General features: G+C 46.3%; 1 non-coding gene and 2 pseudogenes across 1 annotated transcript; 1 reads left to right on the forward strand and 2 right to left on the reverse strand.

Moving 5' to 3' along the window:
- Window positions 1–10,014: 10,014 nt before the first annotated feature.
- LOC120925138 lies at window positions 10,015–10,119 on the reverse strand (annotated as a pseudogene).
- Window positions 10,120–22,358: 12,239 nt separating this feature from the next.
- Window positions 22,359–22,513, reverse strand: LOC120925738 (annotated as a pseudogene).
- A 17,152-nt stretch (window positions 22,514–39,665) lies between these two features.
- Window positions 39,666–39,836, forward strand: LOC120925655. The gene has a single exon (XR_005746873.1). It is a non-coding gene; the product is annotated as a U1 spliceosomal RNA (small nuclear RNA).
- Window positions 39,837–72,089: the final 32,253 nt, after the last annotated feature.

Here is a 72,089-nt window from a genome sequence, read left to right on the forward strand (position 1 = left end):
TGTCGAATCTGCAGCGGCCGCGCACGCGCCGTCGCATCGATTCCGCCGCGCAGGCGCGCGGATGACAGGTGACGTCACTGGTGGGTGATTTGAAAACCGGCTGCTCGCCTGCGTATATTGGGTTGTTCCCTGATCAGGCGTGCAGCTGTCAGAGCGATACTCTAACTTGCCAGGTCAGTGAGCAGGGATCTTCCCCTGCTGTATTACCTTACACATGTTGCTTATGCTGGTATATAAGTGTTTTTTCTCATCTGGGCAAATTATTTATATATTTAAATGTATTTGTATATTGTTCAGTTAATTATTAAATTATTAAATTATTAAATTATTAATTATTTATTTATGTTTAAAAAAATAAATAAAAAATAATAATATATATAATATAAAAGAGCTTCTTAAAGCGACAATGCATTTACTTTTCCATTATCTGACACTTTAGGTTTTCTTCCTTTTTCGGATCTGTATCGCTGTTTTACGCAGGTCCAGAAGTCATGGACCAGTCACCGTCTACAGGTGGCCAGCCCTCACGCACAAGGTATGTGCAGGAGAAGGGCGGGGCTAGGGGTGTAAGTCACAGTCAATATGTGTTGTCTGACAATTTTCCTCCCTATGTGTCTCCCTTTAAAGCCCTTCTGATCCAGATCCTATCGCCGCAATCCAGTCCCATGACCTTGCCAGACCGCATCACTCTTCCAGATCGAAATCCAAATGGAGATTTCCATCTACATCTTCCCACCGGAGGAGAAGTTCACATTCCTCCTCACGACACCGCTCCCACCGCCATGATAGCCGCTCTGATCGCAGAGCCTGCTGGGGATGTGACACTCGTGTCCCGGAGGGCAAGTCATTATGCGACCGATGCTACGCCCAGGTGGTTGGGGAAAAAGAGACTGAAGGTCATCGTATCGAGTCTCTGGTGGAACATGTGGTTCAACGGACTCTAAGAGAGAATATTTTCCACACACAAAGTCAGACCAATACTGTCAGGTCTGTTTCTCCGACCATCGAGGTCCATGAGGATCCAGGTCCTTCCCAGCCTCAAGCCGCTTCCCCGGCCTTCTTAGAGGGTGATCTAGAAAGTGACGAAGAAGGCTTGGAGTTCGACTTTGCTCAAGTGACTCCACTTATCAAAGCTGTCAAAGAGGCTCTCTTATGAGAATAACATAAGTCTACTTCCCCGGCCAAGCAGAGAAAATACTTCAAGCGCTTGGGGAAAGAACGCCCTAAGTTCCCGTTCCTTACAGAACTAAAGGGTATCTTTGAAGAGGAATGGAGCAAGGTAGACAAAAAGTCATCCATGGCCAACAAGGCATCTAGACTATATCCCTTCAAGCCGGATGATGTTAAGCATCTGGAGAACGTTCCTCTGGTAGATGCTGCAGTAACTAGGCTGGCCAAGCATGTCACTCTACCACTTGCTGACTCTGTGTCTTTCAAAGATGGTCTTGATCGGAGAATGGACCAAGACCTTAGAAGAATCTATGGCCTAGCAGGCACAGCATGCAAACCGGCTCTTGCCCTGGCGGCTTTATCAAAAGCTATGGAAGCTTGGACGGAAAATGTAGACTCCTTCCTCAAAGGTGTGTCCGAAGACCTAGCCAAGAGCTCAGCAACCGCAGAACTGAAGCTGGCGGCTGCTTTTCTAGGTGAGGCATCTGTTGACTTAATACGTCTATTAGCAAGGATTATGCTATCATCTGTTACGGCAAAACGGGCCCTTTGGCTACGCCCCTGGGTTGCCGATTCATCGTCCAAACAGAACTGGTGTAAAATCCCCTTCGAAGGATCAACCCTGTTCGGCAATAAGCTAGACGATGCCATCTCAAAAGCTACGGGTGGCAAGTCAGGTTTTCTTCCCCAGGACAGGCGTCAAACCGGGAAAAAGAAACCTCAATTTCGGAGACACAGCCCGGACCGCGCTAGGGAAGCTCGCGCTTACAGACCTGGCGGGAACTTCAGAAGGAACTGGAGCAGAGGTAGAGTTTCCTATCGCAAACCTACATCAACTACCCAGGTGTCAAGCGGACGCGATCAGGGGAAGTCTTTTTGAAATTACGCCCGCCCAAGCGGATCGTGTGGGAGCACGTCTACTCCTCTATCGGCACGTCTGGGCGGCCTCAATCAAGGACTTTTGGGTCATCAAGACTGTGACCTCAGGACACGCATGGTCCTTTTCCAGTCCTCCTCTTCCCAAGTTCGTTTCCACCCTTCTTCCAGGGTCAGCGGAACAGAGACAAGTTCTTCTAGACTACATAGACCTCCTGAAGAACCAAGGAGCAGTAGTACACGTCCCAAAAGACGAACAATTTCTTGGGGTATACTCCCCTCTCTTCTTGGTACAGAAGAAAAACGGTGCCTGGCGTCCAGTCATAGATCTGACATACTTGAACAAATTCATAACACGCAGAAAATTCAAAATGGAAACTCTATCGACAATCCAGCAAGCCATACAGCTGGGCGACTGGATGATTTCTGTGGACCTAAAAGACGCCTATTTCCACCTCCCGGTAGCAGCAGAGTTGCACAAGTATCTCAGATTTCACATCAATCAAGAACACCTTCAATTTGTTTGTCTGCCCTTCGGCCTAACAACTTCCCCACGGGTCTTCACCAAAACCCTTCTGGCAGGAGTAGCTCTCATCAGATTGAAGAAGATTCGCCTTTATCATTATCTGGACGACCTTCTTGTCTTGTCTCAAAACAGAACTCATCTCCTGGCACAGAGAGATCAGGTTATCTCGATCTTGTCCAAATTCGGATGGCTCCTAAACCTAGCCAAAAGCCACCTGGAGCCAACTGAGTGTCTAGTCTATCTAGGGGCTCAATTCAACACGGTGAAGAAGACCATCTCTCTGCCATTGGAGAAGATCCCTGTGATTCAGGAGAGGATATCTCGGGCCCTAGGTACTCGCCATCTAAAAGCATACCAATGTCTGAAGATCATTGGAACAATGGTCTCCACAACACCAATGGTAAAGTGGGCATTATGGAGACTACGTCCCTTCCAATCCGGCTTTCTCAGGCAGTGGAAGTCAGAGAGCAAGAATCAACGGATTCACATATCGACAAATATGAGGGGCAGCCTCTTTTGGTGGCTTCAACCGAAAAATCTGCTGAATTGCCATTCTATCGCTCCAGTCTCCTGGGTCACAGTGACAACCGATGCCAGTGGCTCCGGCTGGGGGGCCCTGTGCGGCACGAGCATGGCGCAAGGCAGGTGGGATGCTCGTCTCCACAATCCAGGCTCGAACATCCTGGAGCTTCGAGCGGCTTGGTGTGCCCTGCAGTCCTTCTCCCAACTCCTGAAGGGAAAATCGGTAATGCTGAGGATGGACAACACTACGGCAGTATCCTATGTCAAGAGACAAGGGGGGACACGGAGTTCTTCTCTTCTTCAGGAAGTCGAACCCATTATGAAGTGGGCCCAGGAAAATCTGGTCAACCTGACGGCTGTCTTTATCCCGGGAATTCAGAACTCCCAGGCGGATTTTCTGTCACACACTCAAGTGGACACGATCAAACATTTCGTTGGATATTATCGCTGGGAATCAATCCCCAAGTGGATCTCTTTGCCTCCCCGTTCAATGCCAAGCTGGAGAAATTCTACACGAGGGGTTATTGCAGTCAGGCAATCGGGACGCATGCCCTGACGGATCGGTGGAGGTTCCAGAGGGCATATGCTTTTCCCCCGATCCCAGTAATCTTGAAATTTTTGAAGAGGCTTCAAGCGGAAGAGGTAGAAGTTACGATGGTAGCTCCTTACTGGCCAAACAGGCCATGGTTCCCTCTCCTGATCCAGCTGAGTTTTCGGACCCAATTCCAATACCGATCAGACCGGACCTTCTCTCCCAGGGGTCGCTCTTTCATCCCTGCCCGGCCTTGATGAAACTAATGGTATGGTTCTTGAAAGGGAAAGACTGGAATCCCTTGGCTGCGCCTCTAGGGTGATCTCTACACTTATGAGCTCTAGGAGAGCAAGCACAAATAAAGTTTACGGGAGAATTTGGGCCAAGTTTGTGGAATTTTCTTTAACTTCAGGCAGATCCTTCAAGAATCCGGAAATCCAAGACATCCTAAGCTTTTTCCAAAACAGGGTTAGATCTTCCCCTGTCTGTAGGCTCGCCACGAGTTCAGGTTTCGGCACTTTCAGCCTTCTCTGGAATTTCTTGGGCGGCTCATCCGTTAATCAAACAATTTTTTTTCGGAGCTTCAAGGCTGAGACCTCAAAGGAAGCCAAGATTCCCCAAATGGGATCTCCCACTAGTGCTCGATTTCTTAAGCGGACTCAGTATGTCGGGGCCCTGCCCGTCCTCCTTAAAGGACTTTTCAGCCAAGGTTGCATTTCTGGTCACTATCACCTCTGCCAAGAGAGTGTCTGAGATCGGATCTCTTGGTCACAAAGAGCCGTTTCTCACGTTCTTTCCGGATCGAGTGGTTTTGATACCTATGCTGGGCTCCAAACCGAAGGTCTCGTCGGTCTTCCATGAAAATCAGGAAGTAGTCCTCCCTACTTTTAGGTCCCCGGATTCTGACGAAACTCACCCTCTGGACATGGGCAAGATACTCACTGAATACCTTCAAATTACATCTGTCTTTAGACGCTCCGACCATTTGTTTGTCCTGCACTCAGGCAGGAACAAAGGGAAAAAGGCTTCCTCGAGAACAATCGCAACTTGGATCGTCCAGACTATACAACAGGCTTATAGTGCAAAGGGCTTGGCTCCTCCACAGGCGGTGACAGCTCACTCCACCAGAGGGATGGCAGCTTCCTGGGCAGCAGCTCGTCATGTGGCTCCAGACGTCATTTGCAGAGCGGCCTCTTGGTCTTCTATAAATACCTTTATGTCCCATTATTGTGTTGAACCTGCAGCACTTTCTTCTGTAAATTTTGGTTTATCAGTTTTGTCTGTGGACGGGACAAATTAAAATATATTTTTGTTCAGCATACCCACCCGTGTGGTTTGGCTAGTTATTTCCCACACGTAGGCTGCCATGGAGTCAGTCAGGAAAAGGGAAAATTTATTATCATACTTACCGTAATTTTCCTTTCCTGATGGACTCCATGGCAGACGGAGTTCCCACCCTGAAATTATGGAGTCGGGATAGTTACGGAACACTGGTGCTACTGGTGAGTTAACTCTTTATGGGTATGGGGTCCTATCACATTGGAGAGGAGGCGGGATTAACCCACACGTAGGCTGCCATGGAGTCCATCAGGAAAGGAAAATTACGGTAAGTATGATAATAAAGAGGAGTTCCACCCAAATTTGGAACTTCCTCTTAACCCACTCCTCTCCCCCTTACATGCCACATTTGGCATGTAATTTTTTTGGGGGGGGAGTGGGGGCTTCAGCACGAGTGGGACTTCCTGTCCAGCTTCCGCCTTCCTGTAGGCGACTAAGCTTAATCGCCTTCAGGAAGTGGCTGCTGTAGGCGATCGCCTAGGACACGTCACAGGTCCTAGGCGATCTCCTGGCCAATTACACGGCGCGGCGCCGGGCCGCGCCGCATGCGCAGTGCCGCTCGCGCTCGCGCATGCGCAGTGGGTGCCCGGCCGTGAAGCCGAAAGCTGTCACGGCCGGGTGCCCACACTGAAGATGAAGACGGAGCGCTGGAGCAGGTAAGTGCCTGTTTATTAAAAGCCAGCAGCTACACTTTTTGTTGCTGCTGACTTTTAATAAACATACAAATGGCTGGAACTCCCCTTTAAATTTTCCCTTTTACCAAAAGAAAACCACATACAGTGCCTTAAAAAAATATTTAAACCCCTCAAACTCACAGAGCACTGTTCAATCCATCATCCGAAAATGGAAAGAGTATGGCACAACAAACCTACAAAGACATGGTTATCCACCCAAAATGGGCAAAAGTGTCACTGTCTAGATGTGCAAAGCTGGTAGAAAAATACCCTGTAATTGCAGCGAAAGGTGGTTCTACAAAGTATTGACTCGAGGGACCAAATACAAATGCACATCACACTTTTCACATATTTATTTGTAAAAAAAATTAAAAACCATTTATCATTTTCCTTCCGCTTTGTGTTGGTCTATCACACAAAATCCCAATAAAATACATTTAAGTTTTTGGCATAACATGACAAAATGTGGAACATTTCAAGGAGTATGGATACTCTTTCAAGGCACTGTACACTGTTATTAATTCACACATTCGAGAAATATTTGCCATCCCTTTCTCATCACTGCAGTTGAAAACTAACGTTAATTTGACCCCACTAATGATTAAAAAAATGTACAAATGTTCCTACAACATTCCTAAAATAAAGAATGTGGAACAAAATTCTATCATTTATTTGCAAGTATTTTTGAAACTGAAGAGAAAGCAGATATAACCACTTAAGGACCGAGCCTCTTTTTCAGATTTGTTGTTTACAAGTTAACAAGTTTTTTGCTAGAAAATTACTTAGAACCCCCAAACATTATACTTTTTTTCTAACATCCTAGAGAATAAAATGGCGGTCATTGCAATACTTTATGTCACACTGTATTTGCACAGTGGTCTTGCAAGCGCACTTTTTTGGAAAAAATACACTTTTTTGAATTACAAAATAAGACAACAGTTAAGTTAGCCCCATTTTTTTTATATTGTGAAAGATAATGTTACGCTGAGTAAATTGATACCCAACATGTCGCGCTTCAAAATTGCGCCCGCTCGGGAAATGGTGACAAACTTTTACCCTTAAAAATCTCCATAGGCCACGTTTAAAAAATTCTACAGGTAAATTCTACAGGTTGCATGTTTTGAGTTCAAGAGGAGGTCTAGGGCTACAATAATTGCTCTCACTCTAACAATCGCGGCGATAACTCACATCTGTGGTTTAAACACCGTTTTCATATGCAGGCGCTGCTCACGTATGCGTTTGCTTCTTATTTATTTTATCTTTTATTTTTATTTTTTACACTGTTCTTTTTAAAAAAAATAAAAAAATAAAATTGTGTCACTTTTATTCCTGACATGTCCTCTTAAATATGAGATTTGGGGTTAAAAAGACATCAGATCTCATATTTAGACTTAAAGTGGAGTTCCACTCGTTTTTTTTTTCTTTCTTAAAAATCTTAAAATAAATAAAAAAAAATAGATTTTTTTTATACTCACCTGAAAGGGCAGTTGCTATGCAGAAGTGGCTCTTCTGCCTCTTCTTCCACCGCGGTGGATCTTCTGGCTCGTCCTACGTCGCCGTGTCTTCTTGTGAATAAGCCGGGCTGCCTTATGGGAACTGTGTGTATCCCAGGAGGCAGCCGCCCATTCACAAAACGCCGTGCGAGTCGTGCATGCGCAGTAGGAAACGGGCAGTGAAGCCGTAAGGCTTCATTCCCTGTTTCCCTTAATAAGGATGGAGGCGCCAGTACAGAGTGATGGCCAGCGATCGCCGTCGGGGGACCGACATTGCGGGCGACTAGGAGAGGTAAGTGTCCTTATCAAAAGTCAGCAGCTACACTGTTAGTAGCTGCTGACTTTTTTAAAAAAAAAATTGCGGGTGGAATCCCGCTTTAAATGCAATAAAATAAAAATTGTCATTTTAAAAAAATTACAAATAAATTGCCCTATGGGCGGAAGTGACTTTTTTTTTTTGTTTTAAATATTTCTTTATTAAACTTTTTTCCCCTTACAAAAAACAGATCACAGTACATAAATACTTAAAACACTACACAAACAAACACATATACAAATACGGTCTCAATATACCCCTTCATACAATCTGATTCCTGTTTAGAGTCCTTTTTCCAGGAGCACCACTAACCTATCACCTAAAACAATACCCAGACCTATATTTTTGGTCCAACTAATTAAGAGGGGAGATAAAAAATACCTCATTCAAAGGAGAACTACCATGGCAAAAAAAATAAAAATTATAACCGAAGAATACAAGGGGGGAGGGGGGAGAGAAAACTGGAGGAAAAGAGGGGGGTGAAAGAAAAAAGTTTATTTTAGTGTTATACATATATATATATCTACGAAGGCTTCTGATTTCAAGCCTAATTGTGTAAAAAAAAAATTTAGAGCCAGATCCACGTAGCGGATCGTAATTTTCGGCAGGCGTGGCGTATCGTATTAACGCTGTGCCGCCGCAACTTTGAGAGGCAAGTGCTGTATTCACAAAGCACTTGCCTCTAAAGTTACGGCGGTGTAGCGTAAATCTGCCGGCGTATGGACACGGAATTCAAATGTTAAAGATGTGGGCGTGTTTTATGTTAATTTTACTTGACCCGATGTAAATGCCGTTTTTTCTGAATGGCGCATGCGCCGTCCGTGGGGGTATCCCAGTGCGCATGCTCGAAATTAACCCGCAACAAGCCAATGCTTACGACGTGAACGTCATTCTACGCAAAGCCCTATTCGCGAACGACTTACGCAAACAACGTAAAATTTTCAAAATTTGACGCAGAACGACGTCCATACTTAACATTGAGTACGCCTCATATAGCAGGGGTAACTTTACGCCGAAAAAAGCCTTACGGAAATGACGTAAAAAAATGCGCCGGCTGGATGTACGTTTGTGGATTTGCGTATCTAGCTAATTTGCATACTCAACGCGGAATTCGACGGAAGCGCCACCTAGCGGCCAGCGTAAATATGCACCTTAGATCCGACAGCGTACTAAGACGTACGCCAGTCAGATCTAGCCCTTGGGCGTCTATAGACAGAAACAGCACCAACTCCTTACTTTTTTTAGCTTTTTGTATCAAAAGTAACACTCTTAGAACGTTATCCCTCGTTTCCCTACCGGGCAAAAACCCAGCCTGATCATTTTCTATCAACCCTGTCAGAAAAGGTCTTATTCTTTCTGCCAGGATTTTAGCATAGATCTTAATATCGACATTAATCAAAGATATAGGCCTATAACTGGCACATAACGAAGGGTCTTTATCTTCCTTACCTATAAGAGTTATGTGGGCTCCCAGTTTTTTTTTTTTCTATTGAAAAGCCTGTGGCGTGCAAAACACAACCCAAAAACTTCACCCGGTGCAGGGAAAAAGTGCACACACATAAGGAGGTGCAACAAAAACCTGTGACGGGTGCATCGTCAATAGGCCCTCCGAAGAGGGCCCGACCCTGATCCCCCAGGGCGCAAGGCTCCTGACAGGGACTGAGGTTGTCAGTGGTCCATGCAGCCGAAGCCACATGAACCCATCCAAGGCCCATGTAGCCGAAGCCAGCACGGACCCAACAGTGAGGCTCCCCCGAAGGGAGACCCCATGAGAGCAGGCGAACTAAGCCAGAAGGCCATGTCCACCTACTCCCAAGACGTTCAGGGCAGGCCCGAGGACCAGCACCCTACTTATCACACATAAAGTGCAGTGCACCAAACAAAAAAAGTGACAAACTAAACAAACACGGGGAAAATAAAAAAGGAAAGTGGGGAAGAAGGAAGATGGGAGAGTGAGGAAAGTGACCAATGTGCAATACATTGGCCGGCCCTCCGGCCAGGAAACAAAAATTCCTCTGGTCCTGGCCAAAAGGCCTGGCCCTAGAGGCAGGTGCTAAAAAAGTTGTAGTGGAGATAAGTGACCAAAAAGGTGCCACACGTTGAGTGTCCCTCACACACTCAGTGCAATGTATGGCACCCCTGGACTGCCACTCCAGGGGCACTATCTCCACAGGCTTTTCAATGGACCCTGGTCCACGGCCCGGACAGCCACGGCCCCCCTTCCCACCTCCACCAGAAAGGATCGGGAGCTACCGGAGGCTCAGGGAGTGCCCATACACCTCTTTTGCTCCTTACCTATACTCGAGAGGTACTAGCTGCCTACCATGCCCTCCCCCGAAGGGTCGGGCCAGCTTTCCCTCAAGAGACTGGCAAGGCGGGTTAGGAACCACATCAAATCCAGGCCAGAAGGCCAGGGCCCCGGCCTTCCGCTAAGATCTCATGCCTCTCCGTCCTCACCAGGAGCACCCTTCCAGATGGCTCAGACTCGACTAGTGGCCTGCCCCCAGACAGTCGGGTAGCCCGGCATAGCCCCTGCTGAAACCATCCTTCCAGGTGCCTATCACATCATTGGATTACATCCACCCTCTACTAAAGAGGTGCTTCAGTGCTCCGCCGAAAACTGATAAGAACAGATACTACACTTGATCTTAGCCAAAAGGCCGAGAAGCACATAACGAAGGGTCTTTATCTTCCTTACCTATAAGAGTTATGTGGGCTCCCAGTGCTTCTGTGCACATTAACATACCCCCTCCTATGGAGTTCATATACTCCTGGTAGAACGGTATAAGGGTTTCCCCATATCTCTTATAGTATAAAGGGATATACCCGTCTGGACGGGGACTTTTGCCCATTTTAATACTTTTAATTATTTGGCTTATTTCCTCTCTTCATATTTCCTCCTCTAATTTAGACATGACTTCTTTTGCCATTTCCGGGATCTTTGCCCTTTCTAAGTAATGTTTAATTTTTCTTCTTCTACTCTGTGTTTCTGTTACATTTTGTTCTTTATTAACTTTATATAAATTTCGGAAAAACTCTTGAAAGATTTTTATTATATCCTTAGTAGAATGCCTCATGTCGCCGTTCTTATCTTTCATTTTCTGGATAAAGTTCTGTGTATTTCTGGGTTTTATAGTCCTTGCCAATAATCTCCCAGATTTATTCCCCAACGCATAATATTTCTTATTCATGTTATCAAATACCCATTTCGTTTCTTTTTGAACTAGGTCCCGGAGCTTTTCTCTTTTCCTAGTTAATAATACCATAATTTTCTCTTCCTGATTTTCTTTATGTTTCTGTTCTAGGTCCTGAATCTCTTCTAAGAGGGTCTGTTTCTGGGCCTGCCTGATTTTCTTTCTCCTAGCTTTTTTCGCTATCAGCTTCCCTCTCATGTACACTTTATGTGTTTCCCATAGGATCGATGGAGCAACATTTTCTATATCATTTTCTTTAAAGAAAAGACACATATCCTTTTCTAGATCATCGGCTATCTTAGTATCTTTGAGGAGGGAGTCATCTATTCTCCATGCTCTCTGGCCAACCAAGATCTCCCCAATGTCTAAAGACATCTCTACTGGGGCATGGTCAGAGAGTGTTATCGACTTTATATCTACCCTTCTCAGTCCCTCCAGTAGCCGATGATCCAGCAGGATATGGTCTATTCTTGAGTATGATTTATGCACAGGTGAGTAGTATGTGAAATCCTTGTCTCTTGGATGTAGAATTCTCCATACCTCAACCAGGTGCATCTGGTAAAGTTTATGTTTAATTGCTCTAAGGTATTTTCCCTCCGACCTTAATGAAACAGGTTGGTATCTAATATTGGATCAAAAACAAAATTAAGATCGCCTGCCGGAACCACCTTGCCCTCTTTAAAGCTCTCTAGCTTATTCAGGATTTTTTTCAAGTATACTGCCGGGCGTATATTTGGGCAGTAGATATTAACCAATGTGTATTTCATATTAAATAGTAAACCCTTGACAAAGAGATATCTCCCTTCAGGGTCCATTTCCATGGATTCTAATGTAAACCGTGTGTTCCTATCAAACCCTATTGCGGTCCCTTTTTATGTTTTATTAGGGGAATAGCTATGGATCCATATAGGAAACTCCCTTGAGTTCAATCGGGACTTAGTAGTTACCTTTAAGTGGGTCTCTTGTAGAAACACTATATTAGCCGACAGTCTCTTCATCTCCTGCAATATCTGATATTGCCTATTAGGGCTATTTAATCCTCGGACATTATATGTGACTATTTTTAACTCTGCCATATTCTAATATAAGAGGCCTCGGATACTCTTCTTACCATATTCAAAGGGACTATTTTTACATTCAGGGAAGTGTCGCTCCCGACCCAATACCGTACCTAGACTATTAGTAGGGCTCGGTACGGACTTTGGTTTTTTTTGTACCCGGACCCCAACCCGGACATTTTTCTGAAAGTTCGGGTTCGGGTCCGGTGTTCGGCAATTTACGGCAGGCTGCAGGGCAGCCAATCACCATTTGTTTTAATTGTTTTACTTAGAAGCCATCACAGCCATGCCTACTATTGGCATGGCTGTGATTGACCAGTGCAGCATGTGACCCAGCATGTGACCAGCCTCTATATCAGATAGAGGCACACAGCACAGCTCGTCACTCTGCTTTAGCTAGGGTAGGGACAGGCTGCTGCTGATTTAGGGACAGTGTTAGATAGGATTATCCTGCTTCACAAATCTACACCAGCAACGTTTCTTTCTGTCAGATACTCTGCATTAGCTAGGGTAGGGACAGGCTGCTGCTGATCTAAGGGACAGTGTTAGATAGGATTATCCTGCTTCACATATCTACACCAGCAACGTTTCTTTCTGTGAGATACTCTGCATTAGCTAGGGTAGGGAAAGGCTGCTGCTGATCTGAGGGAGAGATTTAGATAGGAGTCAGTCCTTGTTCACAAATCAAATTGCACCTGCACTGCATCTGTTCCTGTGAGATAGTCTGCATATTGCAGCTGCACTGCATTTATTTTTTGTGAGATACTCTGCATCAGATAGTTTAGGGCAAGGTTCCTGCTGATCTGAGGGAGAGATTTAGATAGGAGTCAGTCCTGGTTCACAAATCAAATTGCACCTGCACCGCATCTGTTCCTGTGAGATAGTCTGCATATTGCAGCTGCACTGCATTTTTTTGTGAGATACTCTGCATCAAATAGTTTAGGGCAAGGTTCCTGCTGATCTGAGGGAGAGATTTAGATAGGAGTCAGTCCTGGTTCACAAATCAAATTGCACCTGCACCGCATCTGTTCCTGTGAGATAGTCTGCATATTGCAGCTGCACTGCATTTATTTTTGTGAGATACACCCTGTATATACTTTTCTTCTATTGTGCTATTCCAAAAACATCCATTTAGGGCAAACAAATATATTTTGCACTGTTTCCTCCAGTGTTTGCCGTGTTTCCTCCATATCTGTAAGTGTCAGATAAACACTTTAGCTACTGTTCTTCTGTTGTTCTATTAAAAAAAACACCCAGTTTGGTGCAAAAAATATATTTTGCAGTATTTCCTCCAGTGTTTGCAGTGTTTCCTCCATATCTGTAAGTGTGAGATAAACACTTTAGCTACTGTTCTTCTATTGTTCTATTAAAAAAACACCCATTTACGGCAAATAAATATATTTTACAGTTTTTTCTCCAGTGTTTGCAGTCTTGCCTGCATATCTGTACGTGTGAGATACACACTTTACATACTGTTTTTCTATTGTGCTATACAAAAAAAATATATATTTTGGGCAAATCATTTTTTTTTGGTGCGTTTCCTGCATATCTGTAGGTGTGAGATAAACACTTTAGCTAGTGTTCTTCTATTGTTCTATTCAAAAAACACCCATTTAGGGCAAGTTCCTAAATTTTTGGAAAAATTAGGAGAATGTCAAATAAGGGACGTGGCCACGGTCGCGGTGCTGCCAGTGCTGGTGGAGCTCCTGTTGCAGGGAGAGGACGTGGTCGATCTGTGCCAGCTACACGCACAAGTGAAACACCTTGCTCAGGTGCGAGTAGGCGACAGAGCCTGCAGCGGTATTTGGTCGGGCCTAATCCGGCTCTATGAATGTTGAGGCCAGGAGCAGAACAGGCGGTAGTAGATTGGGTTGCTGACAGTGCCTCCAGTTCCTTCACATTGTCTCCCAACCAGTCTTGTGCTGAAAGATCAGAGTTGGCACCTGCAGCCGATGTCCATCAGTCTTTCACCTCACCCCCTTGCAAATCAGCCAAGCAGTCTGAGCCCCAAATCATGCAGCAGTCTCTTCTGCTTTTTGATGAGTCTGTTAGCATGTTTTCCCAGGGCCATCCACCTAGCCCTGCCCCAGAAGTGGAAGAGATTGAGTGCACCGATGCCCAACCACTTATGTTTCAAGATGAGTTCATGGGGGGACCGTCACAGCACATCTCGGATGATGATGAAACACAGTTGCCAACTGCTGCTGCTTTTGCAATTGTGCAGACCGACAAGGAGGGCAGTGGTGAAGACTGGGTGGAAGATGATGTGGTGAACGATGAGGTCCTCGACCCCACATGGAATCAACCTCATGCAGGTGACCCATGTAGTTCGGAGGAAGAGGCGGTGGTCGCACAGAGCCACCAGCACAGCAGAAGAGGGAGCAGGGTGCCAAAGCGGAGCGTCCGTCTCCTAGACAGTATGCCTGCTACTGCCCAACGCAGCAAGGGACCAAGCACACCAAAACCAGGTCCAAGGAGTTCCCTAGCGTGGCAGTTCTTCACACAATGTGCTGATGACAAGACACGAGTGGTTTGCACGCTGTGCAATCAGAGCCTGAAGCGAGGCATAAACGTTCTCAACTTGAGCACAACCTGCATGACCAGGCATCTAAGTGCAAGGCACAAGCTGCAGTGGAGTACACACCTCAAAAACCGAGAAAGGTCTCTGGCTCCTCCTGCTTCCTCTTCTGCTTCATTCTCGGGCCTCTCTGCCTCTTCATCCACCTCTGTAGTGACAGTGCCACCTGCCACCCTGCAATTAGAGGGTCGGCAAGCAACACTGCCACCTGGGTCACCAAACATCTCCACAATGTCCCATGGAAGCATTCAGCTCTCTATCTCCCAAACACTGGAGCGGAAGAGGAAGTACCCCCCTACCCACCTGCGATCCCTGGCCCTGAATGCCAGCATTTCAAAATTACTGGCCTTTGAATTGCTGTCATTCTGTCTGGTGGAGACGCAGAGTTTTAAAAGCCTGATGGCATTGGCTGTCCCACAGTACGTCGTGCCCAGCTGCCACTACTTTTCCAGGCGAGCCATCCCTTCCCTGCACAACCAAGTGGGGGACAAAATCAGGTGTGCACTGCGCAACACCATCTGTGCCAAGGTCCACCTAACTACGGATACGTGGACCAGTAAGCGCGGTCAGGGACGTTATATCTCCCTAACAGCACACTGGGTAAATGCAGTGGCGGCTGGGCCTGAGGCGGATAGCAGTTTGGGGCATGTCCTCCGCTTCCTCATCCTCTACTGCCTCCTCATCCAGTCAGCGTAACAAATTCACCACCAACTTCAGCACAGCCATGGGTAAAAGCCAGCAGGCAGTTTTAAAACTTTCCTGTTTGGGGGAAAAACCACACACCGCGCAGGAGTTGTTGAGGGACATGGAACAACAGACCGATGAGTGGTTGGCGTCAGTGAGCCTCAAGCCGGGCCTGGTGGTGTGCGATAATGGGCGAAATCTCGTAGCAGCTCTGGGCCTAGCCGGTTTGACGCACATCCCTTGCCTGGCGCATGTGCTGAATTTGGTGGTGCAGAGGTTCCTGAAAACTTACCCCGATATGCCACAGCTGCTGCAGAAAGTGCGGGCCGTCTGTGCGCACTTTCGGCGTTCTCACCCTGCTGCTGCTCGCCTGTCAGCGCTGCAGCGTAACTTCTGCCTTCCCGCTCACCGCCTCATATGTGATGTGCCCACAAGGTGGAACTCCACCTTGCACATGCTGGCCAGACTGTGCGAGCAGCAGCAGGCGATAGTGGAGTTTCAGCTGCAGCATGCACGCGTGAGTCACTCTGCGGAACAGAACCACTTCATCACCAATAACTGGGCCTCCATGCGAGACCTGTGTGCCTTGTTGCGCTGTTTCGAGTACTCCACCAACATGGCCAGTGCCGATGATGCCGCTCTCATCGTGACTATCCCAGTTCTATGCCTCCTTCGAAAAAACGCTACGGGCGATGATGCAAGAGGATGTGGCACAGGAGGAGGAGGAGGAATCGGGATCATTTCCAAGGCTTTCAGGGCAGTCATTCACAAGTGGCTCTGAGGGCGGGTTCATGCACCAACAAAGGCCAGGTACACAATTGTCCAGCAAGGGCACAGTTCTGGAGGATGACGTGGTGGAGGATGAGGAGGAGGAAGACATGGAGGAGGAGGAACCATGTTCACAGCAGGATGGCATCCAGACCAGCTCATAGCCATCACTGGTGCGTAGCTGGGGGGATACAGAGGACAAAGATGATACATCTCCCACAGAGGACAGCTTTTCGTTGCCTCTGGGCAGCCTGGCACTCATGAGCGATTACATGCTGCAGTGTCTCCGCAACGACCGGCGTGTTTCGCACATTTTAACAGGTGCTGATTACTGGGTGGCCACACTGCTGGATCCCCGTTACAAGGACAATGTACCGTCCTTAATTCCCTCACTGGAGTGTGATCGCAAGATGCGCGAGTACAAGCGAACGCTGGTAGACGCGCTGCTGGTGCAATTCCCACCTGGCAGTGGGGGCACAGTGGAAGCAGAAGGCGAAGGCAGAGGAGGAGGAAGAGGTCGCCAACGCAGCAGGGGCACCGCCAGCACCTCAGAAGGCAGGGTTAGCATGGCCAAAATGTGGAAAAGCTTTGTCAGCACGCCACAACAAACAGCACCACCAGCTGATATGGAACGTTTTAGCAGGAGGCAGCATTTCAGCAACATGGTGGAGCAGTATGTGTGCACACGCCTACACGTACTGAATGACGGCTATGCCCCCTTAAACTTCTGGGTCTCCAAATTGGGCACATGGCCTGAGCTTGCCCTTTACGCCTTGGAGGTGCTGGCCTGCCCTGCGGCCAGTGTATTGTCTGAACGTGTATTTAGCACGGCAGGGGGCGTTATCACAGACAAGCGCAGCCGCCTGTCCAGAGCCAATGTGGACAAGCTCACGTTCATTAAAATGAACCAGGCATGGATCCCAGAGGACTTGTCCGTACCTTGTGCAGAATAGACACCGGGCCTGCCTTACCCAGCCATTGTTTTTTTTTCTGAGCTTTCTAGGGTTGCCATCTCATCCCTTTAAAAGCAAAAACATATTAATTACACAGGTTCTCTGGCTGATTAAGGTGCTGCTAATTAAACACACTTGGTGCCTTATCGACATTAAATTAGCCCCAGAACCTGTGTAATTACTCTGTGTTCAGGTTTAAAGGGATGAGGTAGCAACCCTAGATCTTTCTCACTCTTTTGGGGTTTACCCTAATTTAAAAAATAAATCAATTAAAAACCAAAACCTGCTGTGTTGGCTACCTCCTCCTCCTCCACCGTCGCTTCAACCTACACCGCCACATCCACCTCAACCTCCTACTACATATGGACCTCGTCCTCCGAGGTCAAAATTATTTTATTTTTTATTTTTTTATGTTATTTTAAGTTATTTCCCTATCCACATTTATTTTCAGAGTACTTGCCATGCTCTTCCCGAAAATTTTCTGCCATTTGAAGCCCTCCAGCCCTTTCCCTTAGTTTTTAGACACATTTTAGTAGTCAAAAGTCCGGGTCCCCATTGACTTCAATGGGGTTCGGGTTCGGGTCAAAGTTCGGGTCGGGTTCGGTCCCGAACCCAAACTTTTTTTCCAAAGTTCGGGTTCGGGTCTGAACCCGAACTACCAGGTGTCCGCTCAACTCTAACTATTAGTACTTAACTTAAACACCTTACATAAAATACATTGAGACCACATATACCCCCCTCCCTCACCTCTTTCCCTCCCCCTAGCACATTGTACACCAATGTTAAGACTCCCTCGATCTAGGCCCAACCATGTGTCCTACCGAGCGGGCTCTTTCTCGGGGTATCTAATATATTCCCCTATTCTCCAGAGATCCGTCCACCGGTTTAGGGACGGGTCCCGGACTAAGGGCAGGCATATTTACTCCATGTTTTCCCTTCCCAGGCGAGATCCATTTTGACGTCGCTTCAGCCCTGCTATGGTATGGTCTGGAGATGGGTGGGGGCCATCTTCCCCTCACTCCTCTTCATACCCAGTCACAGAGAGGACCTGATCGCCTCCGCCACTACCGACGGCTTTAGTAAGCGGCGGAGGCCCTGGGAAAGCGGCGGGAGGGGGGGGCCCGCTGCCGATAACGGTCATCTTGCAGTGAATCCACAGCAGAGACCACCATTATCGGAAACTAGACCGCCGGCTGAAGAGATGGATACCTGGGTTATGACAACTAGCTGCTGCCATAACAGATATCCCTCTTCAAAGTGCCGACGTATATAGTCATGCGGTCCGAAAGTGATTAAAATACATAAATAAACACAGCTCTGTGATCATTATTTAAACTATTTTTTAAATGCAAGCAGGGTAAGTACCTGAATCTGACCTGGTATCCACCTCTTGTAGTCCCTGTATAACAAGCCAGAAAATGAGAAGAAAAGGCAGTACAAGGAGCCAATCAATTTATGAAGCAAGCTAATAGGAGGAGAGGGCAAAGTGACAAAGAGATGAGCTACTGTTCTGCTCTCTGTCCAGTTACAGGCTAGGACAGGTCGAAGATGACCTAGCTAGGCTCAGAGGAAGTGTGTCAATTGATGATACCATCAGACTGAGGATATCTATTGGCACAAAAGGTGTTGCAGGGAAAATATCTAGATTGAAGATGAATATTGCAGCAAAAGTTGGTTTTATTATTTTACCTTTTTAATATGCTTTTCATATTTATTTTGTTATTTTTAGCTGGAGATATTATGACTTATTTGAAGTAGAACTAAACTCCCACCATCAAAAAACTTGCAAGGAAGTAGCGTCTTTTGCCTCATCCCAGTAATGTATGTTTAATTTGACTTTAAAATAATTAAAAATATACAGTATCTTTGTTTTCAATTAAACAAAGAAAATATATCTCTGTAGGAAAAACTCTGTCAAGTCTATTTAAAGCGGGGGTTCACCCTATGAACGCAAAAAAAAAAAAAATTTTTATTCTACCATAAAATCAGGCATTGTAGCGCGAGCTACAGTATGCCTGTCCCAATTTTTTTACCCCCGTACTCACCTTGTACTCGTACATCGAAGATACCGGGGAATGGGCGTGCCTATGGAGACGGAGGATGATTGACGGCCGGCTCTGGCGCGTCACGCTTCTCCGGAAATAGCCAAAATAGGCTTGGCTCTTCACGGCGCCTGCGCATAGCCTGTGCGCAGGCGCCGTGAAGAGCCGAGACCTACTCCGGCTGTCTTCGGGGAGAGTGACGTGCCAGGGCCGGCCGTCAATCATCCTCCCTCTCCATAGGCACGCCCATTCCCCGCGGGAGCCGAAATCTTTATCGTACAGGTACACAGTGAGTACGGGGGTAAAAAAATCGGGACAGGCATACTGTAGCTCGCGCTACAATGCCTGTCTCGATGGAAAAATGATGTAAGTGAGGGTGAACTACCGCTTTAAGTGTGTCAGCAGATTTCAGCCAATGTTTTTGCTGAAACCTGCTGATTGGCTGTGGCCAATCACAGCACAGAGTTCTGTGTTTACAAACTCACAGAACAGCGATCTGTTTCTTCACCCTGAAAAGCAAAAAGAAAAAGTAGCCAGATCTGTGATTCAAAGCCGTACACAATACACACATTACGGGGCAGATTGACGTACCTCGGCGCATATTTCCACCGGGCGCAGCGTATCTAAGATACACTACGCCGCCTTATCTTATTTTTTTTTTCCGAATCCTCAAAGAATTTGCGCCGTAAGTTACGGTGGCGTAGTGTATCTTTAGTGGCGTAAGGGCGTGGAATTCAAATGGATGTGATGGGGGCATGTTTTATGTAAATACGTCGTGACCTGACGTAAACAAAGTTTTTTTTGAACGGCGCATGCGCCGTCCGTGGGGGTATCCCAGTGCGCATGCTCGAAATTAAACTGGAACAAGCCAATGCTTACGACGGTGACGTCATTCCTGTCGGATCGATCCGAGATGCAGTCGTATCTTGTTTTGTAGATACAAAACAAAGATACGACGTGCAAAATTTTAAATTACGTGGCGTATAAAGAGATACGCCGGCGTAATCCTTTTGTGGATCTGCCCCTACATGTGTAAGGCACACAGTTAATGTCCCAGCTAGTGACAGTGTACAGTATTATCACTGAACACTAATATATATATATATATATATATATGTTGTTAGTCGGCGTCAGTTAACACCAGATTGCCTGCCACACTATAACAGACACAATATAAGTTGCTGATCACTGCCATTACTAGTATAGTGTCTGTACAGATCAGTATCTTGATTATGGTTAGAAACGATACTAGGGGGCAGATCCACGTACATCGGCGCATATTTGCGTCGGGCGTAGCTTATCTCAGATACACTACGCCGCCATAACTTACATTTTTTTTTTAATCCCCAAAGAATGCGCGCCGTAAGTTACGGCGGCGTAGTATAAATTTGGCGGTGTAAGGGCGCGCAATTCAAATGGATGTGATGGGGGCGTGTTTTATGTAAATACGTCTTGACCCGACGTAAATTATGTTTTTTTTCAACTGCGCATGCGCCGTCCTTGGGGGTATCCCAGTGCGCATGCGCGAAATTAAACCGTAACAAGCCAATGTTTACGACGGTGACGTCATTCTACGCAAAGCCCTATTCGCGACCGACTTACGCAAACGACATAACATTTTCAAAATTCGACGCGGGAACGACGGCCATACTTAACATAGTATACGCCTCATATAGCAGGGGTAACTATACGCCGGAAAAAGCCGAACGCAAACGACGTAAAAAAATGCGCCGGCCGGACGTACGTTCATGGATCGCCCTATCTAGCTAATTCGCGGAATTCGACGGAAACGCCACATACCGGCCAGTAAATATGCACCTACGATCCGACGGCGTACAAAGACGTACGCCTGTCGGATCGATCCCTCATTCAGTCGTATCTTGTTTTGTGGATACAAAACAAAGATACAAAGCGGGAACTTTGAAATTACGCAGCGTATCAACAGATACTCCGGCGTAATTAGTTTGTGGATCTGGCCCAAAGTGTCCCCAAGAGTTTATAGTCCCCAAAAACGCAGTTTCGTTTTTTTTTACCAAAGACATGTTGCAAAATACATTTTGGTTTAAAATGATAAAGATTAAATTTTACTGGATTTACAACAAAAAAGTAGAAATTAATGTTTTTTTTTCAAAAATGTCAGTCTTTTTTTGTCTTTTATAATGTTAAAACTAAAAACCCAGGAGTGATTAAATACTACCAAAACAAAGCTCTATTTGTGTGAAAAAAATAATTTAAATTTCATCTGGGTACAGCGTTGCATGAACGAGCAATGGCAATTTAAATTAGCACAGTGCTGAATAGCAAAAAAATACGCTGGTCGTGAAACTTTCCGGTGGTCAAGTGATTGAAACAATCTTTTTGCTGGACTTTGTAGCCAACTGTACACTCTTCTTTTAGAAAGGAATGTTTAGTATAGTGACAGGGTCACGTTAAAGCTCATTTACTGCTTGTTAAAGTGTCTGTAAACCTTTGATTTTGAGTTTTATCTATAGGTAGTGGAAATATCTCCTAAATGTGCACCGTTTAGGAGATATTTACCTTGTAGCGCGCCAATGATGTAATCGGCGCATACGCTGTGAAGAAACGGACCTCTGTGTTGTTTCTTCACTCACAAGTGTCGTGACTGACGCATGTGTGGGAGTGACGTCACGTGGCTCTGGCCAGTCATAGAGCCAGAGTCCCTGGCCCCGGAATGAAGAGGGGTGAAGATGGATGCGGCCACCAGCAGGGACCTCAGGGACATTGCGGTCTTCGTTTGCAGGTAAGTGGCAGATAAAGGCCTTGTATGCATTGCATACTAGCCCATTATGCTTTCACTTTGCAGGGGAACAAAGAGGAAGTAAAGCCCATCAGGGTTTACTTCCTCTTTAAGGATATGCTCATGCTTGACTGTCCATAGCCTGATCTCACTAAGCCTCACTATAGAGAACCTTTCCTGTAAAAAAGTATGGAGGCTGTGTCATGGAAAAAAAGGTTGTATGCAGAGCACATAGCCATTTTCCTTGTGCTAAATAAGTACACATATCGTCTTAATGATATAATGCATCTTAAGCTAAAAGTCCACTTATCATTCATTCGATTTCCCATAGTAAAGAGACATCACCAGACTGTTCTCCTCATCTCAGCATCCCTGCATGACTGACCAGAGCCCAGCCTGCCTCGATCCTTTTTATTTTTATTAAAATCCCAGCAGGAAGTGATATCACCACCACAAGAAGAAGTTAACAGGAAGTGATGTCACAGCATGTCAGCTTCACCCAGGAAGATGACCTTTACAGCAAAATTACCATTTAAGGATATCCTTCTAACAGGATGTGTTAAACAGCTAATACAATACAATACATGATAACCCTTCCAACGGGGTTATTTAAATACATACAACATGAATAATACAATAATGGCTAAAGTCTTATGGGTGTGTCTGGGCAGGGAAAGCGTGTTTGTATGGTTTTAACAAACAGATACATGGGATGGATCCAGGACAACAAGTGGCGAACGTGCTGAATTATTGTAGAAGGCCGCAGAAACACCTGAGAAAAGAAACAGCAGGGAAATAAAGAAACACGGCAAAGTATGTTTTTGTTGCTGCTTCTTTTTCTTCTTTCTTCAAATCTATCTTTTAACCAGGAATAATCAGGGGAAAGCGCAAACGCAGTCCCCCACTACCACAAATTATGCAGTCGAGTTTCTAACTGTGGTGGCAGTGTACTGACAGGGAGTAGAGAGAGATCACTATTACTGATCACTAGGAACAGCAGATCTCTCTCTCCTCCCCTGTCAGAACAGGGATCTGTCTGTTTACATTGACAGATCCCCATTCTGGCTCTCTGAGGAGTGACTGCAGGTGGCCGCAGGACATTCACATTGGCTCCTACCTCGTGCGTGTGCCCCCTATACCCCTTAAAGCAGCTGCCGTACAGCTACGACAATCTACTTCTTCCAGATATGATTTAAAATTATGGAAAGCAGTGAGTCAATATAACAGTCAGGTAAATTGTATATAAAAAAGGAGCACATCAATAGCACCTCCCTCTTTCCTCACAGCAAGACACTTACACATCCCTAATAGTTGAGGCAGACAGGCACAATAGACAATAGAATACAGGCACACCCCAAACCATCACAGCACAGTCCACAACACACAATATATACATTTTACAAGGTTCCAGTGTGGCTGTAAAGAGAGTCCAGCTGGTGCAGATCAGAATGGAGGGCCAGATTCACAAAAGAGATACGACGGCGTATCTCCTGATACGTCGTCGTATCTCTGTTTCTATCTATGCGACTGATTCATAGAATCAGTTACGCATAGATATCCATAAGATCCGACAGGTGTAATTGTTTTACACTGTCGGATCTTAGGAAGCAGTACCGCGGCCGCGGGGGAGTTCACGTCGTAAACCAGCGTTGGGTATGCAAATTAGCAGTTACGGCGGATCCACGACGGATTTTCGCGTTCGCTACGTCGTCCGTAGTCAAGTTTCCCGTCGCAAATTCCCGTCGAAATTTAAAAATGAACGTCGTTTGCGTAAGCCGTCCAGGAATACGGAATTACGCTACGCGCGTCGCCGTTTGAAAAAATGATGTCACTCCGCGCAAAGCACGGGAATTGTGAAATGGAGCATGCGCAGTAGGCCAGCGTAGGTTTTCATTGCAAGTTCTCTGTGAATCAGGCACTTGCGATGAAAACTTGCGGCGGTGTAACGTATCTACGATACGTTACGCCGCCGCAATTCTACGTGAATCTGGCCCGGAGTTCTCATTCACCCTGTGCCCCTATTAGAGACACAGGGTGATTTACACACAAGAGGTCCTGGGGAGTTCTCATTCACCCTGTGCCCCTATTAGAGACACAGGGTGATTTACACACAAGAGGTCCTGGGGAAGCTGGACAAGGAGCCTCCAGAACTCTCCAGGGCAAGCTGAGCCGCACAAACCCCCGACCCAAAGTCACTCCTGTCACAGTCACTTTCACACCAGCAGCCCGATTGGCTGCGCCTGTCAGTTTTTCAGCTGTACCCAATCAGACCACCCATTGATCTCTATGGGGCGGCAGTTACTCCCTGGGCATCCAATATGGTAAAATCAGCTAAAAATAGACGTATTAGAAATACGTTCGATAATCCGTCCAGCAGATCAGATCGGATGACAATTTGATGGAAATTAACATGCAGTTTGTTTCCATCAAAAATGCAAAAATTAAAAGCCAGTAGCTACACATACTGCAGCTGCTGACTTTTAGTAAAAGGCACTTACCTTTCCTGGAGTTCCGCGATGTTGGCACTGCAGCTGATGTTTCTATCAGCTGCTGGGTGCTACCGCCGCCACTGCGGGTAGGGGAACCCGGCAGTGTAGCATCACGGCTTCACGCCGGGTCCCTACTATGCATGCGTGAGGGACCGCAGTGCTCTACTACGGGCCAGGCGGTGGGGGGAAGGTTCCAGTGTGGCTGTAAAGAGAGTCCAGCTGGTGCAGATCAGAATGGAGGGCCAGATTCACAAAAGAGATACGACGGCGTATCTCCTGATACGTCGTCGTATCTCTGTTTCTATCTATGCGACTGATTCATAGAATCAGTTACGCATAGATATCCATAAGATCCGACAGGTGTAATTGTTTTACACTGTCGGATCTTAGGAAGCAGTACCGCGGCCGCGGGGGAGTTCACGTCGTAAACCAGCGTTGGGTATGCAAATTAGCAGTTACGGCGGATCCACGACGGATTTTCGCGTTCGCTACGTCGTCCGTAGTCAAGTTTCCCGTCGCAAATTCCCGTCGAAATTTAAAAATGAACGTCGTTTGCGTAAGCCGTCCAGGAATACGGAATTACGCTACGCGCGTCGCCGTTTGAAAAAATGATGTCACTCCGCGCAAAGCACGGGAATTGTGAAATGGAGCATGCGCAGTAGGCCAGCGTAGGTTTTCATTGCAAGTTCTCTGTGAATCAGGCACTTGCGATGAAAACTTGCGGCGGCGTAACGTATCTACGATACGTTACGCCGCCGCAATTCTACGTGAATCTGGCCCGGAGTTCTCATTCACCCTGTGCCCCTATTAGAGACACAGGGTGATTTACACACAAGAGGTCCTGGGGAAGCTGGACAAGGAGCCTCCAGAACTCTCCAGGGCAAGCTGAGCCGCACAAACCCCCGACCCAAAGTCACTCCTGTCACAGTCACTTTCACACCAGCAGCCCGATTGGCTGCGCCTGTCAGTTTTTCAGCTGTACCCAATCAGACCACCCATTGATCTCTATGGGGCGGCAGTTACTCCCTGGGCATCCAATATGGTAAAATCAGCTAAAAATAGACGTATTAGAAATACGTTCGATAATCCGTCCAGCAGATCAGATCGGATGACAATTTGATGGAAATTAACATGCAGTTTGTTTCCATCAAAAATGCAAAAATTAAAAGCCAGTAGCTACACATACTGCAGCTGCTGACTTTTAGTAAAAGGCACTTACCTTTCCTGGAGTTCCGCGATGTTGGCACTGCAGCTGATGTTTCTATCAGCTGCTGGGTGCTACCGCCGCCACTGCGGGTAGGGGAACCCGGCAGTGTAGCATCACGGCTTCACGCCGGGTCCCTACTATGCATGCGTGAGGGACCGCAGTGCTCTACTACGGGCCAGGCGGTGGGGGGAAGAAGGAGGAAGGAGCCGAGCTATGACAACATTTTCTGCAGCCTCCCGGATTCCCGGAAGTGGGGACAGGATACCTGTCGTAGACAAGTATCCGCCCCCCCCCCAAAAGGTGTAAAATTACTTTTGGGTGGAACTCCGCTTTAAAGGGACACTAAATGTTCAGTTTTTTTTTAAATAGCACCACTGTGCAGTTTGTTTTGCACAGAGTGGCCCCGAATGTCCTTTTCTGGGGTCCCATGGCGGCTGTCTCGGCTCCTCCCCACAAGAGCTAACCCCCTCTGGAAAGCTCTCTCCTGAGGGGGATACCTTATGTGCGCGCTCCCGTGTTATACACTTTGTGTGCATAGACGCCGGGTGTATGACTCGGCCCCGCCCCCTAGCGGCTGCGTCACTGGTTTTGATCGACAGCAGAGGGAGCCAATGGCTACGCTGCTATCAGTCTTGATGGAGAGAATGACACGGGATCGCACCCACGGAGATTCCGGGCTCAGGTAAGTCAAATGGGGGCTCGGTGGGGCCGGAGAGTGCATTAAGGTAAAAAAACACAAAGCTTACAACCCCTTTAAGATTCCATCTTTTATCTATTGCTGAAGTCTTTTATTAGTCACTGTCACAAATTTTACAAAACTGTCTCCAGTGTTACGTGATTAATTTAATTGTTTCAACAAAACATCCTGTGATTTCTCTGCCACAAAATGAGTACATTATCTGTCTTTCCAAGCTCAATAAAAAGGTTCTAAGAATAGATATAATTAGCATAGCACAGTTGTTGCCGAAAATATTTTGAATGCATTTTATTCTCTCTCAAATTCCAATCTTTTTATACACTTTTTCACGCCTGATGGTAGGATTAGTTTATAGGAGTGCTTATCCCAACAGTACTTTCTTTGATTAATTCTAGACTTAAAATAGACTTATAACACTGCAATATAATATTGAGGAAAAAATATCCAATGCACAAAATATTACCCTCCATGAAATGGTAGCTAAAAAAGCAACACATATTAGGGATGAGCTTTATGTTCGAGTCGAACAATTTGGGGTGTTCGCGGCAAATTCGAAAAAGCCGCGGAACACCGTTTAAAGTCTATGGGAGAAATCAAAAATGTTAATTTCAAAGGTTAATATGCAAGTTATTGCCATAAAAAGTGTTTGGGGACATGGGTCCTGCCCCAGGTGACATGTATCAATGCAAAAAAAGTTTTAAAAACTGGATTTTTTTTCAGAAGCAGTGATTTTAATAATGCTTAAAGTGAAACAATAAAAGTGAAATATTGCTTTAGATTTCGTACCTGGGGGGGGGGGGAGGTGGGGGTGTGTATAGTATGCCTGTAAAGTAGCGCATGATGTCTCCCGTGTTTAGAACCATCCCTGCACAAAATGTAATTTCTAAAGAAAAAAATAAGTCATTTAAAACTACTCGCAGCTGTAACGGGAGTCACTTTAGGGGCACAGGGTGAATGAGAAACCCACTATGGTCTGTGCTAGTCACATTTAATGCGGTCAGATATTGTATACAGGGAGTGCAGAATTATTAGGCAAATTAGTATTTTGACCACATCATCCTCTTTATGCATGTTGTCTTACTCCAAGCTGTATAGGCTCGAAAGCCTACTACCAATTAAGCATATTAGGTGATGTGCATCTCTGTAATGAGAAGGGGTGTGGTCTAATGACATCAACACCCTATATCAGGTGTGCATAATTATTAGTCAACTTCCTTTCCTTTGGCAAAATGGGTCAAAAGAAGGACTTGACAGGCTCAGAAAAGTCAAAAATAGTGAGATATCTTGCAGAGGGATGCAGCACTCTTAAAATTGCAAAGCTTCTGAAGCGTGATCATCGAACAATCAAGCGTTTCCTTCAAAATAGTCAACAGGGTCGCAAGAAGCGTGTGGAAAAACCAAGGTGCAAAATAACTGCCCATGAACTGAGAAAAGTCAAGCGTGCAGCTGCCAAGATGCCACTTGCCACCAGTTTGGCCATATTTCAGAGCTGCAACATCACTGGAGTGCCCAAAAGCACAAGGTGTGCAATACTCAGAGACATGGCCAAGGTAAGAAAGGCTGAAAGACGATGACCACTGAACAAGACACACAAGCTGAAACGTCAAGACTGGGCCAAGAAATATCTCAAGACTGATTTTTCTAAGGTTTTATGGACTGATGAAATGAGAGTGAGTCTTGATGGGCCAGATGGATGGGCCTGTGGCTGGATTGGTAAAGGGCAGAGAGCTCCAGTCCGACTCATACGCCAGCAAGGTGGAGGTGGAGTACTGGTTTGGGCTGGTATCATCAAAGATGAGCTTGTGGGGCCTTTTCGGGTTGAGGATGGAGTCAAGCTCAACTCCCAGTCCTACTGCCAGTTTCTGGAAGACACCTTCTTCAAGCAGTGGTACAGGAAGAAGTCTGCATCCTTCAAGAAAAACATGATTTTCATGCAGGACAATGCTCCATCACACGCGTCCAAGTACTCCACAGCGTGGCTGGCAAGAAAGGGTATAAAAGAAGAAAAACTAATGACATGGCCTCCTTGTTCACCTGATCTGAACCCCATTGAGAACCTGTGGTCCATCATCAAATGTGAGATTTACAAGGAGGGGAAACAGTACACCTCTCTGAACCGTGTCTGGGAGGCTGCGGTTGCTGCTGCACGCAATGTTGATGGTGAACAGATCAAAACACTGACAGAATCCATGGATGTCAGGCTTTTGAGTGTCCTTGCAAAGAAAGGTGGCTATATTGGTCACTGATTTGTTTTTGAATGTCAGAAATGTATATTTGTGAATGTTGAGATGTTATATTGGTTTCACTGGTAAAAATAAATAATTGAAATGGGTATATATATTTTTTTTGTTAAGTTGCCTAATAATTATGCACAGTAATAGTCACCTGCACACACAGATATCCCCCTAAAATAGCTAAAACTAAAAACAAACTAAAAACTACTTCCAAAAATATTCAGCTTTGATATTAATGAGTTTTTTGGGTTCATTGAGAACATGGTTGTTGTTCAATAATAAAATGAATCCTCAAAAATACAACTTGCCTAATAATTCTGCACTCCCTGTATATATTGTGTGTTGGCTGATGTGTACTAGTAAGCTTGCTGTGATGAAAGGGGTGGGGTGTGATTGCATCCTATTGTCTATTGTGGTAATTAAGTCTGCTACTGTGGTGATGTGAATTGGAGCTTGGTAGACAGTCTGGATACCTATTATGGGATGTTTAAGTGTATTGCTGTGAGGAAAGGGGGGGGGATCACTCCAGCAACCCCCCCCCCTGCTAAGACTGTTTACTGAAGGAGAAGTTTGAACACACCTGACCTGTATCACCATTGTCATTGGACAATTTAACCCACCCTGTTTTCCAAGGGTGGGAGGGATGTATTTTGAAGAGAAATGTGTTACCATGTGTTTGCAATAAAGATTCATTCCCTGTTTTGAACCTCAAACAGAGCTGTGTGTCTCGTTTCTGGGGGAATTCTTATGGGTCGTGTTCGTTTGCCTGATTGTGGAGTGTCGATAAGCTGTCATGGGTGGAATGGAATATCGTAAACGGATTTAACCCCTGTCCCATTTGGGGTTCCGTTACAATTGTTGGCAAGCAGTGGAATGATTCCCATCGCCAGAAGAACAGCTACAAGCAGAATCCGGGGGAAGAGGTGTTGCAGGTGTTCCCGCTGGAGGACTTCTTTGACAAACTGTCCTGGGAAGTCAGAGAGTGGGTTCCGGGACAAAAACCCTTTCTCCTTGTCTGAAGCAGCTCGCTTGGCGGACGAATACACAGACGCCCGCAAACTGGATAACTCTGTGGTCAAGACAACAGCTCTGGTGGATTATCGATCGGCGGCACCCCCTCCGGCTATTGCCTACAAACCCCAGTCGGACCGCCCTACAGCACCACCTCCAGCAGCCACTTATCCTCAGCAGTCCAGGCTTAACTCCCAGAACTACTCACAGCCCATCAGGTGTTTCGGGTGTAAACAGCTAGGACACAAAAAGCTAGACTGTCTATTGAATCCACCCAGACAGTCACAGTCATGGAGACAGCCAGAAAGGGGGAACCCCCACACATCAATACGTGCGGCCCACTGCGTTGAGGAGGAAGAACATTGGGGCGTCCTGCACGAGGCAGATCCGATACAAGCAGCTAACCAGGACAACAGGCAGCAACACAGGCAGACTGTCTGGGTCAATGGAAAGGTAGCCAATAGGCTACGTGATACTGGGGTCACCATGACCCTGCTACAGAAGAAACTCATCCCAGAGAGCCAGCACACCGGAGACACTGTAGCCGTAAGAGTGGCGGGAGGCACCATCTTCCGACTACCCGTTCCCGGGTTCACCTGAATTGGGGGGTTGTTTCAGGACATGTGAATGTGGGGGTGATAAAGGATTTTCCAGCGCATGTACTACTGGGGAATGATTTGGCCCCCCTTGTTTCTGCTTACGCCCCGATGTGCCCCGCTGAAACCCACACAGTGACTACCTGTGCCCAGACCCGTGCTGCTGGAACCAACCCGCTTGCTGCTGAGACCCGGGTAAGACTATCTCCCCCGACAGGTACCATAGATCAGGCACAATATCACAGTCTAAAATGGGAATGTGACAAGTTGGCCAGTGAGAAATCGGAGATGCAACGACACTACGTCATGTATTATGAGATGTCCCATGGAATTTGCGCCCAGGTTGTGCCTTATCTCTCCCAAGAGCATCAGCAACAGGTTTTGGGAGCCATTGAGAGAGCAAAGCAAGTGACTGTTCCAGAACTGAATTCCATTATTCACCTTCACCATCAGCTACCGACCCGGTAAGCAAAATGGCAATGTGGATGGGTTATCCCGGCAAACAGACGTCATCCCGGCCTCCTAGTTCCGGACATCCCCAAGTTGACCTGAGAAGGATCAAGCCGGGTCTGCCAGAGTGTCCCACAAGGAGGGAGCCATGTAACTGGAGTCACTTTAGGGGCACAGGGTGAATGAGAACCCCACTATGGTCTGTGCTAGTCACATTTAATGCGGTCAGATATTGAATATATTGTATATATATTGTGTGTTGGCTGATGTGTACTAGTAAGCTTGCTGTGATGAAAGGGGTGGGGTGTGATTGCATCCTGTTGTCTATTGTGGTAATTAAGTCTGCTACTGTGGTGATGTGGATTGGAGCTTGGTAGACAGTCTGGATACCTATTATGGAATGTTTAAGTGTCTTGCTGTGAGGAAAGGGGGGGGAATCACTCCAGCAACCCCCCCTGCTAAGACTGTTTACTGAAGGAGAAGTTTGAACACACCTGACCTGTATCACCATTGTCATTGGACAATTTAACCCACCCTGTTTCCAAAGGGTGGGAGGGATGTATTTTGAAGAGAAATGTGTTACCATGTGTTTGCAATAAAGATTCATTCCCTGTTTTGAACCTCAAACAGAGCTGTGTGTCTCGTTTCTGGGGGAATTCTTATGGGTCGTGTTCGTTTGCCTGATTGTGGAGTGTCGATAAGCTGTCTTGGGTAGAATGGAATATCGTAAACAGATTTAACCCCTGTCCCATTTGGTGTTCCGTTACAGCAGCTATTTATGAATTGTCGGGTCCCGGTAATACAGATTAAAGTCATTGAAAAAAGCGGCAAACCAAAAAATAAATAAAATAAAAAATAAAACAAAAAGCCCTTCAGGTCTGGTATGGATTTTAAAGGGAACCCCACACCAAAATGTAAAAAAAATGGCATGGGTTTCCCCCAAAAATCCATACCAGACCCTTATCCAAGCACGCAACCTGGCAGACCGCAGAAAAAGACGAGAGAGCGCCCCGCCCCCTCCTTAACAGTACTAGGCCACACGCCCTCAACATGGGGAGGATGTCCCCATGTTGATGGGGACAAGGGCCACATCCCCACAACCCTTTCCCGGTGGTTGTGGGGGTCTGCGAGCGGGGGGCTTATCGAAATCTGGAAGCCCCTTTTAACAAAGGGGAACTCCAGATCCCGCCCCCCCATGTGAATTGGTAACGGGGTACATTGTACCCCAACCATTTTGCAAAGAAAGTGTAATTTTTTAAAAAAAACACACAGACACAGCTGGACAAGACCTTTATTTAAAAAATAAGATATATATGAATTCCAGCGATGTAATCCCATCTCTCGATGTCCAACGATAATCCATTCTCCAGTGACGCTGCAGTCTCCACGAAACCCCCATGACTCGTAAGAGGGGCGGGGTCACCGTCCACGTCATTAAGTATCCCCCAGCCGCAATCTAAGCTGATCTGCCATACATGTAAAGATTTGTCTTGGGTGCAACTGCCTATTGTGAATACAATCAAAATACAGTGGCCCAGATTCACGTAGAGCGGCGTATCTTTGAGCGGGCGCAGCGCATCTCATATGCGCTACGCCGACGTAACATAGAGAGGCAAGAACAGTTTTAACAAAGCACTGGCTCCCTAAGTTACGGTGGCGTAGCGTAAATGGGCCGGCGTAAGCCCGCCTAATTCAAAGTAGGCAGGTAGTGGGCGTAATGTATTACAATGAAGCGTGACCCCATGTAAATGAAGGGCCGAACGAACGGTGCATGCGCTCCGCTTTAAACCTAACCTACGCCCAGCCCCATTCACGTACGACTTACGCAAACGACGTAAAATCCGACGGCTGTTTCGACGTCCATACCCTAACATGACTTACCCCTGCTTTATGTGGGTTACCTTTACGCCAGACGTACGCCTTACGTAAACAGCGTAGACTACTGCGATGGGCATAAGTACGTTTGTGAATCGGTGTATCTAGGTCATTTACATATTCGACGCGTAAATCAATTGAAGCGGCCAGCCTAAATATGCGCCCAAGATACGACGGCGTAGGAGACTTACGTTGGTCGTATGAAGCCCAAATTCAGCCGTGGACTTACGCGGCGTATCAGAAGATACGTTGGCGTAAGTCCTTTCTGAATCCCGGCCTGTATTTCTATCTCCAATCACCTCACACTCTCACCACATAAATGTTTTCCATTAATTCAATTTAAATTCCAGGCAACAAGAAAAATAAATCAGTATACAGGAGTGTTGCTTGGTGGCACGTTTGCAGGGGGTGGCACGTTTGCAGATGGGGGTTCTTTCTCAAGGTGGGGGTATTTCTATAAGTGGGAGCACTTCTGACTCTGCACTTTAGCAAATGCACAAAGCAACACAAGAAAACACCTTGAAAATACCATACAGGTGACCTTGTTTACACTTTTATCTCTTCCTTCCCCTTCTCCGTCTACCACTCCTTCTGACAGCTGTGTCTTCTATCCTTAAACTAACTCTCCTGTACACCTCTCCTCCACCCCACACCTTATATATAACTATCCTCTCCCTATTACTGCGCTCACCAACTCTGGTTAATTCTAAATCCACACGCCCAATACTCCAAAACACTGGGGCATGTCCCTTCATATAAATCCCACAATACCACCATCACCCTCCTGCTTCTCCTATCCTCCGGTGATGTATCCCCAAACCTTGGGCCTCCTTCCTCTAACTGTACTCAACATACCCATTACCCTACACCCTCTCGCTGCAGCTGCAATACACACAATCTAGTTCCCACTTCTCTTCTTCCCAAGACCAGACTCCCTTTCTCTTGCTTGCTGCAGGGCACTCGGCAGGAAGGAGGGGCAAGAAGCATGGGCAAGGGACCTCAGAAGAGGAGGATCTGGGCTGATTTGTGCAAAAACACTGCACACAGCAGGTAAGTATAACATCTTTGTTATTTTTATAGAAAAAAAAAAGAGACTTTAGCATCACTTATCCATATGACTGCCTCTAGCTGCACAAATAATTTCCTTTAAAGTGGATGTAAACCCGGTTCATGAAATCTGAGCTGAGCACATATATATGCAGTGTTTTCTTATCTCTCTCCAAAGCATTAAGTCCTGTGTGTTTCTGCTGTTTCGTTGCTCTGTTATCAGCATGATAACTTCTGACAAGTTCTCCATTAACCAAGATAAAACCAGCCTGAAATTTGTGTCGTGGAGGTTGCTATAAATTAATTAGCAGAGAGTTTGTCTTGTCACAGCACAGCTCTGCACATTCCTTCCTTCCTCTGCCTATGTGGAGGAGGGCCTTTCCTTAAATCAGCTGTCACACAGTGTATGCCAAGAATCCACTCCTACTACTGAATGAGGAAGTAAAAATTCCAACCCGATGTTAGAATTCTAAAGAATATAGAAAGCTGAAGACAGCAGATATACATGTAAAATTTATGTAGGGAGATTTGTTTCTTCTCTGTGTATCATCTGAGGCTGTTCACTTCACTGGGTATAGGAGAGGGTTCACATCCACTTTAAGGCCGTGTTCACATATGTGCGACCGCGGTTCACAGCATGGGGTCCGGTGCGTTCTGGTTTACTGGTTCAGGTGCGATAAAGGTCTGAATTTTTGCCTGAATTCGTACCTGAACCAGACCCAAAGACGCACAGGACCCTTCTGCAAACTGGACTGCCACCACCCCGGACCTGTGTAAACCGGCTCTATTGAAAGCTGGTCACACTCGCCTCTCGTGCAAATTGGATGCTGAGCTGTGTGTCAGAAGGCTTTTATCCACGCAAATCCCTACCACCTCTGCAGTGTTTGGGTGCTGTCAACAGTTGGCAAAGTTTATACAATGCAGAGGAACATTTCAGAAGTAACGCTTCTTTCATGTTTGCTTTTGAACCATTTGACTTGATAAAAATAAAGAAACCCGCTAGAATCTTTTGGATTGCATCCAGTCCTACATAACAGTGACATTCCAGGTACAACTATTTGAAGCATTCCTTTTATTACATTGACGTTGGGTTGAGTTGCTTGTTTTTCTTCTGAAAGCATTAAGGGTAAAAAAGATTGCAAGTGAACAAAAGCATTTAAATAACAGGATACTGTTGGTGAGAAATACCCCGACCTTCCTGTAAATTCACGTCACTGGATCCTCAGGAGACAAAGGTGCGTGAACTACTTGGTAAATAATTAGGATTTAATAGGAGACCTTGCAACATTGTTTACAACAGAAATTAATTGTTCCGTGAGGAGCAAATAAGCAAATAATAGAAACACATATCAATACAATCAGGAAATGATGTAATGTCTGAGCTGGTTACTGAAAATTTACTTTTCCAGTGGTTCAGATTCTGTTGCCATATTTTGACTTCTGCAGAAAGTTTTTGTAGTATTTGCATCTTTTTTGATGTCGCAATGAAGCTGGGAGCATACAGGAAACATTTTTTCTTCACGACCTTAAGCTTGACATGGCATTTAGGTCACTGCATTATGGGTACGCAGCGATGTTACGTTCCATCAACAATGACCAACAAAGGAATTAACAGGGCTGTTTTCTTAAAATCAGAAGTTTAACTATTTTGCAAATAACTACCCTGCCAAGCTAGCAAGAAGCCAATAATTTAAAGTTTCAATTTTGCTTAAATGCAAACAACCTGATGTGGTTGCTAGTGCTTATAATAACCTAGAACATTCTGGTGACCAATGAATTGACACACATATATATCTTTAAACCCTGATCACACTGGTACGACTTATCATGTGATTTGATTCAAATCGCATGACAAGTCGCACCCTTTTGTCCGCAATGAAAGCTGTCAAACCGGTGCGACTTCGATGGATTGCATCAGAGAATACAATAAGGTATAAATCTTCTGTGTTTAGAACTACTTTAACACTATCACAAAATAAGAATGCTCCTAAGCTTCAATTTCAGTTCTGACTGAGTACTGGGGGGACCATCCATGGTACATTCAGACTCTGCGTATTCATTTATGCTACTATAGTCTCTTTAATATACAGTATCTCACAAAAGTGAGTACACCCCAAGGGCGGATCCAGAGTCTAGTCTTGGGAGGGGCACTGCCAGAAAATAAGGTGTTGCTTACAAAACTCAATTAGGTGTCCGGTGTGTCCCCTGCAATGTTGCAGTACCGCTAAAAAATCAATGATCGCCGCCATTACTAGTAAAAAATATTTAAATATAAATACCATAAATCTATCCCATAGTTTGTAGACGATTGTCAGGGACTGCAGACATGGTACAAGAGATGGTCAGAGACTGCAGACGTGGTACAAGAGATGGTCAGAGACTGCAGACGTGGTACAAGAGATGGTCAGAGAATGCAGACATGATACAGGAGATTGTCAGAGACTGCAGACGTGGTACAAGGGATGGTCAGAGACTGCAGACATGGTACAAGAGATGGTCAGAGACTGTAGACATGGTACAAGAGATGGTCAGAGACTGCAGACATGGTACAAGGGATGGTCAGAGACTGCAGACATGGTACAAGAGATGGTCAGAGACTGCAGACATGGTACAAGAGATGGTCAGAGACTGGAGACATGGTACAAGGGATGGTCAGAGACTGCAGACATGGTATAAGAGATGGTCAGAGACTGCAGACATGGTACAAGTGATTTTTAGAGACTGCAGACGTGGTACAAGGGATGGTCATGTTACAAGGGATGGTCAGACTGGAGACATGGTACAAGAGATGGTCAGAGACTGAACACATGGTACAAGAGATCAATGCAGCCTCATCAGTGCCCATCATTGCAGCCTCACTGTACATATGAATGCAGCCCCACTGTATATATGAACGCAGCCCCACTTTTGTATATTAATGCAGTCCCACTTTTGTAATTAAATGCAGCCCCACTTTTGTATATAAATGCAGTCCCACTTTTGTATATACATTCAGTCCCACTTGTGTATATAAATGCAGCCCCACTTATGTATATAAATGCAGTCCCACTTTTGTATATAAATTCAGTCCCACTTTTGTATATAAATGCAGTCCCACTTTTGTATATACATTCAGTCCCACTGTATATATAAATTCAGTCCCACTTTTGTATATAAATGCAGTCCCACTTTTGTATATAAATTCAGTCCCACTTTTGTATATAAATGCAGCCCCACTTTTGTATATTAATGCAGCCCCACTTTGTATATTAATGCAGCCCCACTTTGTATATGAATGCAGCCCCACTTGTATATTAATGCAGCCCCACTTTTGTATATTAATGCAGCCCCACTTTTGTATATTAATGCAGCCCCACTTTTGTCTATGAATGCAGTCCCACTTTGTCTATGAATACAGTCCCACATTTGTCTATATATGCAGTCCCACTTTTGTATATGAATGCAGTCCTACTTTTGTCTATGAATGCAGTCCCACTTTTGTATATTAATGCAGCCCCACTTTTGTATATGAATGCAGCCCCACTTTTGTATATTAATGCAGCCCCACTTTTGTCTACGAATGCAGTCCCACTTTGTCTATGAATGAATGAAAACGTATATAGCGCAACACATGCGAACTTAATCGCCTCTGGGCGCTTCTATGAATGCAGCCCCACGTTGTATATGAATGCAGCCCCACTTTGTATATGAATGCAGCCCCACTTTGTATATGAATGCAGCCCCACTTTGTATATTAATGCAGCCCCCACTTTGTATGTTAATGCAGCCCCACTTTGTATATGAATGCAGCCCCACTTTGTATATTAATGCAGCCCCACTTTGTATATGAATGCAGCCCAACTTTTGTATATGAATGAAGCCCCACTGTGCATGGCACTCACCATGGCATTGCCTCAATCACACACAGCAGGTATCTCCTCTGACATGTGTCATGGAACAAACAGGAGCTGTAGGTCTGTGTTCGGCAGGGCAGTGTGCTCTAGCAAGGTCCCCCCTAGACGGGCTTGTGTGATAGACAAAACACTGATTCAATCAGTGTTCCATCTCCATCTACTATCACACAAGCAGGCCTAGCACAGGCAGCACAGCCAAACACAGACCCAGCTCTCACACACAGCGAGAGATGCCCGGTGTCATACACGCAGGAGAGAGGGGAGCGCTGCAGTCAGCTACAGCTCAAAGCAGCCTTAGAACAGGCAGTCTACCGGGCTGGGCCAGTCTAGCCCTGGTGATGAGAGAGAGTGAGAGACTCGGCAGCGGCAGCTGCAGGCACCGCAAAGCAATTAAAAAAAAAAAAGATAAAAGGTTATTTACATATCTAGCTTGGACATGTTTATCATATGTTATGTTTATCATAATATGAGGTGATCCACAGTTCATTGTATATTACCAGGATGTGTTATGTGGGCGAGGGGTGGGTTTCTCACTTTTTATACTGTGGATCACCTCATATTATGATAAACATAACATAACATATGATAAACATGTCCAAGCTAGATATGTAAATAACCTGTCACTCACAGCAAGGAGAGAGGAAAGGACTTTTTATTTAGACAGGTTTATATCTGTAAGTCTGTTAATTTTCACTGAACAATAAAAGAGGATTGCTCAGAACTGGATTAACTCTGTGTGGCAAGACTGGGCACAGATGATAGGAAATCTTATACTCTACATTGTTTATATCCACTTTAACCATCTTGGGCATGGAGTTCACCATAGCTTCACAGGTTGCCACTGGAGTCCTCTTCCACTCCTCCATGATGATATCACAGAGCTGGTGGATGTTAGATACCTTGTGCTCCGCCACCTTCCATTTGAGAATGCCCCACAAATGCTCAATAGAGTTTAGGTCTGCTTGGCCAGTCCATCACCTTTACCCTTAGCTTCTTTACCAAGGCAGTGGTCATCTTGGAGGTGTGTTTGGGGTAGTTATCATGTTGGAATACTGCCCTGCGGCCCAGTCTCACTTTTGTGAGATACTGTATTTACTGTACTTACAGGATAATTTACTGAAACAGTCCACCAAAAGAATAATTTGAGTTTTGGGTGGGTGCTGCAGAATCAAACCACCTAATGATATAATGCTTTTTACGTTCCCTGGTGCTAGTGCAAATTATGGTCAAGAGTGCTTAAAGTCGAGCTCCAAAAGGGGAAGCTCTGCTTGCTTGCCTGCCTCCTCCCCCCTCCACTGCCACATTTTGCACCTTTTGTGCGGGAGCAGGTACCTGGTTTTGACAGTGAATAACAGCTTGCTGGGTGGTCTCCCCTTTGTAGTCCAAGTGGATCTTTTGACTTCAGGCAGCTCAGCAGGATCTGGTGGGGGTTCTTCATATAGGCAATGTGAGTTCCACCTCCTGCAAAGGTTCGTTTGGTCAACCTTTTTTCCTGGTTTGCTTGACATAAGCAAACCATGAGCGCGCATGCGCCGATCGTTAGGTGCGTCATTTACGTGGGGGTCACAATTCATTACCATACAACACGCCCCCTACCAGCCTAGTTTGAATTAGGCGGGCTTTTGCCGGCCCATTTACACTACGCCGCCGTAACTTAGGGCGCAAGTTCTTTGTGAATACGGTACTCGCCTCTCTAAGTTACTATCTAGGATACGCTACGCCCGCACAAAGATACGCCCTCCTATGTGAATCTGGCCCCATATTGGCTTGCTGGTATGTGATGATGAGCCTGTATAGGTGATCATCCAGTTTTCCTTTTGTGAGGAATCGCTTATAATTGTCAATTGTGCCTTCATCACCCTGGAACATAAAGCAGAACTTCAGTAATTTTTTCAACTTTCCATCTATTAAATCTTCTGCCCTTGTTGTTTTAACTTTGGATAGAAAAACATTTTTTTCTGTCAGTAAATACCTTATACAGCCCACTTCCTGTTTTGCACAGCTCTCTCTCTCACTCTTGTCAGAGTTTGCCAGAAAGAGAGGGGGGATGAGTCATAAGAGGGCCAATGAGAGCTGCAAAGCTGGAGGTTTGCCTCTGTGTGTTCGGGGAAAATCCAGGAAGTGAACAGGCAGCAGCTTCAGCTGTCTACAGTTAAAATGGACTCGGAGGGAGATTTTTGCAGCATATTTAGCAAGTACAGAATCACACTATATATAAAATAATATGCAAAGTGGTTGGAGGGAAGCTTCAGAATGGCAAAGATGTTTTTATTACAAATTATGTGAGCAGACTGCAGTTCCTCTTTAACTATGAGACCGTTGTTTGCAAGACTTTTCATTGCTAGAAGGCTGCCTTCTAGTTCTGGAACATACAGCACTTTTTTTTTCAAGGATACTTTGCTTGCCTCCTTGTGGTGTAATGCAGTTCAGGAAGCCCTGGCATTTACCTTCTGAGGTGTAGCTTTTTGAACTGTAATCAATGTTTGTGAAGAAGGTCTCATTGCTAGTAATGTGGCTTGTCGCTCCTGAGTCTATGCACCAGCTGCATGGCTTGCCCCTCTGTGTCACTTTAAAGGTGCCACTCCATGATGTGTCTGCAGTTTCCTTTGTGATTGCTTTGACCCTTTCTTTTGTGGATAGCTGTATCTTTCACTGCTCGGCTTTGCAGATAGAACAGTCCCTTTTTACATACCTGGCAGGGGAGACACCATGATCATGAAGGTGGTTCTCCCAGGGCGAGGCTCGGCCATTGCACTCTGGCCGTGCTGATTGTGGTTTCTTCCCTGCCGCTTCTCAGACTTTTGGCTAAGATCAAGTGTAGTATCTGTTCTTATCAGTTGTCAGAGGAGTGCTGAAGCACCTCCATTGGGAGGGTGGATGCAATCCAATCACGTCATTGCACCTGGAAGGATGGTTTCAGCAGTGACTATGCCGTGCTGCCCGACAGATACTGGGGGCCGGCCCATGGTCGGGTCTGAGCCATCTCGAAGGGTGCTCCTGGTGAGGATGGGTGCTGCACTGGTCTGGTCTTTTTGCCGAGTTCTAGTCTGGCCTTCTGGCTGGCTGGTGTAAGTGCTATCTTTGTCAGCGATCCGGTTGGAGGAGCTGGTAATGCCCTGGGATAAGACGGGGTAGGACCATGCAAATCCGCCGGGTTGACGGAGGGTCTGGAAGGGCTAGTATTGGTGGAGGCTGCTACCTTAGAGACAGTTCTCCCTAAGAAAACCTTGAAGGGCTCTCTGGCTGGCAGGGGTGGAGGGCTGCACTGGCCCGTTGGGGGTTGGATATGGAATGAAAAGCCTATGGTGCATGTGCCCCTGGAGTGGCAGTCCAGGGGTGTCTGAGAATCACTGTGTGTGAGGGACACTTTGATTTAAGGATACCATGGTCACTGCACCAGCTACACGTTTTTTTTTAGCACCTGCCTCCCGGTTCGGGCCTTTTGGCTAGGACCGGAGGAATTTTTTATTCCTGGCCGGAGGGCCTGGTCATTGTTGAACACAATGACCACTTCTTTCACTCTCCTCTTCACTATCCCTTTCCCCCACTTTATTTAATATATTGCCTATGTTTTATCACGTTTTTGTCTTTTTTTGTTTGTGCACTTTTTGTCTCACTGTGTGATCAGTAGGGTGCCGGTCCTCAGGCCAGCCCTGAATGTTTCGGGAGTGGGTGGACATGGCCTTCTGGCTTAGTTCGCCTGCTCTCATGGGGTCTCCCTTCGGGGGAGCCCCACCTAGTACTGGGAGGGTTCTGTTTCGGGGGTTCTGTTTCGGCAGTCCCTCCGAGGAAGTTGGGTCCGTGTCGGCTTCGGTTGCTCGGACCACAGTACCTCAGTTCCTGTCTGGAGCCTAACGCCCCAGGGGATCAGGGTTTTGGGTCCTTTCTTCACAGGAGGACCACTTGACGTCGCACCCGTCTGCACGTTTTTGTGAACACTCTTTATGTGTATGCACATTTTTCTGCACCGGGTGGAGTTTTTTGGGTGTGTTCACACAGTCCCTTTTCAAGTGATTTGCGCAGTGGGAGTATCGTAGCCAATGAGGTTCAACTGAGGCGTGAGTATTGCTAATTGCTCGCTTCTCTGCCTTTTGGCTAAGATCAAGTGTAGTTCTGCTGCTGTTTGACTTAGTCAAGAGGTGCCTGTGATACCCGAGGGTCGGCCTTGGGGGGAGCGTCACTTTTCAGAGGGCCACCTTGCTGCTATTGGCCGGAGGATTAGTCCCCAGGCAACGGGAAGCGATTGCCCTTCTTAAGGCGATCAAAGCGTTCTTCAGGGTACCCCTCCGTGACTCGCTGTGATTCCTGGTGAAGCCAGATTTTAGGTCGAAGGTGATATTGAGGACGGTGGTCGTGGAGGTTCTGATGGAAATCTTTAAAATAAGGGTAAGCGACAATTTGTGTCTGCAAGATTTCCCCTAGCATCATAACATATGATGTTACTTTTGGATCTTCCGAGGTGTGCTGGAAAATGCGAAAAAAAGGAAGAATGACATTTTGCAGTGTTTTGAGATTAAGCCTCTTTCTTGCAAGAGGAAAAGATAATTACTGTTCATTTGTACAATCCCTTTGCAGATCCGGCATTGGTGTGGGCCTTTTTGATGCAATATTGTGATGACCTAAAAGGAGGAGACAAAGTAAATAACAAATTTGGTATTTGGTCAGGAAAGTACAGTTTTTTTTTAAACTTTAAGGCCCCATGCACACGAGACGCTGGTAAATGCTGGTAAACGCGTGTTTATAGGCAGTTGGAGAGCTTTTTCAACTGCCCCTGAACACATTCAATGTTATCCTATGTGCCTATGCACACAGTCCTGTTTATTGCCGTTTTTAGGCAGTTGCGTTCAACCTCGTTTTTCCAGAAGCAAAAAAATGGGTTCAGACGCAAAAATGTTTGCGTTTCAGACGCAAAACGCCGTTAAACGCGGCAAAACGTGGTACCGGCGTTTTGCCGCGATTTCGTTTAAAGGCGTTTTTAAAGGTGACCTATTTTTTTACATTAGAAATCTCAAAAATTATGGCAAATGATGAAAAACCATTAAAAAAACATAAAAAAATGTAATTGCTTGCATTGTGGACAATCCACAACTTGTGGCAGGTGACGTGGCCAGTGGACAATGCACAACGTGTGGCAGGTGACATAGCCAGGTGACTTGGCAAGTGGACAATCCACAACTTGTGGTAGGTGACGTGGCCAGGTGACGTGGCTAGGTGATGTGGCCAGTGGACAATCCACAACTTGTGGCAGGTGACATGGCCAGGTGACGTGGCAGGTGACTTGGCCAGGTCATGTGGCAAGTGGACAATCCACAACTTGTGGCAGGTCATGTGGCCAGGTGACGTGGCCAGGTGACATGTCCTGGTGATGTGGCAGGTGACGTGGCCAAGTGACATGGCCTGGTGACGTGCCAAGTGGACAATCCACAACTTGTGGCAGGTGACGTGGCAAGTGACGTGGCCAGGTGATGTGGCAAGTGAACAATCCACAACTTGTGGCAGGTGACATGGCCAGGTGACAAGGTCAGTGGACAATCCAAAACTTGTGGCCAGGTGACATGCCAGGTGATGTGAACAGGTGATGTGGCAGGTGACGTGGCCAGGTGACATGGCCAGGTGACTTGGCAAGTGGACAATCCGCAACTTGTGGCAGGTGACGTGGCAAAGGGACAATCCACAACTTGTGGCAGGTAATGTCGCCAGGTGATTTGGCAAGTGGATAATCTACAACTTGTGGCAGGTGACGTGGCCAGGTGACATGGCCAGGTGACGTGGCAAGTGGACAATCCACAACTTGTGGCAGGTGTCGTGGTCAGGTGACGTGGCAAGTGGACAATCCACAACTTGTGGCAGGTGACGTGGCCAGTTGACAGGGCAGGTGACGTGGCCAGTGGACAATCCACAACTTGTGGTAGGTGATGTGGCCAGGTGACGTGGTCAGTGGACAATCCACAACTTGTGGCCAGGTGACGTGCCAGGTGATGTGGCAGGTGACGTGGCCAGGTGACATGGCCAGGTGACGTGGCAAGTGGACAATCTGCAACTTGTGGCAGGTGACGTGGCAAGTGGACAATCCATAACTTGTGGCATGTGACGTGGCCAGGTGATTTGGCAAGTGGATAATCCACAACTTGTGGCAGGTGACATGGCCAGGTGACATGGCCAGGTGACGTGGCAAGTGGACAATCCTCAACTTGTGGCAGGTGATGTGGCAAGTGGACAATCCACAACTTGTGGCAGGTGATGTGGCCAGGTGATTTGGCAAGTGGATAATCCACAACTTGTGGCAGGTGACGTGGCCAGGTGACATGGCAAGTGGACAATCCGCAACTTGTGGCAGGTGAAATGGCAAGTGGACAATCCACAACTTGTGGCAGGTGACATGGCCAGGTGATTTGGCAAGTGGATAATCCACAACTTGTGTCAGGTGACATGGCCAGGTGATGTGGCAAGTGGACAATCCACAACTTGTGACAGGTGTCGTGGCCAGGTGACATGGCAGGTAACGTGGCCAGGTGACGTGGCCAGTGGACAATCCACAACTTGTGGCAGGTGGCGTGGCCAGGTGACATGGCCAGGTGATGTGGCAAGTGGACAATCCACAACTTATGGCAGGTGACGTGGCCAGTTGACGTGGCCAGTGGACAATCCACAACTTGTGGCAGGTGACGTGGCCAGGTGAAGTGGCCAATGGACAATCCACAACTTGTGGCAGGTGACGTGGCCAGGTGACATGGCAGGTGACGTGGCCAGGTGACGTGGCCAGTTGACAATCCACAACTTGTGGCAGATGGCGTGGCCAGGTGACGTGGCAGATGACGTGGCAAGTGGACAATTCACAACTTGTGGCAGGTGGCGTGGCCAGGTAACGTGTCAGGTGATGTGGCAAGTGGACAATCCACAGCTTGTGGCAGGTGTTGTGGCAAGTGACACGCTAAATACAAGTACACTGCTGCTCTCTCAGCTGCTACTCACTCTGGTCTCACAAAATGGCTGAAATGGTTAAATAATACTGTTTTTTGAGCTTAGGGAGGGTCTTATGATGTTTCTTAACTAAACGCTTATAAACGCAAACACGGTAAAACACGGCAAAACGTGGTAAAACGCCACAAAATTTGCAGCAAAACGGGTGTTTTTAAACGCCGCTTTTAGCTTTTAAAAACGTGTGTTTAGCAGAGTTTGCACCGGCGTCCCGTGTGCATGGGGCCTTAAGAATGAGGGATGTATTGGAGGAGTGAAGAGACCCCCGGCTGTTTTTACCATCGGAGGGGAGAGGGGTTTCCTCCTCTACCCAGGGCAGCCTAAGTATTGTCGTAGATGCTTTAAATATGGGCATATGAGTGACAACTGTGATGAAGGGCTAGTGCAGGGGTGTCAAACTGGCGGCCCTCCAGCTGTTCCGAAACTACAAGTCCCATCATGCCTCTGCCTGTGAGAGTCATGCTTGTAACTGTTAGCCTTGCAATGCCTCATGGGACTTGTAGTTTTGCAACAGCTGGAGGGCCGCCAGTTTGACACCCCTGGGCTAGTGTGTCGATTTTCTGGCCAGCCGGGACATTCTGCAAGAGACTGTAATAAAGCTAAAGTTTGTGACATTTGTAAAAGGGAAGGACATTTTGCAAGGCAGTGTGATGTATATCAGGAAGCCAAAGACACTTTTGCGGATATTGTGCTAGGAGAAAAGATCCGGCGGAAGTGGAATGCAAAAAAAGGAACGAGTTCTTGGCTGAAGCATGGTAGTGGCGGGGGGAAGGGAGCCGAGGGTGGACCCGCGGAAGCAGGTAATGATGTGGCCCCATCTGGCATGCCTTGCTCTGCCACAGCAGATGAGGCCGTGCCCGGAAATGGGGCGGTCCCGGTTGGTGGAGCAGGCGATGCTTCAGCTTCTGCTGGTGAGGTGGAGGCTGGAGTGGCCGGCTTTGGGCCTGGGGACCCTTCGCTGGACAAAGAGGAGGCAGCACCTGAAGTAGGTGAAGAGGAAACCATGCAACAGGATGATAAAGCTGAAAACGCAGAGGGAGCAAGCGGGGCAGAAACACCAGCCTCTGAGTCAGGGCACAGTGTGTCCCGGTTGCTTGGAGAAATATCTGACAGTGAGGATATTTTTTACATCTGGGACAGATGTAAAAAAACTGATCTTTACATACTGCCCTGGTTTTACTGAGGCTGGCAACCCTGATGGGGCCCCCTAGTGGCATGGGGCCCTCGGGCAGTGCCCGAGTGCCCAAATGGTCAGTCTGCCCCTGGATGAGGAGGAAGAGGAAGAGGATATAGAATGTGGACAGCGTTTTGTGCCTTCAACAGTGGAGGGGGAGGAGTGCTCTGGTAAAAGAGCCCGGATTGAAGGGGAGGACTCGGGGAGTGGGGACTCTTTCTGGGGACTCGGAAAAAGAGTCCACCAGTTCTCCTGGTCCGAAGAGATGGCAGAGAAAGAGTCAAAGAAACAAGCAAGGAAGTAGAGATGAAAGTATGGAAGGACTTTCCTAAAGACTAATTTTTTCTTCTGATGGCCTTAACCGCCAATTCCATAAATGTGAGGAGCGTGAGAGTGGGTTGGAGGTGTGCTGCTGTTTTTAACAGCTTATCAGAATGTAGAGCGGATGTCTTGTGTCTACAGGAATGTGGTGTGGAGAGGGTTCCAGGGCCTCACGAATGGAGGCATGGGGGGGAGTGCGTGGTCCCCGGCTTGTGAATCAAGATGTGAAGGTGTGGGTGTACTTATAAAAAATTCGCAAGTTGTGATGATATCGCAAGAGGTGATTGTCCCGGGAAGATTGTTGCTGGTTGTGCTGGAATATGTGGGGTGCAGATTCAGACTTTTTAACTGCTACGCGTCTGCTGATAGACGTGAAAGAAATTAGCTTCTTAACACTCTGAAGCTATACTTACCTGGGAGGACCCCTACAATTGTAGTAGGAGACTTCAATTGTATTAGAAAAGCAAGCAATAGAAGCGGCTCTGGGGAGGAGAGTAAGCTGAATTCCTCATCTAAGTTATTAAACGAGATGGTGACGGATTTTAGGTTAAAAGATGCGGCTGTGGAGTGGGAGGGTAGGAGTACCTCACATACTTACCTTTCTGATTGGGGTACGGTCGGCTTGAGGCAGTGAAGGGCTATGAAATTAAGCCCTTTTTGTTTTCTGACCATAAGATGATCTCATGTACCCTTGTGTTGGAGGAGGGGGTTGCTTTTGCGTTTACAAAAGTTTTTATTGTAGAAAATAAATTGTATACAAACAGAGATAATGAATTCGGCACAATATTAATGGCATATAAAGGAACACATAAAAAAAAATATGAGGTAGAACATCTTTATGAGTCCATCTAAAGCAAAAAAAATACTTATGGTGAAATACAGAGGTAATAGTGGAACTATTGTGTAAGCGACCAGTATGACCATTTGGTGTCAAACAAATGAAGACTATCATTGAGGGTGTGGTAGACTCTTTCTGATAACTTCAGTATCTCCATTCTTTCTAGCACTTCTAGCGACCATATTACAGTATCTGATCTCCAATTGAGAGCTATCATCCATTGGATGGAGCTACAAAGAGAGTGAAACAATCTGTTGCAGGGGGAGGGACATCTGGAATTTTAGCATATAGTAGGCAGATCTGGGGGGTGAGAGTGAATTTGTGTTTTGAGGATCTTTCGAATCTGTCCGATGCTGCATTCCAGATCTGAGCTAAATGTGGGCAGCTCCAAAATATGTGTAGTAATGAGCCCTCTACAGAGCAACCTCTAAAACAATTAGGGGATACTGTTGGGTAATAGGTATGGATCTTGGATGGGGTGAGGTACCATCTAGAGAACAGCTTCATCGGGGTCTCCTTAAAGGAAATAGCCCTGTTACATTTCCGAAGGTTCTCTGACATGGAGTTCCAGGTGTCAGATGGGAAAGTAAGTTCTAGTTCCGCTTCCCATTGTAGCATTGGGTGAGATTTGTCTTGAATGGAAAGGTTGTTAAGGTAGTGATATAATCTAGAGATCATACCCCTGTCTCTAGATGAAGACAGGTAGATTCTCTCGAATAATGTGATGGTGGAGTGGGAGGAGAGCGAGAAGTATTTAGAAAAAAAAGATTTAATCTGTAAGTATCTCTCATATTCAGAGGAAGGGAGACCATTCTCTCTCTGAAGAGATTCAAAGGGTTTAAATTTCCATCTGGATTGTAGTGAACCTAGGGTAGTAAAGTTTGCCATCCACCCAGAAAGAAAATAAGGATCTATCACTCTATGCCATGGCGAGCCTGGGGTCGCCCAAAAAAGAGGTGAGTGGTGAAATGGGCGAGGATAATAAATATATATCTTTTATCTTAAGCCAGAGTTTAAATAAATGGGCAACAATTATATTACATTTAAGGAGATTATGGTATAGGACATAATTGGACCACAATATCCCCTGAAGGTAAAGTGGGTTAACTGAAGTAGATTCAAATTTTTTCCAAGGGATATCCTGAGAGGAAGAAAACCATTGGGACAGTTGGGAAAGTCTTGCAGCTAAGAATTATTTCCATAGATTAGGGAGGCCCATACCCCCCTTAGACTGGGGCCTATGTAGCAGTGCGTAAGTGTACCCAGGTTTTTTGTCTGCCCAGATAAATTTGTTGATGATCCTTTGAAGGGATTCTATTTTAGATTTTGAGATATTGATGGGGAGAGTGCGGAAGTAGTATAGGAGTTTTGGAATAATGTTCATCTTGATTGCACATATCCTGCCAAGGAAAGATATATGGTAAGTGGACCAGGTACTTAGGAGTGAGCTAATGTGGGTAAAGAGGGGAATGTAGTTGTCTTTGAATAAGCAGTTGTGATTAGGAGTGATATTGACACCCAAGTATTTGATCGAGCTTGAATTCCAGGCAAAAGGGAAGTTGGATTGGAGTAGGTTTAGGATGTTGATGGGTAGAGCTGAGCATTTATTTAGATTAATTTTGAGACCAGAGATATCATGGAAGAGGTTCAATTCCTTAAGAAGGACTGGAATGGAGGTGTGAGGATCTGTAAGATAGATCAATGCATCATCTGCATATAAACTGATTTTGCACTCAAGATGATCCTTGGTATATCCCCTGATATCTGGATTTGATCTTATGGCTTGTGCAAGGGGTTCAATGGCCAGTGCAAATAGAAGTGGGGATAAGGGGCAGCCCTGCCTAGTTCCTCTACCTAAAGGGAAGAATTCTGAGTTGTAACCGGGAATCCTAATGCGAGTTTGGGGGGAATGGTAAAGGGCGTTAAAGCCTTGTAAAAATTTGCCTGAGATTCCAAACCTAGGTAAGAGGTAATTCAAATATGTCCAGCTGACGCTATCAAATGCCTTGTGGATATCAAGGCTGAGTAGACAGGCCTGACGCGAGTGGAGATCCTGAATGATGTTGGTTACCAGCCTAATGTTATCCGTAATCTGTCTATTAGGAATGAAGCCAGATTGATCAATGTGAATAAGTGGTGATATAACCTTCGCAAGTCTGTCTGCAAGAATCTGACTGAATAGCTTAAGGTCATTATTCAACACTGATATCGGGCGGAAATTCTGTGGAAGGGTATGGTCCTTATTGGGCTTGGGGATAAGGGAAAGATTAGCTAATAACATCTCATCAGGGAAATTATTACCTTCTAATATATAGTTAAATAAGGTCATAAGATTTGGGGCTAGGAGTGGGGGGAATTTTTTGTAGTATGAGGATGTGTAACCATCAGGGCCAGGGGCCGTGGAGGTTTTGAGGGATTTGATGATTTGGGTTATGTCCTCGACCATACAGGGGGAGTTAAGGGAGTCTATTTGTTGTTGGTTTAGGGACGGGAGGTGAAGGCCCTCTACCCACGATTTGGAGGCAGTCCCCGGTGGGATTTTGGGGCATGACATGAGATCTTTATAGAAAGAGGTGAAAATCTCCAGAACCTCTTGGGGATGAGTAACTAGGTTACCAGTGCTACCTCTGAGCTTATAAATATGAGTGGGTTTACAATCCTGATTTAGTTTTCTGGCAAACATTGCCGAGGGGGTGTTGCTGTGGAGCATGAATTTTGCCCTGGAGAACCTGAGAGATTTCTCAGTGTTTGCAGACAGAATCAGGTCAAGAGCTTGGCGTTTCTCTTGTATCTGTTGGGTGATGTGTGAGTTGGGGGAATGTTGAAGTTTGTTATATAAATGGTGCAATTCATTGGTAAGGCGTTTAATGTCAGCTTGTCTCTCTCTATTTTTAGTTGCTGCTAGATTAATAATATGGCCCATCAAGACCGCTTTATGAGCCACCCAGAGTGAGGTAGGCGTTGTATCTTCGTTCACATTGTCTGAAAAATAATTTTCTATATGAGTGGAGATAGTAGAGTCGTTAAGGCGCCAGTTGTAGGGGGAAGGGGCAAGGCCAATGTAGGAGGTATCTAATGATGTAATATTATGATCTGACCAGGGACATGGGTGTATCTGTGCCTGTGTGGAGTTAGCCAGGAGGATTGGGGTGCAGAATATATAGTCCAGCCTGGCATAGCAATCATGGGGGTGGGAGTAGTGGGTGTAAGCCTTAATGCCTGTATTGTGGGCTCTCCAAGAGTCAATCAGTTGCATCTTGTTGATATGGTGGTTTATAGTTTTGGAGAAGGATTTGGTGTGGGGAGAGACCTTGCTTCTATCCAAAATAGGGTGAGCGGCCAGATTAAAGTCGCCACCATTCACCAAATGGGGGAAGTGATATTTGTCTATGGACTCAAAAATGTTGTGAAAAAATAAGTATGGGAATCGTTTGGAGCATAAACAGAAGCAATTGTGATCTCACGGTTATTAATGATCCCTTTGAGAATAATGAAACGACTATCAGGGTCTTTAAAAATATTGTGGATGTCAAAAATTATTGAATTGCGGATAAATATAGCAACACCTCAGTTTTGTTAGTGAAAGTGGTAAAGTAGACCTGATTATATGATCTATGGAAATAGTTAGGGTGGTTAGAGGTCGCGAAATGTCCGCACCAAGTCTCTTATAATGTTTTCTTGCGCTTGTGGGGAGAGTTGAAACCACGTGTGTTATGGGAAATTATTTTAAGACCCATTTAATAATTTAAAGTGTGCTATCAACAATACAATATCTAACATTATGGTAAGTATAGAACCAGTGAGAGAAGACATCTACCCGCCATGTCTCTGAACCGTAGTCAAAATCGCAGTGGGCAGAGACACTGACAGGGATCCACCACAAAGCAACGCAGTCATACAGAATTCACCATTTCTGAGTATAGGAGGACACAAAGGTTGAGAAACGTGTATACCATTGAGTAAAGACAAGTCTAAAATACCATAAACATTAATTGTTATATAATGACAGGCCAAAATAGCCATGGTAATGATAAGGATAGCAATACCGGTAAATACCAGAAACATTGGGACAGGATGATACCTGTCAAACAAACAATGTAAATAGAAAAAAAACAAAGGACAAAAAAAGAGTCCTTATCCTGCAGCAGGGTCGGGTGGAACACCATTAGAAATAGTGGTACAGCCAATCCCAAATGCAGGTGTGGGCAGTGGCATCTCCAGCTTTCATATTTAGGGGGGGCACATGGGGGGACAGGGACAAAAGTAGGGGGGCCAACTATAAAATGCAATTATATATATATATATATATATATATATATATATATATATATGTATATATATATATATATATATATATAATTTCTCCTGGGGCCCTTTACTACGATCCCACAATGGGCCCTTTCACATGTTCTGCAGTGAGCTCCCTTCCTACTATACTGGGGCCCCCCAGGGTGGCAGAAAACAAGAGATATATGTCACCAGCACACCAAGAAAATATAAGGGTCCAAAGCAGTGGGAGAACTTTCAGGGTTGCAAAGGTTGTCTTGCCACCGGGGCCTGGTGTTCTGCCCCTGTGAGGTTCCCCAGCTGTCCTGTCCCTGCTATTGACAGCGCTGGTCTGGCATATGTCTCCTTGGCAGCGGCTACAGTCTATTAGGACCTAGTGCTGGTGAAATTATGGGTGCATGCAGGGGAAGGCTGGCACTATTGGTTATAGAGAGCTGAGCCCCCAGCTGGTCCCCTAGCAGCAGTAATGCTGTATAACCTTCTCTGTTGACATGCTGATCAGGTTGTGATCCAGGTAATGCTCCCAGTCAGATCTAATAAACACAGTGGCCCGGATTCTGAAAGGACTTACGACGGCGTATCTCCAGATACGCCGTCGTAAGTCCAAACGAGCGTTGTCGTATCTATGCGCTGATTCATAAAGGCAGTTACGCCTGAAAATTGCCAAGATACGACCGACGTAAGTCTCTTACGCCGTCGTATCTTGGGTGCATATTTACGCTGGCTGCTAGGGGCGCCTCCGTAGATTTACGCGTCGAATATGCAAATGACCTAGATACACCGATTCAGAAACACATTTTTTTGGGGGGGCACATGGTGGGGCACAGCATAATGTTGGGGGGGTCAGGGCCCCTCTGGCCCCCCCTAGAGTCGCCCCTGGGTGTGGGGTGAATCAAACAGCGGCGGACGCTCCCCGTCATTAGGAGGAGGGAGAGAGAAAGGAATTTAAATTATATATGTGTACTTTTGTGCATGGTAGCATAATAAGAAATTGCAGAGACAAACCCTGTTAGAGATGCATATGGAAACAGCAAAAATAATTACCATATCTAACTACTAGTTCAGAGGATTCTTACACACAGTTTTAAGTACAATCTACTGTCCATATATCTCTGTGAGGTTAGGGGATGTTGGGATGTGATCCTGGAGGTTGAGGTAAAGCGTGATACTACCTGGAGCAGGTGAAGAGGGAATAGGATAGTTCTGTAAAGCAAATCATAAAAAAGGGCAAAGTCCATAAGAGGTATAAGGTGCTTCTTCAAACGGTTGTTTAAGGGGGAGATCCCTGTGAGATGCATAGTATAGAAAACTGTTATAAGCAGAGCAAGTGGGAATCCATCTTTCAGGAGAAAAGAAAAAAATCAAACAATGTAAGATAGAAGCCTGGTAGGACCAAGGACACATCATATGGGTTGATTCTGAAAAGAGTTAATCAATCTTCTTTGGGCTCTCTGGCTGTGCCTGGTGGAAGGGGTAGACCAGATTGGTGAGGGTCTCGGTGTGGCTGGAGGGCGAGCATGAGGGTCATGAGCCAGTAGGCCTAGCTTTACCAGGAGCTCCTTGCCTTCAATCACATTGAATATTGTGTATGTGGAGCCATTGTGTGGGATAGTAAGCTTGAAGGGGAATCCCCAGCGATACCTTATCCTGGCAGATTGTAGGATGGAGGTGACTTCTTTCATCCTGCGTTTCCTATCCAGAGTGGCAGGCGAAATATCAGGATAAATCTGGATTCTTTTGCCCTCAAATTAAATGTTGGGGGTGTTTCTAGAGGCACGCATGATGTCTTCCTTCACCAGAAAATCCTTCATGCACATAATGATGTCCCTGGGGGGGTTATCAGGGGTGGGTTTGGGGCGGAGCGCTCTGTGAATCCTGTCACAGGCATATGCTGATAGTGGTAATTGTCTGGGAGAAGATCATGGAAGATTTTAGACACTGCAGGCATTAAATCTGTGACTGTTTCTGGGACACCGCGTACCCTGATGTTTTGGCGGCGGTTTCTGTTGTCTAAATCCTCGACCTGGGCCTGCATAAAGGCAAAGTTGTCAGCAAGGTTCTCATAGTCCTTTCTCAGGTCATTGTGGGCTAATGAGAGTTCATAATGCTTGGTCTCAAGGAGATCGGTGCGGCTGCCAATGCTAGCAATCTCATGTGAGAGAGCAGTCGTGGATTTGTGCACTTCTTTCTCTATTTTCTCTACCAGCTTAATATAGATGGCTGTGAGACTCTCATCCAGGTCTGCCTTAGAGAGGGGGAGGTTGTACTCATGATTGTCCTGGCTGTTATGAGGCTGAGAGACACAATCTCCTTCTCCCCATGCATGGCTGCAGGCACCATTTTGGGACGCTTTACCGCTTCTCTGCTCCATGTCCAGGAGAAAGTTTGAGAGGCTGTGTTGGGGTCTCCGAATTCGCTTCTTTTTGGCGGATGGCATGCACGCTATGTTCCCTCAGGGGCAGTAGCGTCTCCAGCTTTCATATTTAGGGGGGGCACATGGGGGGACAGGGACAAAAGTAGGGGGGCCAACTATAAAATTCAATTATATATATATATATATATATATATATAATTTCTCCTGGGGCCCTTTACTACGATCCCACAATGGGCCCTTTCACATGTTCTGCAGTGAGCTCCCTTCCTACTATACTGGGGCCCCGCAGGGTGGCAGAAAACAAGAGATATATGTCACCAGCACACCAAGAAAATATAAGGGTCCAAAGCAGTGGGAGAACTTTCAGGGTTGCAAAGGTTGTCTTGCCACCGGGGCCTGGTGTTCTGCCCCTGTGAGGTTCCCCAGCTGTCCTGTCCCTGCTATTGACAGCGCTGGTCTGGCATCTGTCTCCTTGGCAGCGGCTACAGTCTATTAGGACCTAGTGCTGGTGAAATTATGGGTGCATGCAGGGGAAGGCTGGCACTATTGGTTATAGAGAGCTGAGCCCCCAGCTGGTCACCTAGCAGCAGTAATGCTGTATAACCTTCTCTGTTGACATGCTGATCAGGTTGTGATCCAGGTAATGCTCCCAGTCAGATCTAATAAACACAGTGGCCCGGATTCTGAAAGGACTTACGACGGCGTATCTCCAGATACGCCGTCGTAAGTCCAAACAAGCGTTGTCGTATCTATGCGCTGATTCATAAAGGCAGTTACGCCTGAATTTTGCCAAGATACGACCGACGTAAGTCTCTTACGCCGTCGTATCTTGGGTGCATATTTACACTGGCTGCTAGGGGCACCTCCGTAGATTTACGCGTCAAATATGCAAATGACCTAGATACGCCGATTCAGAAACGTACTTGCGCCCGTCGGATTTATCTACGCCATTTACGTAAGGCGTATGTCCGTCGTAAGTTTACCCCTCATAAACCAGGGGTAAGTCATGTTAAGGTATGGAAGTTGGAAACGTCGGAACAGCGCCGTATTTTACATTGTTTGCGTAAGTCATACGTGAATGGGGCTGGGTGTAGGTTACGTTCACGTTAACAAAGCATTGAGCCAACGTATCTTAGGGAGTATTTGCGACGTGATTCTGAGCATGCGTGCACAAGCGCCGTTCAATCGGACATGCATTTACATGGGGTCACGCTTCATTATAATACATCACGCCCACTGCCTTGCTACTTTGAATTACGCGGGCTTATGCCGGCCCATTTACGATACGCCGACGTAACTTTGGGAGCAAGTGCTTTCTGAATACAGTACTTGCCTCTCAATGTTAATAGCCGGTGAATAGCGCTGTGAATAGCCGGGACAGGACAGTAACTCTGGTTATTCCAGCACTGATCCACACTGGGAGGATTCCCCCATCCACCTATAATGTGTAGATGGGGGAATTGGATTATTTCCTTTTTTTTTCATTCAACCTAATAGTTGAATGAAAAAAAATGATCAATGTATGGGCTGCCTAGGAGCTAAGACCAGCCATAGACAGTTTAAATCTCAGCTGGTTCAGCAGGAACTGGCTGAGATTTGAACCATTAATGAGCAGATTCTCTTATGATTATCACTAGTGGCTGCTGTATAGCCACTAGTGATAATCACTGTTTGTCGGGAGAATACAATTGCTGGGCACGAGGGATATTCCCGTCAGCACTATCTGTGTTGATGGGGGAATCATGAAAGTTTCTTTCCTGCAATCTGTGGATGTAGGAAAGAAATTTGCACTGTATATTACCTGCCTAACTGAAAGTGTAACAGAATGGCCCGTGACACCCAGAGACTTTTGAAGGATGGGGGTTACTCCTGTGCCAGCGTCACTAATGACTCTTGGGTCGGGGGGCATCCTGTGCCCCTTTTGGGCATAGGGTGACTGAGAAATGATAATGATAAATTACATGCGATGGGACATTACTGATAATTCATGTTTTGCAGGATATCTTAAAATATTACAAGTTGTTAAAGTCTGACTCTGACAGGTCAATAGAGTGTTTTCATTCAATGTGGGGACACATGCTTTTGAGGTGTTAATTGAGTCTGCTCCTAGACATTCCATTGTGTGATGCTAATACTGTTTTTTGTCCATTGTGCTAATTAGGTCTGCTCCCAAGACCTGTTCATTGTGTATGCTAATGACACTGTTAAGATGTGGAATGTGACTTGTCAAGCTGTAGTAATTAACGCCTTTAAATGCGGAGCCAGACCGTCTGGGTAATGAGTAGTAATTAACTCATTGGAATGTCATTATCTAAAAGAATGTGTATGAAGCCCCCCATTGTGTGATGTGTGGGTGGAGTGTGTCTTTGTCTCTGTGATTAACTTAACATGCTTGTACTGTATATAACAAAGCTAAGTTGCGATTAAAGGATTCATTCATTCATTTATTTTGGAACCAGTACCAGAGTTTGGGTTGTCTCGGTTATTCTGGGAAATGAAATGGGTCATGTCTGATGTCTGTTGGACTGTCGGATAAGCTGTCGCGGGGCGATGGAATGGAATATCGTAAACGGTGGTGACCGTTACAGAAAGTAAATTGTGAATGTCTTGAAAGAACAGGAGAGGGGGACGGAGACAGATGGGGGAGAGAATGGATGGAGATAATGCAGTTCAGTGATTACAGTGTACTGCAGTCTGCAGTGCACACACTTACCCACGGTCCAGGCTAGAATCTCAGGCATCATTCACACACATGCTGCTGATTTTCATATTTCCCTCCCATACATCCCCGCTCTTCAGATACAGCACACCAGGATAGTGTGGGCGGGACTGAAAGGAGGAGGAGGAGCTGTATTCCTCCCTGCTCGTATGTGAGGAGAGTGGGGGGGGGGTGGCTGGACTCGCTGGGCTGTAAAAGAGTGTCATAGACTGACACTCGGCTCAGCTTGCAGTCACCACTCTCGGAATTTACAGGCTGGTTCTCCTGTCCTAAGGATGGGAGAAATCAGTCTGTTTTTTCAGTAACTGAGATGAAGGCTTGGGCCCCCCCTCCCCCACAGTGCTCATGGAGTCCTTTCTGCAACTTGCTCTTCTCTGTGCCAATGAGGATGCAGGGGAAGTAGCAGATCGGGCGGCTGTGGTTGTGTGAGAGCTCGCATTATGCAGTGTCAGCGAGCAGAGGGAGGGGGGAGGAATGCCCCGCAGAGCTGACTGGGGATGCTCTCCCTCTCAGGAGAGACTGTTACTCCAGCGGCGGGCCGAGCAAAATACAAAAATGCAAAAAAAATTTTTTTTTTTTTGGGGGGGCACATGGTGGGGCACAGCATAATGTTGGGGGGGGTCAGGGCCCCCTCTGGTCCCCCCCTGCTTAGGGGTGCTGATGTGTATCACCAAGATTCGTGCTGAATAGCCCTGGGGATTTGGCCGAAGAGCATCGGGTACGACGGAGCTAGGCTCAGGCAGGTCCCATCAGCATCGCGCCGCACATGTGCCCCGAGGGGGTTGCTTTTGGAAGAGGGTTTGTTTAAATTGAACAATTTTGAAGTGTTTTCACATGTTTGGTGAGAAGGAAATAGGAGTTTGCCTCAAGTAGTTATTATAAAAAAATATAAATAAAAAATCTTTACAAACATTTTACCCTCCTACACATGCAACTTGATAAATCTCGTTGCATAATAATACTGTATATAATAAAACACAAAAAGAAAATCTGTCATAGGTAACTCATCTTTTAGGCCCACAATCTTCTGCCTATTTCCCTATTAGGATGTCTTCTTATTTTCCACTTGAGTTCCTTGATGCAACTGTTGGTGACCTATCCCCTTCACATAGCAAAGTGGCGAATGTGGAATAGGGTAGGGATTAGCACTACACTACAAACTAACATAAATGGGGTCAAAGAGCAGATGTATCATCAAATATGGTAATTGGCTACCATTCTTTGTAAGAACAGGCCCACACCAGTCCCATTGGCCCAATGTCAGTCACTAACTACATTGCCTCGCTTGCCAATGGACCCAGTGAAGTTTATACACACAGATGTCCCACTCAGTAAGGGTATATCTAAGAGCAGGGGCGGCCCGTTAATTAAGGACTCACAGGCACCGCCCACTCTATCCACACCACCCCCTTATATGGTTAATGAATAGATTCATGCAAAGCATCTATCCATGGCCACCGCGACCACCCCATATTCGTTCACTCCGGCCCCTTTCAATATGCTGTGAGTCATTGCAGAGGCCTGCCGTGAGTTATCGCAGGATTTAGAAAGAACTTCTGGGAACAATGACAAAAGCTCCCAGGAGACATTGCGGCATCGACATCGCCGCTTAGTGAAGTCTGGGCGGCTCGAGTCCTGCAACAGGAGCGGCGTTCCTGCTTTGGAAAAAGTGCAGGGACGCAGTTCCCATGCGTTCCCGCAGGACTCGAGTCCTGTGCGGTATGGAACTGGGAAGTGAAACCACAAGGCTTCATTTCCTGATTCCCTCACTGAGGATGGCGGTGGGGGCAGCCGAGAGCCGAGTGATTGATCGGCCTAAGCTGCCGACATCGCAGGCACCCAGGACAGGTAAGTTTCCATTTATTAAAAGTCAGCAGCTGCAGTATTTGTAGCTGCTGGCTTTTAATATATATATATATTTTTTTTAGGTGGACCTCCGCATCAATGCAGCCACCACATCTAAGAACTGATAAAGGAGAATGTATGAACATTTTTATCATGGGTTTAAGCAGGGCTCAAAATTTCAAGTCCTGAGCTACTAGCCAGGCCTCAAGAGTTACTCGCCACCAGTTGCCCCACCTAATTCATACACTGCCCTGCGCCTAATTGCACCCGTAAACACGCCCTCGTAGATTATCTCATGGAAAGACAATGGTTTATGCAGAATCAAGGTACAAAATTAAATATTACCAACAACAACTTTAACAAAATGGGACAGGGCACTGGGGGCAGACCAGAGGGACAGGGCACTAGAACTGGGTCTCTTCCCCATTCTCTTGCTGTCTCCTCTGCAACTCCCATCCATACACTCTCTCTCTCCCATTCATCTCATCATCAGGAGCCTGTGTGTGCGGCTCCACGCTTGCATGTCCCCACTTCCCCCTTTTATTCAGGCTGGCAGAGAGGAGATGAGCTGCAGCACAGCGGGAGGGAGTACAATCCAGCGCTGAGATCCACATAACTGCACAGCCATTGACACCATAGCACAGCGCACACTGACAGCGCACATTGAGACCAGTCTGCTCACAGTGCTCAGGCTGAACTGTTGGACACTTATATAGAGCACAAGGAGAAGAAAATTTCACAAAAACTAGAAGGCTGCCGCTCTCATGTCAGGGCAACTTTCAGTGAGTGCTGGAGTGGTAATTTTTGCAATCCTCCACCTCACTCATTACTTTCTGCTCTCCAGCTACATTGGTCGGGGCCCGGGGGAGGGGGGCAGGCTCAGAGAGGTCATACTGTTGGGTCCCATGGCTTAATGAGAATTGTAAGGAGAGCACCTGTGTACGGCTCTGCCTGTGTGCAGCTCACCAGACTACTTTTCCCGAGCATGCACCTTTCCTCTTCGGCCGCCAATCTCATCGGGACTCTAAGTGTAGGCACAGATTGGAGGGAGATTGGTCATGCAGCCCTGGCATCACTCGCCCCCAGCTTAAATCCACTCGCCAAATGCTAGTAGGCGAGTGGAAATTTTGAGGGCTGGTTTAAGTATACTTTAAAGAGGAAGTAAACCCTCCTTAAAAAAACAAGAACAAAAAAAAACCTGCAAGACAAAGGCATAATGAGTAGAGTTGAGCGGACACCTGGATGTTCGGGTTCGGACCCGGACCTGAAATTTGAAAAAAAAGTTTGGGTTCGGGACCGAACTGGACCCTAAATTTGACCCGAACCGGAACCCCATTGAAGTCAATGGGGACCCGGTCTTTTGACTACAAAAATGTCTCTAAAAAACTAAGGGAAAGGGCTGGAGGGCTACAAACGGCAGCAAAATGTCGGGAAGAGCATGGCAAGTACTCTGGAAATAAATGTGGATAGGGAAATAACTTAAAATAACATAAAAAAAATAAAAATAAAAAATAAAATCATTTTGACCTAGGAGGATGAGGTCCATATGTAGTAGGAGGTTGAGGTGGATGTGGCGGTGTAGGTGGAAGCGGCGGTGGAGGAGGAGGAGGTAGCCAACACAGCAGGTTTTGGTTTTTAATTGATTTATTTTTTAAATTAGGATAAACCCCAAAAGAGTGAGAAAGATCTAGGGTTGCTACCTTATCCCTTAAAACCTGAACACAGAGTAATTACACAGGTTCTGGGGCTAATTTAATGTCGATAAGGCACCAAGTGTGTTTAATTAGCAGCACCTTAATCAGCCAGAGAACCTGTGTAATTAATATGTTTTTTCTTTTAAAGGGATGAGATGGCAACCCTAGAAAGATCAGAAAAAAAACAATGGCTGGGTAAGGCCGGCCCGGTGTCTATTCTGCACAAGGTACGGACAAGTCCTCTGGGATCCATGCCTGGTTCATTTTAATGAACGTGAGCTTGTCCACATTGGCTCTGGACAGGCGGCTGCGCTTGTCTGTGATAACGCCCACTGCCGTGCTAAATACACGTTCAGACAATACACTGGCCGCAAGGCAGGCCAGCACCTCCAAGGCGTAAAGGGCAAGCTCAGGCCATGTGCCCAATTTGGAGACCCAGAAGTTTAAGGGGGCATAGCCGTCATTCAGTACGTGTAGGCGTGTGCACACATACTGCTCCACCATGTTGCTGAAATGCTGCCTCCTGCTAAAAGTTCCATATCAGCTGGTGGTGCTGTTTGTTGTGGTGTGCTGACAAAGCTTTTCCACATTTCGGCCATGCTAACCCTGCCTTCTGAGCTGCTGGCGGTGCCCCTGCTGCGTTGGCGACCTCTTCCTCCTCCTCTGCCTTCGCCTTCTGCTTCCACTGTGCCCCCGCTGCCAGGTGGGAATTGCACCAGCAGCACGTCTACCAGCGTGCGCTTGTACTCGCGTATCTTGCGTTCACGCTCCAGTGAGGGAATTAAGGACGGTACATTGTCCTTGTAACTGGGATCCAGCAGCGTGGCCACCCAGTAATCAGCACCTGCGAAACACGCCGGTCGTTGCGGAGACACTGCAGCATGTAAACGCTCATGTGTGCCAGGCTGCCCAGAGGCAACGAAAAGCTGTCCTCTGTGGGAGGCGTATCATCTGTGTCCTCTGTATCCCCCCAGCTACGCACCAGTGATGGCCATGAGCTGGTCTGGATGCCATCCTGCTGTGAACATGGTTCCTCCTCCTCCTCCATGTCTTCCTCCTCCTCATCCTCCACCGCGTCATCCTCCAAAACTGTGCCCTTGCTGGACAATTGTGTACCTGGCCTTTGTTGGTGCACGAACCCACCCTCGGAGCCACTTGTGAATGACTGCCCTGAAAGCCTTGGAAATGATCCAGATTCCTCCTCCTATAGGCAGAGATTCACCTATATATTTCTCTACCTATAGCAAGAAGCAGGAACCTAGCCCTAAACAATGTACTGCACAGACAGTATATCACAGGGGACAGGTAGAGTACTGGTGAAATATGCAGAGATTCACCTATATATTTCTCTACCTATAGCAAGAAGCAGGAACCTAGCCATAAACAATGTACTGGACAGACAGTATATCACAGGGGACAGGTAGAGTGCTGGTGAAATATGCAGAGATCCACCTATATATTTCTCTACCTATAGCAAGAAGCAGGAACCTAGCCCTAAACAATGTACTGGACAGACAGTATATCACATGGGACAGGTGGAGTGCTGGTGAAATATGCAGAGATTCACCTATATAATTCTGTCCCTATAGCAAGAAGCAGGAACCTAGCCCTAAACAATGTACTGCACAGACAGTATATCACAGGGGACAGGTGGAGTGCTGGTGAAATATGCAGAGAGTCACCTATATATTTCTGTCCCTATAGCAAATAGCTGGAACCTCTCCCTAAACTATGTACTGGACACACACAGTATATCACAGGTGGTGACAGGTGCAGTGCTGGTGAAATATACAGAGAGTCACCTATAGATTGCTGTCCCTATAGGAAATAGCTGGAACCTCTCCCTAAACTATGTACTGGACACACACAGTATATCACAGGTGGTGACAGGTGCAGTGCTGGTGAAATATACAGAGAGTCACCTATAGATTGCTGTCCCTATAGAAAATAACTGGAACCTCTCCCTAAACTATGTACTGGACACACACAGTATATCACAGGTGCAGTGCTGGTGAAATATACAGAGAGTCACCTATAGATTGCTGTCCCTATAGGAAATAGCTGGAACCTCTCCCTAAACTATGTACTGGACACACACAGTATATCACAGGTGGTGACAGGTGCAGTGCTGGTGAAATATACAGAGAGTTACCTATAGATTGCTGTCCCTATAGCAAATAGCTGGAACCTCTCCCTAAACTATAAGATGCAGATCTCACAGAAATAAACAGTGCTTGTGTAGATTTTTGAAGCAGGATACACCTCTCTGACACTGTCCCTCAATCAACAGCAGCCTGTCCCTACCCTAGCTAAAGCAGAGTGACGAGCCCTAAACGATAAGATGCAGATCGCACAGAAATAAACAGTGCTTGTGTAGATTGTGCCGTGCAGCGCGCCATAAAATAGCCGAACTCCGAACCCAAACTTTTTCCAATTATTCGGGTTCGGGAGCAAAAAAAACCCAAAGTCCGTACCGAACCCGAACTTTATAGTTCGGGTTCGCTGAACCCTAACAATGAGCTAGTATGTATAGCATACTAGCTCATTATGTATTACTTACCTCAGATCGAAGCCCCCGCCAACATGTCGTCCCAGAGTTACTTCCGGGTATCGCGGCTCCGGCGCTGTGATTGGCTGAAGCCGCGACGACGGCATGCACGTGGGAGCCGCCGGTAACAGCACAGAGACTGCAGAAACGGCACATAGGTGCCATTGCTTCAGTTTGCCCCAGTGCGCATGTGCCAATGACATTGGCACATGCAGGGGACAGGGGATATTTCCTAAACCGTGTAGGTTTAGGAGATATCCTGGTTAGCTACAGGTAAGCCTTAATATAGGCTTACCTGTAGCATAAGGTTGTAAAAAAAGGTTTACAACCACTTTAAAGTATATGTAAAGTTTTTTTTTGTTTTAGATAAAACCTCTGTCAAGTTTTTATTTCTATCTGTGTCCCTACTGGGGAGATGTACCCACTTTTTTGATCCTGATGATCAAATTCTCTGGTACAGTACAGAAAATAATGGAAAATTGCAAAAAAATTGAGCTGTCGCAGTAAGAGAAGATATGGAGAAATCTGACATTTTGGGTAAACCTGTGCTGGTGACAGCTGTCTAAGAGAGGATAGCCCATTACTTTGGAAAGGTAGCCTGTTATTTCCTCCGTGCCTCTGGAATAGGAAGTAAAGGGAAATCTCCCAGATGAGAACCAGGGGCCATTAAAGTGGATGTAAACCCAATTTATGAAATTTGAGCAGGGCACATATATCTGCAGTGTTTTGTTATCTCTCTTCAAAGAGCTCAGTCCCTTAGCTCTCTCCTGACCTGTTCCTCTGTTATCAGCCTGATAACTCCTGACAAATTCTCAAACAAATAACATTTCTGTCAGGGGAGGTTGCTAAAATAGATTAGCAGTGAGCTGGCCCTGCTACAAAACACCTCTGAGAGTCTCTGCCTATGATGAGAGGGGGTGTGTGCCTTTCCTCCAATAAGCAATTTTAGCTATCTTGGCTGTATGCCCAGACATCACACTCTGTGTTAAATAGGAAGAAAAAAATTCCTAACACGATCTTAACTTTCTAAACAGTAAACAAATGTGAAGACAACATATGGATGTAAAATTTATGTAGGTAGTTTTTTTCATCTCAGTGTATCATCTGATGAAACTGAGACATTAGGTGCTCTCATGCCTCTGATGAAACCAGCATTGCCACTGATGCCAGGAGTCCTAGATCCCTAGGAGTTTTCTGTTAATTGATGGACCCCTCACCACCCTAGTCTATGGTGTGCAGGCAGTGAGGAGATGATGTTCTGTAGCCATTAGCAACCAATCAGTGAGTAGTAATGATGTGCACTAACCTCTTGCAACCAATTATTGAGCGGTAACAATATGCAGTGTAGCACTACCCTCGTAGGAGCTGCTGGTTTAGATTTTGGGTTTTCGCTCTGCCTATCAACTCCAGAAGTTTGGCTCGAACCCTCCCTTGGCACAACTGGACAACACAATGATTGTGGAACCCACTGGGAGTTGGGAACCACAATGATATCATACAGTAATAAAGGTACAGTTAAATGATATTACCTTGTACTGACCACCGGTCCAAATGGTAATAGATAAGGCTCCACACAAAATGCAGTTTAACCAAGAAGTGTTTACTTGGTAGATAAAGAATAAAACAGAGTTAAACAAACGCCAGTTGACTTCTTACAGGGCCCTGCAAGAGTCAATGGTAAAAGATTAAGTAACAAATTCAATAAAAATAAACCAAAGTCAGACCTGTGTAAGAACACGGTGGGGGGGGGGGGGATTTCCCCAATGCAGTATCGCCAGCACTGGGGTACCTCTCCACTAGGCCTCACCCAGCTCTCAGGAACAACAATACTGTACAAATGAGTATAGAATAATTGTACTATATATATGAGGCCATATGCTCTTTGGCTCCCCCTAGTGCAGTGGTTCTCAACCTGGGGGTCGGGACCCCCTCGGGGGTCGAATGATGATTTGCCAGGGGTCACCGAATCCTGGGCTGTTCCAAAAGCATGCACTGCTCTCCCAGCCTTTTTGCTTACTCAGCCTCTTCGCAGGCGCCCATTGAGCATTGCTGGGGGGGCAGAGACTAGAGGTCAGCTGACTGGTGATGAATGTGAAGTGGGAGGGGCTGGAGAAGACCCTATCTCCTGATTTCGGCAAAAGTGTCACTGCTACGAGACACCACAAAGGGGTTTTAATATTGTACAAGTGGAAGGAACTCAGGGAGCTCTAAATGTTAATGGGGTAGGGGCGCAAATTACTTGTCTTGCCTTGGGTGCTCACAACCCACGCTACGAAAATAATTTTACTGTTAGGGGTCCCCACAACCTGGGAAATTTTATCAAGGGGTCACGGCACTAGGAAGGTTGAGAACCACTGCCCTAGTGGATAATTATCAGACACGTGTCCTACTATGTTAGCTCAGTTAGTCATGCTGAATCCTGTAATCGTTCAGTCCGGTTAACTGAAGTATTTGCTAGCTTTAGTTGGTGCATGTTAACAATTTGTAATTCAATAGGTATGAAGAAAAAGAATCAAACATTCAAAGTAAATATAAAGCGTGCTGGCGACACAGGCGCCATTTCCTTCAATGCACAGTCACTGCCGGATGCAATGTATCCCTTCACGTGGCGTGTCAACTTCAAAAACTACAATAGTGAGTCAATCAGATACACCTTCCTGCGATACAGTTATTATATTGTTGGGCAGGTGCCCTTCTCACCCAATGAGGCCTCGCCTCTCCGGTACGCTCCGTCTGTAGTGTCCCGGTTCTCGGCCTCTCCGCAACTGGCAGTCTCTGGTCCTCAGCGCAGCCGTCACAAAGTGCTGGTGGACAGGCGACTCTGGTTGCTGTGGAACGTAGGCCGTACACTGCGTCAAGGATCCCACTAAGGATAGGCGATCTGCGCTGGCGACTGTAGGCCCAGACTTCTTAGGCCTAGGCGCCCTCGTAGCAGGCCTCAGCACAGGCTTCCTGCTTGCTAGAAATTGCCATCCCAAGAGACCGGATCCAAGCCTTCCCTTGCTATAAATAGATCCTCCAAGAAGGCTGTGTGTAATGCAATGCACTCTAGTAGCACTGTGGGTATTGTAGTCTAATAAACACCCAAGGCAATGGAGTCTTTATCTCCTTGTACTTCAAGTTCCATAATGCATTGTTCTATAATGATTAAACCAAACAAGTGGCAGCAGTATAACAATTGACCACCGGAGGGAGCTGAGTTCCTTCTCAATCACAAACTGTAGTCTTTTAGCTAAGTTGCAAAGTGACACCTTGCTACAGCAGTAACCTCTAGCAACCAATTGGCGAGTAGTATTGATGTACAGTAATCTCTAGCAATCAATCAATGCATTAGTCATGTGCTATAACCTCTAGCAAAAAATAAATGAGCTATAACATGTGCTGTAACCTCTAGCAGCCAGTCAATGAATGGTAATGATACACTGTAACCTCTGCTAACCAATCACCAGAGCTTTTTTTCTCAGAAAATAGGTGCAGGAACTCAACCACGACCCCGTTCAGATTTCACAAACAGTAGAAGGGTCTTAAAGGGGCATTAAATACCAGGATTGCATTACATACAGAGTGCAGATTTCAGGTGGCTACACATAGTATGTCACAGAAACCGGACTTCTGTGTTTACAAGTGATTGTGGTGAGTAGGTCTGAGCCAGAGGTGGTGGAACCGAGTTCCCCCAAGTTCCCCCTGAAAAAAAGCCCTGCCAATCACAATCACTGCCTGATCTTATTTTGAGTCTAGCTGCTATTTATTGTATGACTCAGAGCAGGTGGAGAGCAAAATTGCATGGAAGGGTGGGCGGCAAGAAAAAAATCTTTGCCCGGGTTCCAATCAATATTAAAGAAGGCCTGGGTACAGCAGGCACGTATCAGGAATATGAAAGGGGTTGACATATAAGGGTTTGGCTCATACGTTAAATTACTGCAATATGAAACTGAGGACCTATGTTTTTATTCTAAAAATGGATTTCAGCTTCATGATAGAGGCAATATAATTTATGCTTTTTCAATATTTCATTATAAGCTCAAGGCTAGCAAGTAACCTCAATTCAACATGTGTGATTGATGTTCACCTATTGTGCAATTGTTACACTTCGCGGAATATACAGAGAATATAAATAATTTTCCCTTGGTGTGTAAGTCAACAAACTATTTGGGAACTCATGGGAAATAACAGAGCATAAACCAGACATTCCTTTCCAAAGTTTCTATTTATGTATGTTTCATTGTTTTTCCATTTTTGAATCCATAATTTGCCTTGCTGGTCTCATTCTAAAACATAATTGTTTTTGTTTATTCCTCTGACACATTAAGAAAGGTATGCCCGGAGTTATTTTTACCTGATTAGACGGAAGGCTGCATTGACTCAAACAATACAATGGACTTCAAAGCATTTCACACCTAAGCATAAACTCCATCTTTTGCAAAACATGTAGACTAATCAATAAGAGAATATCAAAGTGTACTCACACATGCAGTTCTAAACCTGGTCCAGGTCATTTGTGTAGTGTGATTGCTCCATATCATACCCTGGAACAGTTAAGCATATCATGCCCAAGACTGCTTGGAAGAGGTGGTCCATGGAATGATTTACATGTAGTCCAGTATGGTTCGCTTCAATGTGAGCACAAATTGTATCTTAGCACAAAACTCTCCAGCTTGCTGAATGTAAGTGTGCCTAGGGACTCCTCCTTTAAAGCACAAAAGATGGTGCACCTCTAGGGGTTGCTAAACTGTAGTAAAATCTGATGTTGTGGGACAACTTGTAAGTCCTTGAAAAAGTGTTTCACCAGATTTGTTATTACTACTGTTCTAACACCTAAAAGAATTTAAAAGCAATCCACAGTAGGGACTGAGGAACTTATTCATGGGCATTGACAAGTTGAGAAACAAGCCATGTAGATCCATTTTTACTTTCTTGGCAGGATTTCATGGAATAATTATGATGGTATTTTCAAGGTATCCATGGGAAGCCTGCTATCAGACTTTTTGGATTACCATAGCAATGAATGATTTTGTTGTAGATAAACAACAACAAAAATCTTGACTTCTGTAACAGATGTTTTTGTAACTAATGCCGCGTACACACGATCATTTTTCAGCATGTAGAAAAAACATTGTTTTTCCAACTTCATCATTAAAACGACGTTGCCCACACACCATCATTTTTAAAAAATGCTCTAGCAAAGCGCGGTGACGTACAACACGCACTACGGCACTATAAAGGGGAAGTTCCATTTGCCTTTGGGCTGCTTTAGCTGATTCCGTGTTAGTAAAAGACGATTCACGCTTTTCTGTCTGTTACAGCGTGATGAATGTGCTTACTCCATTATGAATGGTAGTTTTACCAAAACGAGCGCTCCCGTCTCATAACTTGCTTCTGAGCATGCACAGGTTTTTAACGTCATTTTAGCCCACACACGATAATTTTTTACAACCTGAAAAACGACATTGTTTGAAACGATGTTAAAAAATGCAGCACGTTCGAAAACATTTTTTGCCGTTTTTCATAACCTGAAAAATGATGTGAAGCCCGCACACGGTCATTTTAAATTACATTTTTTAAAAACTACGTTTTTTTCATGCTGAAAAATGATCGTGTGTACGTGGCATAAATGTTTTTTTTTCTTTGTCTAAATTTCAAATTTTCTGTTTCTCCTCAGTAAACTTGCCACCATCATCCGAGCGGTGGTTAGTCAGCCAGAACAGCTTACTGAACAGCTTACTGAGGAGGAACAGGAAGTGAGAAATTCAGACAAAGAAAAGAAAGAAAAAAAACATTTAGAAGGGAAATCAAAGCAAAAGGCAAGTGAACCAACAATGCACTAGCTTAAAGGAACCTATTTAGAAATGAAAAAACAACCCCTTTTAGTTACTGGCTGCAGAACTCTATTTCTTCCACACAACGACAGCAGCAAGTATGCTTTAGTTATCCTGTGACTGAGCTCAGGCTGAGCCACGGCCATCACTGCTAAACCAACTAGAATACCCAGGGACACCTGAGAACAGGAGAGGTCAGATAAAAAGAAAATATAAAAAGAAAAGCCCAGGAAGAAGAGGGGCAGTTGGGGAGCATGTTACCTGTAGAGAGTATGGAATAAGAAGTGCCATGTTGTGCCAAGCTGTGTCGTGCTGAGTTTCACTGGACTCTGCTGTATCCTGAACCAAGTGGCTGGACTGAGCTGAGTCTGTTGCACCAATGGCTGCTTCAGTGCATACTTTTACATGCCAGTTCGTGACCCAGGCTACCACCGCTCAGGTATGCTGGGGAACCACAAGAGTGAAATCTCAAGGTACTCGTCATCTGAAAAAAAGGAGGCACCCTCCATTTATCCAATCAACTGCAACAAGAGAATTACTGTTAGGTACCTGCCAGGTGAGCCTGATGTGCAGTGGGAAGGCTTTCTCGTACAACCCCAGCTCAAGGGCCACCGGTTTTGCAACAGAGGCCACAAGAGCCTGGTGGTGTATGGGTGCCTGGTTCGTTATTGGTGTTGTCAGTTCATCTGGTGCAGCAGGAAACAGGAAGCAGGCTGGTAGGTGCAGGGCTGAGGAGAGGCTGAATACGTAGTCAGACAAGCCAGGTTGGTAACAGACGATCAGATATAAGTATAGATGACAGACAGAGAATTGTCAGGATACAGACAAAGTTCGGCAACAGGATATCAAGCACTGTAGAGATAAACGTGGTTACGAGGCAGGCTGGGGTCAGGATAACAGAGATCAATTGTAGTCAAACAAGCTAGGTCAAATACAGGAAACAGATTGGATCACAGGAACAGGAAGTCACGGCAACAGGTATGAGCTGCAGATCAGACAGCAAAGACACAGGGGCAAATCCACAAAGCAGATGCGCCAACTTAACTCGAGATTTCTAATTTTACTCCGCGCGTATCTTTGCGCCCGATCCTCAAAACGAAAAATGAGGGAGATAGGGCGATCCTCAAAATTAAGTGTGTGCGCCGTAGATTACGCCCTGTACGCACCTGTTAGTTTTCTGGAGCAAAATTAGACTTTATAAAAGCAGCCCTAATTTTACACCAGCCCTGTAAAGGTCTGCTGAAGCAACACCATTTAGGAAGAGCTGCCAACACTTCTGTGCTTGACTTCATTGTGACTGCCAAAATGCCTGGGCCATCAATGATTATAACGGCACTCGCAACTTTACAGGCGCAGAGAAGGAGGAGGGCACAGAGGAGGAGGAGGAGGGCACAGGAGAGGATATACCGCCCACGCCAAGATCTCTTTGGCATGACTGCGTCTAAAGTCATTGGCAACTTCAGATTTAACCAGGAAGCCATCCTGGACTTAACCAGGATCCTGCAGGATGATCTGAACACCCCAACCCAACGATCCCATGCCCTGCCAGCTCACATTAAAGTTATGGCCACCCTGCATTTTCTGGCCACTGGGTCTTTTCAGAGAACATGTGGAGGTCTGGCTGGGATGGTACAGTCCTCGATGAGCAGGTGTGTGCACCAGGTTGTCCCTGCAATACTGAGACGCATGGGCAGTCAATTTGAAAAGCCCACCCAGGAGGACCAGCGAATGAAGAGCATGGCCGACTTCTATCAGATTGCCCGATTCCCACGGACCATCGGGCCATTGACTGTACCCATGTGGCACTACAGCCCCCCCATGATACAGAGCACCTGTTCAGGAATCGCAAAAACTGGCATTCCATCAATGTCCAGGTAATCGTGGATGCCCATGGCCTCATCTGGCATGTCTGTGCCAAATTTCCAGGTTCGTGCCATGACAGCTACATCTTTAGGCAGACCAACATATCACGTGAATTGGAGCAGAACGTGTATGGAGACAGCTGGCTGGTTGGTGAGTGACATGTGTGTCAGGTATGACTGTCCCCCCCCATGATGCAGACATCACATGGGGCACATGCATGACTAATATCCTCCTGTCTTTTCCCTTCCAGGTGACTCTGGATATGCCCTGGGACCTCACATGATGACCCCATTCAGGAACCCCCAAACCCCAGGAGAGCAACGCTACAACGAGGCTCATATTCGCACCCGGGCAGTAGTGGAGCGTACATTTGGCCTGCTGAAGTCCCGCTTCAGATGCCTGGACAAGACTGGGGGTACACTGCTGTATTCCCCAGACTTTGTGTGCCAAATAATAGGGGCTTGTTGCATTCTTCATAACTTTGCAATGAGAAGGGGACTGGAGATTAACTTACGTGCTGACCTGACCCCCCACCCAGGCAATCCCCCCCTAGCCCACTCTACCCGGTCTACTGAGGGCACAGTAGCCAGGAGACGCCTCGCAGAAGGCATCTTTTCTCAGTAAATGGCCAGAAATCATGTCACAATGATATTATTTGTTTTCACTGCAAACGCACATGAATTATGTGACAATGATATTATTTGTTTTCACTGCAAACGCACATGAATTATGTGACAATGAGAATGTTGCTTTGCACAGTAAACGCACATGTTTAATGACACATTGAGAATGTTTTTGTCTCTGGAAACGCACATGATTTATGTCACAATGAGAATGCATGAATGCACACCACTGTGGTCCCTAGCACAAACACATCACATGCACATCGAATTGGATTAGATCCAAGTACCCCCCCCCTTTGGTACTTGGGAGCAGTAACGCCCCGCCACGGCTCCAATTATGTCACTGTGCATTCATACACCATTCAGGAACCTAGGATGACTTCTCCCTGGTCCTGGGGATCCCTTCTCCACCAAAACTGAGGGTGACACCCTTATTTTGTCAGGAATGCCACCCCCCCACATTCACACATCATTCACACATATAAACCAAATCATAAGTACAGTATAATAACCAAAATTTTAAAACCAAAAAAAAAAAAAAAAAAAAGTACCCCTGGTATTTAAGTCCGGCGGCGAGTGCTCCGTCTAGGCTGCCCACGGGCAGGGGCACGGGCACGGCCACGGGCACCTGGAGGATCTTCACGGGGGGGGGAGCAGGGGAGGGAGTATCTTCATTGGGGGGGGGGGAGCAGGGGAGGGAGTATCTTCATTGGGGGGGGAGCAGGGGAGGGAGGAGCCTCCCCTGGTGTCTGACCTCCGGCTGGCCTGCCCTCCAAGGCCACTGCTATCCTGGTCAGGCAGTCAGTGATGGCAGCCGTATTGGCCTGGCCAGCCCGTGTGTTCTCCTGCACAGCCCGGGTGTTGTCCTGCACAGCCCGGGTGAGGGCAGTCACCTCCTGGCCCACGCCTGTTGTGGCGGTATGCAGGGACCACAAACAGGTGATGACACCCAATGAATTGGTGGCCACATCACTGAGTGACTCCCTCATTACATCCAGGCTGTGCTCCATCTTGGCCATAGTTTTTTTGATGTCACCCAGACTGCGGGTCTGCTTGGCATTGTCCCTCAGCAGACTGGCCGGCATATGCTCAGACCCCACCCTGGTGTCCTGGGTCGCCATCCTGCCTGCCCCTGAGGCTTGTGGCCAGGTAGGAGGGGATAGAGTGACCCTTGTGGGTTGCGGCATGTTGTGGGAGGAGTGGGAGGGGCTACCCCTGATGGTGGCCTGACTGGTGCCAGCCTCTGGGGGAGCCTCTGGGGTAGCCTCTGGGGGATCCTCTGGGGTAGCCTCAAGGGGAGCCTCTGGGGTAGCCTCAAGGGGAGCCTCTGGGGTAGCCTCAAGGGGAGCCTCAAGGCTAGCCTCAAGGGTATCGTCAAATGTCATCAGATCTGTGGCAATAATGATTTCCCGGCCAATCTGGAGATCTTCTTCCTCCTCCCCCTCATCCTCCTCCCCCTCATCCTCCTCCCCCTCAGCCTCCTCATGAGGGGAGGTTTGGCCACTCCCCTCCCCTGGGGACTCCTCAGCAGCCTCCTGTCTTTGGGGTGGTGCAGCAGCCTGGCCTGATGGCCCAGCAATCTCCTGGTCATCTGTGGAAGACACCAAACAATCACAGGTTTGAGGATCCACACACTTGGCACATGTTCCCTTCCCCCACCCACACATGCTAATCACCAAATAAAAAAACAAAAAACCTTACCTGGCCTCACAGGAACATCAGACTGATAACCAGGCAGGCCCACTACCTGCTCTGGCTCGAAACACCGGGCCACTGCCCATTCCTCCTCAGTCAGCCGGATGGGGCATGGTCCCCCTCCTCCAGTGCCCCTCCTATGCGCAGTGAGCTTGGCCACCTTATTGCGGACCACGCTCCTCAGATCATTGATCTTTTTCTTAATGCCAGCGGGGGTCCTCGTCTCCCCTCTCCCCGCCGCATTTATGTGATCTGTTATTTTGGCATAGATCCTCTTCCTTTGGGCCGGGGAGGTGTTCCGGCTATCAGGCCCATGTAAATATCTTCCATATT

Source organism: Rana temporaria, chromosome 1, assembly GCF_905171775.1.
Source record: "Rana temporaria chromosome 1, aRanTem1.1, whole genome shotgun sequence".
Classification (NCBI taxonomy): domain Eukaryota; kingdom Metazoa; phylum Chordata; class Amphibia; order Anura; family Ranidae; genus Rana; species Rana temporaria.